The 55888-nt window shown below is 34.6% G+C and overlaps 1 protein-coding gene and 3 pseudogenes across 1 annotated transcript; 3 read left to right on the top strand and 1 right to left on the bottom strand.

The window, feature by feature from the left end:
- Nucleotides 1–7883: 7883 nt before the first annotated feature.
- Nucleotides 7884–16542, top strand: LOC125853001 (putative late blight resistance protein homolog R1A-3; annotated as a pseudogene).
- Nucleotides 16543–25761: 9219 nt separating this feature from the next.
- On the top strand, nt 25762–26873 carry LOC125853002 (disease resistance protein RPP13-like). Its single transcript, XM_049532689.1, has 2 exons — nt 25762–25767; nt 26145–26873. The coding sequence occupies exons 1-2, from the start codon at nt 25762–25764 to the stop codon at nt 26871–26873; spliced, it is 735 nt and encodes a 244-aa protein (XP_049388646.1).
- A 1427-nt stretch (nt 26874–28300) lies between these two features.
- Nucleotides 28301–36403, bottom strand: LOC125853004 (putative late blight resistance protein homolog R1B-23; annotated as a pseudogene).
- A 5416-nt stretch (nt 36404–41819) lies between these two features.
- LOC125853000 (putative late blight resistance protein homolog R1A-3) lies at nt 41820–47768 on the top strand (annotated as a pseudogene).
- Nucleotides 47769–55888: the final 8120 nt, after the last annotated feature.

Raw genomic sequence — 55888 nt, forward strand, 5'->3', positions numbered from 1 at the left:
AAAAATCTTCCAACTTTACCCTTTTCTCGATGCAGTTTCGATTGAACCAGAAATTTATCAATTACATCTTCAGCTTTATGTACCGTTTTTTGAATATCTTTAACCAATTGATCCCATTGTTTGCTATCGCTGTGGTATTTCGAAGCATCGTCAAGGAACGCTTTTAGGCGTTGAACTTCTTCCAATAAATTATTGAATTCATCATCTGCTCCTTTAATTAACGCCACATTTTCGCTTAATAGCTGCAGCAAATTCTCCTCCCTCTCCCAATCTCAATCATCTCTCTCCTCCCCACTCTCGCTTGCCAGATATACAAATATATATGTATACCAATTACATATATACAATTATCTGACAGATATACATATACAATTTGACATATATTCATATACAATTTGTCTATCTTCACTCTCCTCCTTCTCTCAATATCGCTCGTCTCTCTCCTCCCTCTCTCAATATCGCTCGCCTCTCTCCTCTCTCTAACATGTAGCTACGAATCATAATTAGCAAACTATAGCTATCAAGCCTAATTAAATTTATTTCAATGGCTATTTGCGAAATATTCTCAATAATACATTCTTGTTATAAAAGTAGATCACATATTTTTTTTTTAAGAAAATAATCGAATATGTTATTTAATTTGTTGACTGAAATGACATAAATATGAATTGTTTTTCAAAGTTTGATGACATATTTGAGCATTTTCCCTTTTAAAAAATAAGATTTCATTAATGGTGAGGTTGAATCATAATTGACCACGTGTAAAATACTAATTTGACATATATACATATACAATTTACATCTCTTCACTCTCCTCCCTCTCCCAAAACAAATTCACATGTGGAAACGATGAAATATATTCATAATTTTTTAAATAAAAATTAATAAAATTAATTTTAAGTTATTTTTTTCCACTTTCCTACATTTCGTTAGAATAGAAATAATATGTAGGCCATTTTTATAATGAAAAATATATTAAACTCTAATTCACAAAGGAAAGGTTATATTATGTCCTCAACAATGTGGAAATTAGTTTCATGGCTACCATTAGTCTAGTGGGTGACGGCATTTCGATGTTAAGGTAGTTTCTTTGCAATTTTTTTTGTATCTACCTATTAAGCATTGTATAAATTACACGAATATAAATAATGTGTTTCTTATTCGACTACCAAATTACATGCCCAAACCTTTAGTTGGAGTTTGGATATAGATTTAGTTAAAATTTGAGTAAGAGTTTTTAAGGACATGTATAATGTAGCTAAAGTTTGTTTGAACACTTTCTGATTGTGGTACTGTTATAGTTGAGATCAACTTTAGTTTGATTGATGAGATACACGCAGGAGTTAGTGATAAGTTAGAAGTTTGGAAAAAGACCCTAGAATCTAAAAGTTTCGGATTAGTAGGACTAAAACAAAGTACATGAAATGGAAGATCAGTGACGCAGCATATGATGCAGAGGTGGAATGTGAAGATCGATGCACTATTCATATCAATAAGAGAAAGCTTAAAGTGTCTTGAGTTCATAATTCAAGGAGATGAGAAAATTGACGATAATGTCACACACCATATTATAGTGGGGTGAGTGAAAAAGAGGCTAACCTGTGTTGGTTAGACCAACACTATTGTATGAGACAAAATATTGGTTAGTCAAGAATATCCACGTTCAGAAGATGAAGATGCTTAGATGAATGTGTATACATAAATTAGGAACAAATTTAGTTATATGGGATATGGTGGGAATGACCCTCATGACGGAAAAGATGAGGAAACGAGACTAAGATGTTTTAAATATGTGAAGAGGAAGTATAAGGATACGTCACTACCGAGAAGGTTTGAGAGGTTGAGTTAGGAGGTAGTTATAGGCCAAAGAACTAGCGGAGATGATTAGATAGAATATGCAACTTCAGCTAACTATAAGAACAACTATTAATAACCTTAGATAGGAAGGACTTAAAAGATATAAAAAAAAAATTATGATTAAAGAAGAACTTATTTGAATTTCGAAAGTTAAAAGGTGTCACATAAATTGGTACGAAGAGAATATTAAACTTTATTCTATATGATATATCACTCAAAAATTGAGAAATCACTTAAACAATTGTTGACTCAATTATTGTCCCCAAGTGATATTTTCCTTCACTAGTGATATAAGGGACCTCTAAAGGATATGATTGAAGAAAAAGGGATTCGATATGATTAGGATTACCAACAACTAGAGATGCTCAAACAAAATCACTTTTAAGTCTTGGAAGAAGAATATAAATAAAAGTGTAAAGCAACGAAATATTATATAGCAACTTTCACACATAACAAACATAAAAATCATATTTGTATGTTAAAATTATAATTTGCATAATTGCTCCATAACAAATTTTATAGTTTAATTAATCAAATAAACTATGACTATAAAATTTAATTTGAATTAATAGTTTGTTATTTCATACATTTTTTTCAATATTATAAGTCCTTTGGACATAAAAAAGAAAATTTTAAAAATTACTAGCTATTTGGTAATAAATTGAATTGATCTTTAGCTAATTTTTTAAGATGACCTTTTTTTAGTTCGAAAAATTGATTTCAATGATTTTCTTAGTCACAAAATGACAATGATATTGAATTAAAATTCGTATTTGTTGCCAATTTTTTTTAAAATGTGAAGCTCGTGGTAATTTCTAATAGAGCCAAAGGCGGATCTATGTGTAAGAGAGGGGGTGCCATGCACTTGGTGACTCGATCAAAACTTCATATTTATATAAATATATAAACATGACCCTTAACTTGGCGTCAGTCGATAACTATGACCTTTAACTCTGGGTGTGCACAAATAGACACTTAAACTTGTATAAAATTGAACAAATAGATACATTCGTCCTACATGACATGCACCCTGCATGACAAATTTGTGTCCTACGTGCGTCTTATGTGTATTATGTCATGTAGGACACGTGTGTCTACTTGTTCAATTTCATAGATGTTGAAGTGCCTACTTCTGCACACTCAAAGTTGGAGGGCATAATTGTCCGCTGAAGCCAAGTTAAGGATCATGTTTATATATTATGCCTTATATATATAATAACACAAATCTCATTTGCTTAGAGGCTAATTACACAAATCTAATTAGCTCTATTATAGTTTTTGCCATATTTTAATACCTAGATACGTATATTCAAGGTGTCCAAATAAATATATCTCAGATATATATTAAATTGATACATGTCACGCCCCGAGCCTACACCCTGGGCAGGACCGGCACTCGGAGACCATTGCTGGCCCCAAGCGAACCCTTGGCCTGGCTTTCTTAACTCAACGGAAACCTCAACAGAACAACTCAATGCAAATGCAAGGTTACAAAACAACTTAACTTATAAAATCTGGCCACAAAGGCAACTCGAATCTCAAAATAGGATATTTACATATATACATAGATGAGAGACTCAAAACTAACTGACTGACTGTCTATGAAGCCTCTAAAATACTGAGATGGATGTTGGGACAGACCCCGCAACATCCTAACAAAAAACAAAAATAAAAAAACAGAACAACCGAGTCCTCCGGAATGCAAGGAGGCTCACCACTGACTCTGGAGTGCTCAACTGGATCAACGGCGTGCTGGATGCTGATCCTGGGTACCTGTGTTTGCATCATAAAACGATGCAGGCCAACTGGCATTAGTACATGGAATGTATGAGTATGCGAGCTGGAAAGCTAAACAACAACTTAAGCTTGAAAGGGATGCAAAAAAAGAACTTACCTTGGCTCTGTACAACTCAAGAATAACTGAACTTAATATAAAGCAATGAGACACATGCAATATATATAAAGCTTTGTAAAAATATTTAAAACATGACATTAAAATCATATTTGTAATATCATGAAAATATCATGCTTCCTCTCAAAGTCTACTTGTGCAATGCATGAATGAAGTCCCATACCCCCATTCATACTAAGCAGAACTTATCGAGGAACCAAGCTCTTTCTACTGCTGTGGGAGCTCTCTAACCGATAACCACCATTACATGCTTAAGTGGTGATACAGCGATCGACCTTACGCTGCCAGAGCATCCTATACCCGGCCAAAGGTATAAGACCTGAACTGCCTAATAGATCCACTAGTCTAAACTGAAAAGGATTCATCTAAAAAGTATGATCCTTTTCTACCCATGGTGGCTAACATGGTTCTATGGGGGCTGTGAGTTCTTTGAACGCTCCCCCAATTCGGTGCTCAAGACTACTCCCAAAAATACTTTAGCTCATAAGTGTTTTAAACACATCCTTCTTTAGTTGAGATAATTACTCAAAACTTAGTCCAAAGGCTCTTGAAAAACTCTTTCTAAAAGAACATCTCAAAACCATATTTTTATTATGATCATTGATGACTCGGGATATTCATACTGCTTAAACATTGATGGTATATCTAGAGACCATACTGTTTAAACATTGATGACATACTCGATTTGTCATACTAATCATATTTTAGAAACTCTTTTGCAAAACTCATCATTTCTTTTTAAAAGAGATAGTGCTCAAACTTCTCAAAATTCTTTTGGAAATCTCAGTTTCCTCTCAACTTAAATGTGAAAACACTTATAAACTTCTTCGGGAAATACTTAGTTCCCTAATTACTTTTGAGAAATGAACTCAACTCTTGACTCTTGACTTAACTCGAAACTCGATACTCTTTACTCGACTTGAAACTATATGCTCTTTACTCTTTACTAAACTTGAAACTTGAGACTCTTTACTTAGCTTGAAACTCTATACTCTTTGCTTGACTTGAAACTCTATACTTAACTTGGAGCTTGAGCCTTAGAATGAAGTTAAAACGTTCAATAAAGACTCTTGAAAACTTCGAAGACTTGCTTGGACTTACTTAACTTCTAAGCTTGACTTCACTTGACTTGGAAACTAACTTTCTTTGAATTGGAATTTACTTCACTTGACTTGGAATCTAACTTCACTTGAATTGGAAACTAACTTCACTTGAATTGGAATCTAACTTCACTTGACTTGGAAACTAACTCTCCTTGAATTGGATTATGAATTCAAGGGTAATGATTTGTGTTTGGAAGGACCCCATGATGATTAGGAATAATTTAGGACAGCTAGACTTAAGAAAAATATCGAAATTTAATTCTGAAAACAGAACAGATTCTGTTCACAGAGGGAACAAATTTGTGACGCAGACTTGCTTCAGGCAAGCTGCCCAACTTTTCTCCATCATGTTGCCAACTCTAAACCCTCTCAACCTCAAAGGTTCTTTTCCCAAACACTTGGGGTCATAAACCCCTCAACGTACAGTGGATTCCACTCAAAAACGCAACCAGATCCTGTCCCAAATCAGCAAGAACTTCAACAACACAACCAACAACTTCAACAACCAAAATAAATCTTTTCTTGGAATTAATAACGAGTTGGTGTGTGGGGGTATGAACCAACCAACACTAAGGATCATAAAATCCCTCAATATACAATAGATTTCAGCTCAAGAACACAACCAAATCATGTCCCACAACCAACAATAACTTCCACAACACAACTAACAACATCAACAACAACTAACAACTTCAACAACTTCAACAACAAATCCAATCTTTTCTCAAATCATAAAATGAGCTTGCTGTGTGGGGGAAAGGATCAACCCACACTAAAGAACTCACATACCTTGATAGGGAACACCACCCGACGAAAATCCACGACGATCTTGCTTGATCTCCTCTTTCTCCTCTCCTCTTCTTCTCTTCTTCACTCTCAAGAACCCTAACTCTTTCTCTTTTAAAATGGGGCAAAAATGATCCACAAAACAGCCTAACACAACAATATAACCAAAAGAATTGGTTAGTGAAAAGCCCAAAATACCCTTAAAATTTCCGGACGGATTCCCTGCCAACTGCCCAACTTTCAAAGGCCATAACTCACTCCTACGAACTCGGAATTGAGCAAACTCGGTGGCGTTGGAAATATCATTCCACAAGCTTCATAACCATAACTGGAAATCCTCCTAACTCATCCTGAGATAGGATTTACCACTGCTCAAAGTTGGCCAAAAATTCACTGATTTCCATACTTTAGCCAAATTTCCAAAACTTTAAAATTCTTTCCAAAAATGAAAATTTCCAATTCTAAGCCTCTTCAATTATTTCAAAATGCCGGATGTTACAATACATTTAATTATATGTATCTAAATATAAAATGTAACTGAAAATTATCAATTTAGGAGCAAATCAAACAAAAAAGTACCCCTGCTGCCACTATTTTAATATATAGCGAGGACTAAAACTTCGACAAAGACTACGTCAACTTTATATATATATATATATATATATATAAAGTTATTACAAACATCATATCTGCACCAACTACAATAAACTCATATTCAACCCAATCACATGTTACTCCTTAAAATATGGAATAAGGCACAAATTCTCTCAAGCGCCTCAGCTATGTGGAGTCACGGAATAATATGCCATGTGAGAAAAAGTGTATGAAATTACAAAAAAAATGAATTTAGGGAGTAATAGGACCTTAGTTTAATTAAGACGTGTCTCTAAAATTTCAGTCATAGTTTAGAGAGTATTTATGCCTTATCCCTTAAAATATCTACTTGGAATCCATTATTTTGGCTATGCATCCAATGTCACTATTTGGAGTGAGTGCAACAAGCATCATTCCATACATCGTGAAGTAGACAAAGCATATGATTTTATTACCCTTAGTCGATCATTCATCATTTTCATCAACAATCANAATTAATTCCTCCTAATGGTTGGCTTCTTGGTTTAGGTGTTTGTGGTTGTTGGGCCTGTTTTCATGAGGTTTGAGGGGTCATTTGGTTGCTGTTTTGTGTCTGGTTCGAGCTGCTGGTTGCAGCAGCGTTGTTTCGTGATGATTCTCGCCGGAGATGGCAGATCTAATGAATTTGGGGTCGGGTATTTGGTGGATTTAGCGAGCTCGAAGCTCGTTCGCTTCATAGGTTGTGCTCCGACGTGGAGGAAGAAGGAGAACAGCTGGGTTGGAGGTGTTTGGAGTTGGGAGCTACTGGTTGTTTGAGGTTGAAGCCGGTTCGTTGGTGGTGGCATGAGCGGAGAGGAGAAGAAGAAAATGAATGGAGGTTTTGGGTGGTTTCAAGTGGTGTTTGCTGGCCGGAAAAGGGAGGTTTTTACTGTTGTGGGACTCAAAAATTACTCCTAACTCGCTCAAAATACGTGCACATCACGCGTTTTGCCAAGTAGGATTCACGTGTTTATTTATTAAAAGATTGGATAGTTAAAGTGTCTGTTTGTGCACTATGAAAGTTGGAGGTCAAAGTTAAAGTTTGAAGCCAAGTTTAGGGTCCAATATATGTATTATGCCTTATTTTGGCTATGCGTCCAATGTCACTATTTGGAGTGAGTGCAACAAGCATCATTCCATACATCGTGAAGTAGACAAAACACATGATTTTGTTACCCTGAGTCGATTATTCATCATTTTCATCAACAATCATATCATCACTTTCATATTCACTAAATATTTCATCACTACTTTGGTGTTCACGTAAAAAAAAATGTAATACAATTACTATAGAGGGTGTTTTTGTAAAAGATAAAAATTTAGTGTAAAATTTCAATTTTCAACAGATCCCAATTAATAATGAGATTTGGCCCAAATATTAGAAAAAACTAGTATTTGGGAATTTGGAATATTTGCCATATAATGACAAATTGTATGGACAATTAGTATTTGCCAAATTTTTCCCCAAATATTATTTGGGAAATCTATGGCCAAACAGCCCTAAGACTTGGAGAATGTAGAGGACTAGGGCCACAATTTCTAAATTACTAAACCAATTGTATTTCTAAATTTTATATATAACAATGAAGACTTGGATAAATTATTAAGCCTAAGTCATTTTTTAATCAAGACTAATTATTTCAAATTAGATATAAGAAAGACTTGATTAAACAATGTCTACTTAGTTAACCTCCTCTTCCTCTTTCTCTCGCAATTTATTTAACCAAAAAATTTAGAAAGAGATCGATCCTATGGCAAATGAAGCTCTGAACTTTTTCGTGGAGAACTTGTTGCAGCTGTTAAGTGAAAATGTGGTGTTAATAAAAGGCGTAGAGGACGAATTCAAAAATTTATTGGATCAAGTGCAACGCCTGAAAGCATTCGTTGACGATACTGCTAAATTCCACAGCGATAGCAGTTTATGGGATGAATTGGTGAAAGATATTCAAAAAATGATGCACAAAGCTGAAGATGTAATTGATAAATTTCTAGTTCAAGCAAAGCTGCACACAGAAGAGAAAAAAGTTGGAAGATTCTTCGATGTGAGTCATCTCGAAACAATTAGATCTCTTGCAGATGAGATCAAAGGGATCAGTGAGAATGTTAAGAAACTTCGAGAAGAAAATAAACAGTCATTCCAGCCCAGACCAATTCTTGAGCACCCTAAAAGAGGGCGCGAAATAACCCAGGTATGCTAAAATCCCCATATATTTTACCAGAGTTTGTTTAAAATTCTTTTAAATATTTTCAGTTGTTACTGCTTTATAGTCATACTCTTTTTCTTTTTAATTCGTAAAAAAATATATATATTACTATATAAGAAGAGTGAATAAACACACTCTTCTCCGTCGACACGTGGCAAAAAAAAAGAAGAGGATTGAACTGGACCCCATCAAAAAGCTACAAATGAATAAATTGGCTGAATTAAATGAGGGTATTTTTGGTATTTACTAGCTTTTGCTCCTTAAAACTTTTGTATGTCAATGCTTCTTCTTTAGACAAAAAAACCAGCCAACATCTCCATAATGACACATATATCCATGAAATCTACTACTCTTTAATTAATTTAAGTGGGCCCCACCACCTTTCTCATGGCGGCTGACCAATAGTTGTGTTTTTCTTTATTTTAATTATCATGTGTCACTATTTTTCCTTGATTACATATTTTAAAAATAAAAAATAAAGTAGTATATATATATAAATAATTAACAATTTAGTATGCTTAAAAATAGTAAAAACTACATAAAAAGTACTACATATTATATTACAATAATTAACAATTATTTGACACTTTAAATTCTATCAATGCTATATAAATTACGATAAAAAAGGCAACATATAATATTTAAATATATTTAAAAATAATATAAGTAATACTATACTTAATATGCTTAAAAATAGTAAAAACTACATAAAAAGTACTACATATTATATTACAATAATTAACAATTATTTGACACTTAAATTCTATCAATGCCATATAAATTAGGATAAAAAAGGTAACATATAATATTTAAATATATTTAAAAATAATATAAGTAATACTATACATTACAATAATTAACGGCTTAAATATTTCAAAGTTATATAAAAAATTTAATTGACTCTCTAAATTCTATTGGTACCACATAAAATGGATTATCTGATAAACATATATCGTTTGAAATTGACGAAAAAGATACTATAAATTACAATAATTAAAAAAAAAATAGTCGACTCCAAAAAATCTATCAATTAACAACATATATTGTTTGAAATTGACGAAAAAGAAACTATAAATTACAATAATTAACAAAAAAAAATAGTCGACTCCAAAAAATCTATCAATTAACAACATATATTGTTTGAAATTGACAAAAAAGAAACTATAAATTACAATAATTAACAAAAAAAAATCACTCGACTCCAACAAATCTATCAATTAATGCCACATAAATTGGGACATGGGAAATAACATATATTATTTAAAAATTAAGTTCAAAATGTACTATAAAATACAATAATTAACAACTTAATATATTAAAGAGACATATAAAAAATGGTTAATATTTGAAATTCTGCATGTGCCACATAAATTAGAACAAAGAGAGTAATAACTATTATTTTCAAAATTATGTTAAAAAAAAGTACTACAAATCACAATAGCTAACAATTTAAAATATTATTAAAATCATATAAAAATTTCAATAACTTCTCAAATTCCATAATATGACATAAATTAAAATAAAAAAATAATATATATTGGGACCCGTGCTGGCACGGGGTCCTATATATATATATATATATATTTCCTCTGTTTTTGATGTTGCAGGTTTTTAAAACTTGTGATCTAAAATGAATGATAGAAATCTGTGTAGTTATAAATCATTTCATTAAGGGCAAAATGGATATTTTAAAATTAAATTATTACTTAATATGAAAATATATCATTCTTTTTGGGACCGACTAAAAAGAAATACTTTCAATTTCAAATTTTTATTTTTCACCCCACCCCATCCCCCTGCCAGCCCCACTACCACCACCACCACCCCAAAAAAAATAAAATATAAAGTTTATTTTTAAAAAATATTTTCAATTTTCAATTTTTACTTTTTCACCCCACCCCTTCCCGCGACCCCCACCCTCTTCCAAAAAAAATTTAAGTTTGTTTTTAAAAATATTTTTATTTTTCAGCCCCCACCCCGGCGAGCCCAACCCCCACCACCCCATCCTCCCCCCAAAAAAAAATTAACTTTATTTTTAAAAAGTATTTTCAATTTCAATTCAAAAATTATTTTCTACTCTCCAGTAAAAATAAAAGATATTTGTCACGCCCCGAGCCTACACCCTGGGCGGGACCAGCACTCGGAGACCATCGATGGCCCCAAGCGAACCCTTGGCCTGGCTTTCTTAACTCAGCGGAAACCTAACTCAACAAAAAAAAAAAAAAAAAAACTTCATGCAAAGCAAAATCGAAAGACAACTTAACTGATACAAATCTGGCCATAAAGGCACCTCGGGTCTCAAAATAGAGTATTTACATATATACATAGATAAGAGACTCAAAACTAGCTGACTGACTGTCTGTCTATGAAGCCTCTAAAATACTGAGATGGATGTTGGGACAGACCCCACAACATCCTAATAAGACAAAAACTAAGAACACAAAATAATTGAGTCCTCCGGAATGCAAGGAGGCTCACCACTGACTCTGGAATGCTCAGCTGGATCAACGACGTGCTGAGTGCTGATCCTGGGTACCTGAATCTGCATTATCAAACGATGCAAGCCAATTGGCATCAGTACATGGAATGTACGAGTATGCGAGCGGGAAAGCCAAACCACAACTTAAGCTTGAAAGGAATACAAGAGAACACTTACCTCGGCTCTGTACGACTCGTGACTAACTGAACTCAAAATGTAAAACAATAAGACGCATGCAATATATCAAGCTTGTAAAATAGTATAAACAACTTAGCTTGTTAATGATAAAACAATAATAACTCAACTTTACTTATGTAAAAGTAATATAAGTTATGTGGGAGGTTCTTTAACCGACAACCACCACTATGAGCCCTAGTGGTGATACAATGCTTTACCTCGCGTTGCCCAAGGACCATCATATACCTTGCCGTGATATAGGAAGCTAACTTTACTTAGTGGATCCACTAGCTTAACTTTGGTGATCATCTAAAAAGTATGACCCGAGAAATCCCATGTTGGCGCATGGTTCTTATGGAGAGTTGAGTTAATCAGACTCGTGTCCCCAATTCGGTGCTCAATACTACTCCCAAAAATACTTTGGCTCATAAAAGTCTTTAAACACATCTTTCTTTAGTTGAGATAATTACTCAAAACTTAGCCCAAAGGCTCTTTTGGAAAAAACATGGTTCCCCTCTTACTCAAATGTAACAACATTTATAAACTCCTTTGGGAATACTTAGTTCCCTAATAGCCTTTTTAGAAATGAACTCAACTTTAAACTCTTGACCTAACTTGAAACTGAGACTCTTACTCGACTTGAAACTTGAGACTCTTACTTAGCTTGAAATCTATACTCTTTTACTTGACTTCTAACTTCACTTGACTTGGAAGCTATCTTTCCTTGAATCGGAATTATGAATTCAAGGTGTTCGATCACATGTTATGGAGGGATTCTTGAATGCTTAGACGTACTTTGGAGTGTCGGAAGCAACTATAAAACATGGGTATAATACTTAGGAACATACATGAGAAAGTGAGAAAAGAATGGGGGAAACTTGGCTGAGACTGCAGATTTCTGGTGACACAGATGGCATCTACGGAAGCCATCAACGGACCGTGGATGGACTTACGGTCCGTCCTGCAAGTCCGTAGATCGCATCAGAAACTTCCCCAGAATTCGGTTAAAAAAAAAAGACTAAGTGTTGACCTACGGTCCGGACTTACGGTCCGTGGATCAGGTTATGGACCGTAGGTCGTGCCCGTAGATCGATGCCCCAAAGAGCCCAACTTCTGTCCAGATTGACGGTTGACCAGTACGGACCGTCGATCGATCTACGGTTCATAGGTCATGCCCGTAGATGGAAAATCGACAGTCAAAATTTTGCTGAAAATTGATGTGAATCCATTTCAAATGGTCATAACTCTTAGAATCATAATTCCCCCAACATACAATAGGTTTCAACAACACAACAACAACTAACAACTTCAACAACTTTAACAACTTCAACAACAATTCCAATCTTTTCTCAATTCATAAAAATGAGCTTGGTGTGTGGGGGAAAGGATCAACCTACACAAAGAACTCACATACCTATTAGGGATCACCCCCGACGATAATCCACGACGGAAACTTGTTGATCTCCTTTCTCCTCTTCTTCTCTTCTTCTTCTTCTCTTCTTCACTCTCAAGAACCCTAACTCTTTCTCTTTTAAAAATGGGATAAAAAAAATGATCCAAAATCAGCCTAACACACAATGTAACCTCAAAAGAAAGAATTTGCGAAAAGACCAAAATGCCCTTAATTTTCCGGACGGATTTCCCTTCCAACTGCCCAACTTCTAAAGGACATAACTCCCTCATACAAACTCGGAATCGAGAAAACTCGGTGGCGTTGGAAATATCGTTCCACAAGCTTCACAACCATAACTGGAAATACTCCTAAATCATCCTGAGCTAGGAGTTACGACTACTCAAAGTTGGCCAAAAACTCATTTTTTTCCCATACTTAACCAAATTTCCAGATTCTAAATTTTTCAAAAAAAATGACTACTTTCCAATTTCAAGCTTCTTCAAAGCCACTTCAAATTGTCGGATGTTACAATATTTTTCTCAAAATATTTTCATTTATCAATCAAATACTAAAAAATATTTTCTACTCATCAACCAAGCATGAAAAAATAAGTCAAAAATCTACTTATTTTCTAGGAAAACATTTTCCTTCAAACCAAACACACCCAAAGTCTAATTTTATTTATTTTTATTTATAGAAGTGAATGACCGGTTCACAACTTACAATTTGGTAATATTATGGCCTTTTGCAACTTCTTGTTGTAATGATAAATTGAAATGAAAAAAGTTGGAATACTAAAATATATTTGAAATAAATATTGTGTGCAAGTGTTATGTCTTTTTGACTGAGTATACCAGAAAGGAAAAAAAAAATACACCCTCCGTCTCATTTTATTTTATGTGAGTTAGTTTGACTCAGCGGACATGGAGTTTAAGTTTTATGTGAGTTAGTTTGAAAAATAAATTATAGAAATTTGTGTAGTTACAAATCATTTCATTAAAGTAAAATGAATATTTTAAAGTTAAATTGTTTCTTAATATAGAAACGTGTCATTCTTTTTTGAACCGACTAAAAAGGAAAGTATGTCGTATATATTGGGACAGAGCGAGTAACAAATAAAAATAGATATAAAATGCCTCATAAATTGTCTTTTTAGTTTATGTTTTAGCTCTCACAAACTACTAAGAGTTAAGAAATCCTTTTGCAGTCATGTTTGTGAAGAGTTATAGCTTATGGTTATGGTGGCATTGCATGAACTTTAGAATTTTTATAATTATAATTGCAAAAATTATCCGCACTGTTTTTTAATGCATTCTGTTTGATTATTATGTTAAAAAGGGTCTTTTCTTGGAGGAGAGTGAAATGGTCGGGTTTGATAAGGAAGCTAACAATATGATCAAGCGACTTGTTAAAGGACGGGAAGAATCACTTGATATTATCCCAGTGGTGGGTATGCCCGGACTTGGAAAAACTGTACTGGCAAGAAAAATCTACAATGATCCTAAGCTTTCATATGAATTTCTTAGCATCCTTTGGGTTTACGTCGGTCGGGAATGCAAAGCAAAGGATATTTATTTTAGGATTCTCAAATTCTTCACAAAACGCATAGAAGATCATCTCAATGATGATGTGGACACATTAGCTAAAGTGATAAGTGCTTTTTATCAGTAATCGAGGTAGATGTCTCATTATTTTGGAAGATGTGTGGGAAGCACAAGTCATTGATTACGTAAAGAAGGTTTTCCCAGAAAACAAAAAGGGGCATCGAATCGTAATGACCACACGTGACGGATATGTAGCTGCTTATGCCAATCCAGAACCTCATAATCTGAAATTCTTGACTCCAGAAGAAAGTTTTGAGTTGTTGGTAATGAGAGTTTTTGACAAGGGAAGTTGTCCAAATGAATTAGTGGTAATTGGGAAAAAAATTGCAAAAAAATGTGGTGGAGTACCAATTATTGTAGTGGTAACTGCAGGAGCATTAAGAGGTCGTTCGGACAAAAATGAATGGGAAAGAGTTGACAGAAATGCGGTGCAACATCTTGGTGATCATACCGAAGATAGCTGCCTGAATCTTGTGAAGATGAGTTATGATCATTTGCCCGGAGAAGTGCAGATGTGCTTCTTGTATTGTGGTGTCTTTCCTCAAGTCTTTGATATCCCTTGTTGGAAATTGATTCGTTTGTGGATAGCAGAGGGGTTGATAAAGCCGCAGTCTGAGTTCACTCTAGAGGAGATAGCAGAGTTTTATTTGACCGATCTTGTTAGTAGGAATTTAGTGATATTGTTGCAAAACAGATCTGATGGTCAAATAAAGACATGTCGTCTTCATGGCATGTTACACGAGTTTTGCAAAATGGAGACTAGTAACAAATGGCTTTTTCAAGAACCTGATCACTCTAAACTGGACCCAGATACTTGCCGTCGATTGTGTATTCAACCATCTAATCTGTCTGACTTTCTCTCCACAACACCTGTTGCAGAACATGTAAGATCTTTCTACTGTTTTTCCTCAAAACAAAAACAAATTGAATTGTCTCGTAATGAAATCAAACTCCTTCACAAATCATTTCCACTTATGAGGGTCTTGGATGTTGAATCTCTCAAATTTCTTTTCTCCAAAGACTTTAACCAATTATTTCATTTGAGGTATATTGCTATCTCGGGTGACATTAAGGCCCTTCCTCCGCACTTTGGTAAATTCTGGAATTTACAAACTCTTATACTTAATACAAGTACCTCAGAGCCCACTCTTGACGTAAAAGCAGACATATGGAACATGTTAAAGTTGAGGCATCTCCACACCAACATACCTGCAAAATTGCCATCCCCGACTATCACGACAGGTAAAACTTCTTGTCTACAAACTATTTCTATGGTTGCACCAGAAAGTTGCAAGAAAGATGTGCTAGCAAAGGCGCATCATCTAAAAAAATTGAGCATTCGAGGGCAAATGGAATCTTTTCTTGAATCCAGGGGTGGAAGTGGAATCAGCAATCTTGAAGAGCTTAAGTGCCTGGAGCGTTTGAAACTGTTGAATGATATTGTTTACATGAATAAAACAGTTCAACTTCCTGCAGCATTCTTCAGACTTGTACGTACAGTAAAGAAGTTAACTTTGGCAAACACAAGGTTTCAATGGAGTGAGGCAGAAAAATTAGCACAATTGGAATCCCTTGAGGTTCTAAAGTTGAAAGAAAATGCATTCATGGGTGATACTTGGAAGCCGGAGCTAGGAGGTTTTAGTAAACTCCGAGTATTGTGGATCGAGAGGGCAGAATTAGAAACTTGGGAGGCGTCGAATCTTAACTACCCCATCCTTAGGAACCTCGTTCTTGTCTCTTGTGATAAGCTCGACGCTGTACCAGTTGAGCTGGCTAATATACCTAATTTTCGCGAGATGAAGTTGGAGAACACAATCAAAGCAGTCGAATCTGCAAAAGATATACTGAAACTTAAGAAATCTCAAAAAATAATATTCAAGCTCAGCATATTCCCTCCTGAATCTGAATCCAAGGCCACACAGTAAAGTTGAAAGGTTAGTCAAATTCATTTGTATTATAGTATGGATATACATTTTTGTTTCCATTTGGCATACATTTCCCGTGACTCCATCTATCTCTATATCTTTTGTATTAATTTCATTCTTCTATTATACATAACAATTTGTAGAACACTATTTCTTTTCCTTACATTCTGAATGTACTCTGCTCTTCTTTTTATCTGCAACACTTTTCCTCTCTTTGTCTCCCTGTTATTTCATTAACCAATTTTCCTTCATTCTGCAGGAGAGAATCGGGACTTTGATCTGGGGTCATGTGTATGATGTCGCGACATTTCATGTTTTCTGTCGTCCAGTCATCTGATAAGGTTGTTCCAATAAAGAAAACCTGTTTGGCTTCTGTGATTTGTAATACGCTAAATAAATGGAGTATGTACTCCCTAGAGTTGGTTTTTTCAAGTTTCTGATCAGTTGGAGTGTTTTCCTTTTTCAATCGTATGCCTGTTTGCTTCTTTCACTATTCTGTTGTATTTGATTTGTTTCTGTGTAAAACATACAGTTGCTTTTATCTTTCAATAAAGTGTTGTGTGTTTGTTTACAACTTCTAGTTATTTCTGACTTGGAAGGTTACAAGTTCAAAATACAAATGTGCTTTGGGATCTTTCCATAAGATTAGTTCAGACAAAGAAATATTCAAATTATCCTCTGGTATTCCACGTAGTGAAACTTGCTCTACTTCTATTAGTTGCCACTGCATCCATCGAAAGAGATTTGATAATATTTCTAATGATGTTCTAGGTGGTATAATTATCACTATGTTTTGTAATATACCCGGAATATGATGATTTCTATCGTTCAGGGTGTTTGTATTATTTTGAAGTCATTTTATGCTAAAAATCATTTTTTTGCGAAGGTAGAATATTTTTACTTAGACATTATACATAAATATGCCCTTTAACTTGGTTTCAGCTGGTATCTATGCCCTCCAAGTTTGGGTGTGCACAAGTAAACACTTAAACTTGTATAAAATTGAGCAAGTACACACACGTCCTAGCTACACGACATAATACACGTATGAGGCCACGTAGGATACAAAATTGCGATGTAGGACGCCACATAGGACGAACGTGTCTATTTGTTCAATTTTATATAAGATTCGTGATTACTCTCCGTTTGCACTTGTAAGAGCTGAAGAGAATTCAAAAGGAACCGAAGAACTTGTAGAAAGACCCCCTACTTCTTGCAAAGCATGTATATTTGAATACGATTTGTGCTACTTTAATATCTCTTTATTATTATGTTATAAAGATATGCTCTAAACTTGTTCCTTAAGAGAAGTTGTAATTGTAAGAAATTTCAAATTATTAATAACTAGTAAAATTACCCGTGCTTCGCGTGGGAATTTAATATCAAGGAATTTATAAAACAATACTTAAAACCTATCGGGCATTAAAACTAAAACACTATATTATTTTACATACAAGATTACGAAGTAAGAAACATTGATAATGTAAAGGAAAATGAAAATTATTACACTTTATCATTTATCCTTAATAAAATAAGCATAAATTAATGAATGCAAAAATACATACCAGGATCTGTAACATAAGCAATGGTGTCAGTGAGCCACTCAACAGGAGCAACATACACAAATATTTAATTGTGAAGAAGAAGAAAAGGTTCAAAATTTTCGTTGTTTTAAAATGAGAGTAAATCCCTCTATTTATAGACAATAAAGGGTAGTGTGAACAAATGTTTATTGTGCCTTATCAGAAAGGTTACAACTATTTGGAAAAGTTGCAACCCTTCGAAAAGGGCACAACCTTTAATTAAAGTCACAACTTTTCATAAAAGTTGTAACTAAGGGTGGCAGCGGAACCGGGAGGTACCGGTACCGGTACCGGTTCCGGATAGTACCGGGTAGATCCGGTATTGTTTCGGTCCGGGAGGGGTAACGGGACGGAAACCGGGATTTACCGGTCCGTCCCGGTCCGGTTAGTCCCGGTTCCATCCCGATCCGGTTAGTCCCGGTTCCATCCCGGTCCGGTCCGGTTCATTCAGTTTTTTTTTTTAATCTGAAATTTCAAATTATAGCCGTTGGGCAACGGGTTTTGGGCCCCACCAACGGCTCTTTCACCCCCATAACCCCCCTTTACACCTCCCTACCCCCCAAACTTTTTTTAATACCCCAATCTTCATACAACCACCTTTCCATCNTTTTTTTAACTATAAATACCCCTAATCTTTCATTCTTTTCGCTCACAAAAATATCTTCTAATCTCTCTACTCTCTACTCTCTAAATTCTCTTATTCTCGTTAAAATTACGAATCTGGTCTTTGGAAATTGGAGCTTCAAAATTCAACTTTCAATTTTCGCCTTCCGGTCATACACGTCTACTTTTTTAAGTAGACGTTTGGTACATTCGTTCCAACTCACTTTTCATTTAGTTATTTATTTGTTTGCATTTAATTATTTATTTTGTGAGTAATTAATCTCTAGTCTCTACTTATTTAGTTGTTTATTTGTTTAAAACTTTGCTAATCATTTTCGTATTATATATAATTTACTCACTTTTTATTTTTGAATATGGATTTCGGAAAAAACATTATTGAAAAGGGTAAAACTGTAATGACCCTCATGGTCATTTCTGTGTCTTGCCTTCTGTGTGTCGTTTAGAGCGTTCCTATAGCGACCCCAAGTCATTTATGACTTGCTGGGACTGACAGTTCGGTCACCTGGTCGTTCGTTTGGTCTTGGTGCGAGTTTTTGTGTTTTGGAGCTTATGAACCTTGAACGATCATTTTCGATCAAAAGTTCAAGAAGATGACATCGGAATCCAATTCTGACGATTCCATCAGCTCCGGAAGGGTCATTTTAGGCTAGTAGCATGGTCGACATGACTCCCGAGGTTTTCAGTGTGAGTCGGTGCGATTAGGCGTTTTAGCCTTTGAATTTTGGCTTAAGTTTGACTTTGGTCAACATTTTGAGTAAACGCGCTCGGATGAGAATTCCGTCAGCGTGGTTAGCTCCGGAATGTCGAGTTTGGTCTAGATTGACCCTTCTTTTGTGTCTGGAGGTTTTCGATATCTTTCCGAGCCCTTTTGTGGGTTTTGACTTAAAATGGCTTTTGGAAGTGGGACCCACTTTTTATCGAAATGACCTCTGATGGAAATTTCGACTGCGCCGTTGAGTCTGGAATATCGAATTTGGTATGGTTGCATATCTCGTTTGCGTGCACGGAGTTCCGAACGAGATCGGAGCACCCCATCAGAATTTTAAGTTTTGGAAATGTTGCTGATTTTCTGCAATTTATTGCAGAAAATCAGCAACATTTCCCAAATTTCAAACCCTCATAACTCTCTCATCTCTCAACTGATTTGGGCGATTCAAAAGGCAAAGTTGTGAGATTTTTCGAGGACAACGTGTTGGTGAGCTCGGATAGTGATTTGGAGTCCCCTTTTGAGGTAATTTTCGAAAAATACCTGCTGCCTCACCCTTTTTGTGAGCTTGATTTTGGGAATTTTTGAGACTTGTTTTCTCAGCCATTTTAGGTCCGATTTCAGTGATTTTTGAGGCTATCTCAAGTGGTTTTTCGAGGAGAACATTGTGGTGTTGTCAGATTTTACTGTAGACTTCCCGTTTTTGGTAAATACACTGATTCAACTGCTGTCCCATTTCTAATTTTTGAGAAAATTTGGGTTTTAGTTGCATGTTGATATTGTGTTGTTCCTGAGCCTCGAATTGTGTCCCATTATGGGACATGAGCTGGGGGAACTGGTTAGGACCCACTTTTGGGGTTAATTTCGAAATTTCCAGCGCGGGTCCCACAATTCTCGTTTTGACTCCAAAATTGACCCGTCTCCGTTTGTTGTGATTTTGGTGTATAAACGACTGTAATAACGTTGTGATACTATTTTTGATAGCGGGGCAGCGTTTCGAGGACGTTCGGAAAGGGAAGGCTCTGGAAAAGTGATTTTGGAGCGCGTGTGATCGGCCTACAGGTAGGCTACGGTTTCCCTCTCTTAGATTGAGCTCGAGAATGTGAATGCATGTTGATTAGTTGGGATTTGGGTTGGGTAGTTATTGAATCCTACATAGATGTTAAGAAATCATGTTTTCGGCCTATTTCGGGAATTATCGGGTAACTGTGAGCATGCTTTGTGTTATTAACGGACCCTCCTCGCTATGTGGGGTGCTTGCATGCTTAATTCTTGTCTATTTGAAGCATTTGGGCCTTAGTTTAGGTTTGACTAGGGCTTGCCTCAGAAATACATTATTCGGATCCAATAGGCCTTAGTTTTGCCCCGACGTCGCTCGGCCGGCTTAGATCCCTGTAGATTGGTGTAGCAGACTTGAGTCTGATAGTTTGGGCCTTAGTTAGGCGATACTCTTTCTCCGACTATAGTTATCCTTATTTTCCCCGATGTTACGGCTTCACGAGTTACATCGGCGACACTAATTCTACTTCGCGATTTGAATTTGATTTTCGATTTGGTTCCAAGGACTTACATTGATTGGCTAAGTATGGACGGCGTTTCACGGATATTTATGAGTGTGGATCGATTAGGACTCTTTCAGCAGCTACATTGGCACTATTATAGAGCATCCGGTTTAAGGTCCGGCCTCTATTGCCCAGATACTTATATAGAGCATCCGGTTTAACATCCGGCCTCTATTGCTCAGATACCTATATAGAGCATCCGGTTAGAGTTCCGGCCTCTTATACTTGTTACTTATGATTGGTTACTTGGGTACTTCTGGTGAGCATCCGGTTCGAGGTCCGGCCTCCGTACTGTCAGATTCTACTAATTAAGGTTGAGGTTCTGGTTCGATGTTCTTCGTTCTTGGGTTCTTTTATGCAATACTCTTTAGTTATAGTTATTCTGTGTACTCGTCGGGCTTATGGGGGTCCATTCGGGTTTTTATTTAACTTGCGCACGAGTGTACCTTCTGGGCTTATGGGGGTCCAGTTAGGTGTAGTTAGCTTATAGATTACTTTAGTTAGTTCTTTGTACACTCGTGTGCATTCCTTTGTTAGTTAGATTTTTGTTCTTGACCTCGATTTGTGTATTCCTTCTTTTCATATTGCCTTTACTTTTCAAGTTCAGTCGGCCTATGATGCCTACTGGGTACCTGTTGTTTTGGTACTCATGCTACGCTCTGCATTTATTTTGTGATGCAGGTCCGGGCACTAGTAGTTAGCGTTGATCGAGCTTGGAGCAGTCTGATCCGAAGATGGGGGTGAGCACACGGCATTTTGTACTATTTCAGTCTCCATCTGTATATATAGACTTGTCTTTTTCCTTTCGAGACAGTCCAGTCTCTGTTGTCCACTTTTGGGACTTGTACTCATTTTGTTAGTAGCTCTGTACTAGTGACTTCCAGGTTCTGGGAGGGATCTTTATTTGTATATATGTTTTTGGTTTGCTTCCGCCTGTTTATATTGTTATTTGTCTTCTCTTGTTTAGTTTCTACCCTCAGACCCATTACTTGTTGTTCCGGGTTACGGGTTGGCTTACCTGCTGGTGGGTTATAGTAGGTGCCATCATGACTTGAGAAATCGGGTCGTGACAAAAACAACCATAGTTAATTCGTTCACTAATTTATCTAGCTCAAAATCCAAGAAAAACAAAAAAACCGGTAGTACTTCTCAATCTAAAACTAAAAAAACTTCTCAATTAAGAATAAATACGGATGATTATACGCATGTTGATGAAACTGTTTTTAATATTGATAGTAATAGTGGATTAGATCCTTATCATGAACATTTACAAAGAAGATTTGGTAATTTTGAAGAGGAATTACCTGAAGATGATGAACATGATGATGTTAATGATTATGTTGATAGTTTTGATAATAATGTTGATGAATATGATGATGATGAAACTGAGCCACCATCGGCTACTAGTCCCACTCCCAATCCCTCTTCCCCGGCTCCCGCTCCCTTTCGTTGTCCTGCTCCCATTCCCCCCGTGCATCCTAGGACTAAGGTAGACCGCGCTAAAAAATCAGTTGTGTGGCAATTTATGACTCAGAATGAAGATAAAACACAAGCTATTTGTAATAAATGTAAACATAGAATGAATCATAAAACTGTAGGAAAACAGGGTGGGACGGGACATTTGAGTAATCATTTAATGTCATGTTGTAAAAATGAATTTTTGCATGCTAAAGCTGTAGCCGAAGCTAAAAAAAATGGTACCACCCTTCCTGAAAATGTAGGAGTAGATGGCTCTAATATGGTCCAAACACAATTAAATCCTTCTAATGTTTCTGGTTCTAGTATACAACGGTCATATAGTAGAGAAAAAGATCTTGAAGAATTAGCTAAAATGATTGTTGTTATGGGTTTGCCATTTAGTTTTGCTGAAAATCCCGGTTTTATTCATTATATTCAAATTGTGTATAATCCACATTTTAAAGGTTTTACTAGAAATACAATTAAAAAGGCTATCTTTGATTATCAAGCTCAACATTTTCAATATCTTCGTTGTTTATTTTATTATAACAATTGTAAAATAGCTATTACTTCTGATATGGGCCGTAGTGTAAATGGTAATGATTATTTCACAATTACTGCGCATTGGATTGATGAAAATTGGACTTTGCAAAAAAGAATTTTAGGTTATAAATGTTGTGAAATGCATAAAACAGGTAGTTATATAGCTCAAACAATTATAGATGTTTTGCAAAACTATGGAATTTGTGATTTGTGATAAAATAAGTAGTGTCACATTAGATAATGTTTCTAATAATAGAACTGTTGTTGAAATACTAAAACCGTCTCTTTGCCCTATTTATATTGATGGTTTTCATATTAGGTGTGCTGCACACATATATAATTTGATTGTTAGAGATGATATAGCAATGTATGATAATGGTTGCACAAAAGTTGAAACTGCATGTCATTTTATTTTTAAATGTCAAGTTAAGTCTAGACGTAGAGATTTTGAAAATCGTTGTCGTGAATTTAATCTTCCACCTAGAAAAATTCCAAAATCAGCGTGTACTAGATGGAATTCTTTATTTGAAATGCTTGAAGTTGCTTATGAATATAGGAAACCTTTACAAATGGTTTGGAATGCTCATGATTCAAATATGACATATAGACTTGATGATAATGATTGGAATGACATAAAAGAACTTATAGAATTCTTAAAAGTTTTTTATTTAACTACAAAAAAAATATCTGCACTTTATTATCCAACTATTTGTTCTGTTTTACCTAATATTTGTGCTATTTCTAGTATTATTGAACTTTCTCATAATGATAGAAATGATTTTGATGCATATATTAATCAAAATACAGAACCTACTACTATTGATCTTCTAGAATGGTGGAGCAATCGCGGCCAAGGATTTCCAAAACTACAACCGGTTTCTCGAGATGTGTTAGCTATTCAAGCATCTTCAGTAGCTTCGGAAGACGCTTTTAGTGCAACAAGATTTCAAATTGGAGAGCATAGATATTCATTAGCAGCAGATAGCTTGGAGATATCCGTACTATTTAGAGATTAAATTAATGGCGAGAGAAGGAGTTATGGTCGTCCACCTTTACCGACCAAATTTGAAAATGATGTTGATGAAATAATGCAAGATTTTAGTGATGACGGCATTGATGCAATGGAAGAACTAGCTCAACCAATTCCAGAGCATGTTACTAGAGAAATGTTAAATGATTTAAAAAAAGATTTCCTTGGTAGCATGAACTATTAAATTTAAATGTTTATTAGTATGAGTATAATAATTCGAGGTCTAATTCAAACAGAACCCTTCCTAGAAGGTGGCTGTGTAGATTAGATTTTTTAATACTCTACTAATATTTTGTAACTCAACTTGTACTATTTAATTAATATTAATAAAAGTATAGGCTATTCGCCTTAATTTTTTTTTATTATTGTCTTCAAAAGTTCAAATTTAACTTTTAAAGTGTGAAATTTAAACTTTTATAGTTTTAAAGTTTGAATTTAAATTTTCAAACTTTTAAAATTTAAAGTGTGAAATTTAAACTTTTATAGTTTTATAGTTTTAAAGTTTATAATTTAAATTTAAATTTTCAAACTTTTAAAGTGTGAAATTTAAACTTTTTATAGTTTTAAAGTTTGAACTTTGAATTTAAATTTTCAAACTTTTAAAGGGTGAAATTTAAACTTTTATAGTTTTAAAGTTTGAATTTAAATTTTCAAAGTTTTAAATTGTGAAATTTAAACTTTTATACTTTTAAAAGTTTGAAAGTTTGTATTTAAAACTTTAAAAGTATAAATTTTTAAGTGTAATGTTCCTAATGTTTTAATTTTAATAAAAAAATTATAATTTATAACAGTTGGACCCGGTTTCCGGTCCGGTCCGGGATGGGTACACGGATTTTTTTCCGGAATTACCGGTTCCGGTTCGGTTCCAGCCCGTGGTGCCCGGTTCCGTTCCGGTTCCGGTCCGTCCCGGTTCCGGTCCCGTTGCCAGCCATAGTCGTAACTTTTCATAAAAGTCACAACTTTTCATAAAATTCACAACTTTTCATAAAAAGTGGCAACTCTTCATAAAAGTCGCAACTTTTCATAAAAGTCACAACTTTTCATGAAAGGGGAAAACTAGTTTTGGAAATAAATAAATTAAAACGGAATTATGGTTTGTGGTGGCGCCACGTAGGCAGATCCAATGTTCTCTTTTATATATATAGTATATGATTACACTTTTTGCACCTTAAATTTTAAATTTCAGATACTAGTAAGGGATAAGTATGAAGAAAAAAAAAAGTCCCGACAATTTCTATAATTTAAAAAAATTCACTTATGTTAAATTATGAAAAAAATCTCAACATTTCACTTAATATAAATCAGAGGGAGTGCTTCCTTAAGAACTTACTTTTGAGGTAAAGTCGATACCCAATGATAATTTTTTACAAAGACTTGAGTCTAGAGGAAATATATAATTGCCAAGAAACTACCTTATAATATAAACATAGAAATGCCTTAGACTAATTAATGGTGTCCACTTGCAAATTAATATATTAATGAATCATGGGCAAACAACTAGCATTATGTTAGAAAATTTGTTAAATTATTGTTAATGGCCGGTGCATTTAAAATTAGAGTCAGAAAGACTTGATTAAATAATCTAGAAAAATAAAAGTCAAGTTAATGTTGAGATTATTTTATTATTTACACTAGTTTAAACATAAATAAATCCAATTGCAAGATTTGACACAATGAAAAGTTATAAGCTTCTTAAATAGGCATATAAGTAAACGACACATAAACGAATATATAAAAACAAGATTTATCTCAATTATATTTTACTGATGATGGATCCCCAAATTAGAGGTGGGATGTTAAAGAGTCTCAAAAAGAGACGAATGATCTCTTTAATAAGTTTTGAAGCTTAGTAACTAAAGCGTACTTGCGTGTTAAAGGGGTATACAAATTTACACTACTAAGTGGAACCAAACCATTCAACTTGCCATTTGCCCCTTAGAGACCCAAATTGTCAAGAAACTATACCTTATAAATGTGTCCACTTGCAAATATTTTTATAAACAAACAACTAGCATTATATTAGATTTGTTAAATTATTAGATTTAATAAAGACTTGATTACATAATTAAGAAAAAGAGTCAACTTAATTTTTCATTTTACATTTCTTCATATGTACTACAGCTAGAGAACCTCTCATTGCTAAAACTATCCTCCTCTGCTCTCACATTTGTTAACCAATTTTGAAAGAAATCTATCGGAAGTAATGCAGGTATTTGTTTACATGTCTTTTAAATATTTTAAGTTGTTAGTCGTCATCTGTATCATAATACATGTGTCTTATTTATTCAATTTTATACATGTTTAAGTGTCTACTCGCGCACACCCAAAGTTGAAAGGTATTGATGTGACCTGAAGCCAAGTTAAATGGCGTATTTATGTATTATGCTTCAAAAAATTCACACATGCATACACCTACTTAATGTAAACAACCTCTTATATCTCTATAAAACCACTCATACACTCTATTTTTCTTAACAGACTATTTTCTAACACTGTCTGTGAACTGCTCTCAATTCTATATAATTCTTTCTGAATATTATCCGCTCTGTTTTCTAATGCAATCCGTTTGATTATTATGTTAAAAAGGGTCCTTCTTTGGATGATGATGAAGTGGTTGGGTTTGATGGGGAAGCTAAGAAAGTGATCAAGCGACTTGTTGAAGGACCCGCGGAAAGTCTGGCAATTATCCCAGTGGTGGGTATGCCCGGACTTGGAAAAACAACACTGGCAAGAAAAATCTACAATGATAATACGCTTTCATTTGAATTTTTCAGCACCATTTGGATTTATGTGGGTCAGGAATACAAAATAAAGGATATTTATCATAGAATTCTCAAATATTTCAAAAAGAATATAGATGAGCATCTCAATGAGGATGAGGACACATTAGCAAAGGTAATAAGTGGTTTTATGAGTAAAGGAGGAAGATGTCTCATTGTTTTAGATGATGTGTGGGAACCAAATGTCATTGATCACGTAAAGAAAGTTTTCCCAGAAAACAAGAAGGGGCATCGAATCATGATGACCACGCGTGACGGATATCTAGCTGCTTATGCCAATCCAGAACCTCATATTCTGAAATTCTTGACTTCAGAAGAAAGTTTTGAATTGTTGGTAAAGATGGTTTTTGGCATGGGAAGTTGTCCTGATGAATTAGTAGAACTTGGAAAAAATATCGCACAAAGCTGTGGTGGAGCACCAGGTGCAGTATTGGTAATTGCAGGAGCATTAAGAGGTCGTTCGAATATAACTGATTGGCAAGTAGTTGAGAGAAATGTGGCACAACATCTTTATAATAATAACCAAGAGAGTTGAAAGGTTAGTCAAATTCATTTGCGCGCTTGCACGGCTGTACTCTTTTCCTCCATCTGCAGAAGGGAATCAGGACTTCGATCTGGGGTCATGTGTATGATGTCACAGCATGTCATCTTTTTTGTCATCCTGTCATCTGATATTGTTGTTCCAATAAAGAAAATCTGTTTATCTTTTGTGATTTGTAATAAGTTGCTCCTTGGAGTTGTTGTTTTTCGAGTTTCTGATCATGTGGAGTGTTTTCTTTTTCAATTGTAAACTTGTTTGCTTCTTTCACTATTCTGTTGTGGTTGATTTGTTTCAGTGTAAAACAGTTTCTTTTATCTTTCAATAAATTGTTGTATGTTTAATTTGTTTACAACTTGGAATCTTTCAGATGAATTCTAGTTACTTTTGAATTGGAAGGTTTCAAGTTCAAAATACAAAACCATATATTTGTAAAATGAATTTTAGTTCTTGTGCTTAGATCTTCCATTCGATTACATGGTATCAGAGCCTATAGGCTCGTGTCGATCTGTTTTGGCTTTCAAAAATAGGCTTCATCTTGTTTTGACAATGTTACAGAAACAGAAGAGGTTTGAATTTCTAATCCACTGCTTTAAAGTGGTCATTTTGTGTCACAGCCATCACAGAAGGAGGCGGAGTAGATTTTGGGGTTGAACCAATATCTTCTCCGGAGTTCTGTTGGAAATCTTGCGGAAAATACTTCAACAGTAAAACCTGTAGAGAATTCTTTATAGCATGAGGCATGTAAATAACATTGTCCTTGAGGATATTTCACCCAGTATATGTGTAAAACTTGCAATAGTGCCTTTGTAGGGAGCAACATGTCTTTCAACAAAAGCAATGATAGATTAAAACAAGAGTTTTACAAAAATGAAACTAAGCAAATACAACTATAACAGAATAGGAAAGATGCAAACAGTTTCACAACAGAGAAAAAAAAATCCAAACGAAAGGGAACTCGAAATCCAACTAGTCTGATACCATCCATGCGCCTCTAGTCTCAACTTGAACCATCTAACCAAGTCAAAAGTATAATACCAACTTAACCAATTACTAAATCATGAACTAGAACACAAATACTAAAAATGAAGGGTCAGGTTATTACAAGAACATGCATTTCACTTGAAATTTTGTTTTGAAGTTTTTTGTGAGTGAAAGAAAAATTCATCGAAAAACCAGTTTTTCATATGGATTCATAATTTGAGCTTCAGAACCTTCCAATTCAAAAATACCATAATGAACTAGAACTCATAAAGATTCCAAGTGGGAAATAAGGCAAACATTTTATTTGTTCGGAATAACAGATTAGCAGCACGGACTCTTCACTTTTGATGCTGCACCCACGTTGGATTCTCCAAAAATACACTAATTTTAGATAATACAACACGCACCCGTTAACAATTTTGAAGAGTCCAAGCAACATTGAATAACATTCTTTCAACACATGAGCCATAAAGGCGCAAACTATTATACAACAACACATGAAAAGCAACACTTCCACAAAAATGAAACAAAGCAAATACAACAAAAACAGAATAAAAGGTGCAAACAATTATACAACTGAAAAAGCACACACTCCATATACATGAATCCAGGATCCCAACAAGGTCGATGTCTCCATCCTCTCCTGCAGAAATAAGGAAAATAGTAAAGAAATTTATATTGGAATTAAAAGAACAGTATTTTCTAGTATGAATCCTCGTTGAACCATTCACACAAGTAATAGCAGAGTGCAATTCAGAATAACTACAACTTTTGTCGACACGACCAATAGAGATTTAATCATGTCAATATAAAATGAAGGCATAATACATAAACATGACCCTTAACTTGGCTTCAGCGGACAACTATGTCTTCCAACTTTGAGTGTGCACAAGTAGACACTTAACCTTGTATAAAATTGAACAAGTAGCCACATGTGTCCTACATGACATAATACACGTAAGACGCCATGTAGGACGAATGTGTCTATTTATTCAATTTTATACAAGCTTAAGTGTCTAGTTGTGTACACCCAAAGTTAAAGGTCATAGTTGCCACCAGTTGACGTCAAGTTAAGGGTCATGTTTATGCATTATGCCTAAAATGAATTCGACTAACCTTTGAACCTTCACTGTGTGTCCTTGGAATTAGTTTCAGGAGGGAACATGGTGAGCTTGAACTTCGGTTTCTTGCTTTCTATCTCTTTTGCAGATTTGACTGCTTCTTTGCTACTGTCCAGTCTCATCTCTTGAAAGTTATGTATATCAGCCAATCCAAGTGGCACAGCCTTGAGTTTATCACATGAGATAAGAACAAGGTGCCGAAGTATTGGGAAATTAAGACTTGATGCCATCCCAGATTCTAAGTCTGACCTTTCAATCCACAGCACCTGGAGTGCGCTAAAACCTCCAATCTCCGGCTTCCAGGAGTCACCTATTAATGCATTTTCCTTCAACTTTAGGACTTCCAGGTGTTCCAAGTGTGCCAATTTATTCGCATCGCTCCAAGAAAACCTTGTGTTTACCAAAGTTAACTTCTTCACTGTCCGTACGAGTCTGAAGAATGCTGGAGGAAGGTGAATTGCTTTATTTATGGAAAGAACATCATTTAACAGCTTCAAATGTTCAAGGCATTTTAGCTCTTCAAGATTGCTGATTCCACCCTTGGGTTCAAGAAAAGATGCCATTTGCCCTCGAATGCTCAATTTTTTCAGAAGACAAGCCTTTGCTAGTACATCTTTCTTGCAACTTTCTGGCGCGACCATAGAAAGAGTTTGTAGACAAGAAGTTTTACCGGTCGTGGTAGCAGGTGCTGGTAATTTTGCTGGTATGTTGGTGTGGAAATGCCTTAACTGTAACAAGTTCCATATGTCAGCTTTTACTTCAAGGGTGGACTCTGAGGTACTTGTATTGATTACTAGAGTTTGTAAATTCCAAAATTTACGGAAGGACGGAGGAAGGGACTTGAATTCACCTGAGATGGCAACATACTTCAAATGATATAACTGGTTAAAATCTTTGGAGTAAAGAAATTTGACGGGTTCAACGTCCAAGACCCTGATAAGTATAAATGCTTTGTGGATGTGTTTGATGTCATTAGGAGGCAAGTCAATTTGTTTTTGTTGTGAGGAAAAACAATAGAAAGATCTGACATGTTCTGCAATAGGCTTATCGAGGAGAAACTGATTCAGAATTGAGGGCTGAATGCACAACCGACGACAAGTATCTTTGTCTTGAATGGAAGGAATAGCTTGATCAGACGTTAGATGCATTTGCTGAAAAAGCCATTTGTTACTAGCCTCAGTTCTCATGCAGCATGTCGTGAAGACGACATATTTTTATTTGACCATCAGACTTCTTTCGCATCAATAACACTAAATTTCTATTGACAAGATCATTCAAATAAAACTCAGCGATCTCCTCAGGAGTGTCTGTCTGTAGGGGCTTTATTAACCCTTCCGCTATCCACAAACGAATCAATTTCCAAGAAGGGATATCAAAGCCTCGAGGAAAGACACCGCAGTATAAAAAGCACGTCTGTACTTCTTGAGGCAAACGATTGTAACTCATCTCTACAAATTTCAAGCAGCCCGCTTGAGTATTTTTATACAAATGCTCTGCCACATTTTTCTGAACTCTTACCCAATCATTTGTATTCGGACGACCTCTTAACGCTCCTGCAATTACCACTACAGCAAGTGGTACTCCACCACAGTTTCCTACAATTTTTTTTCCAAGTTCAACTAATCCATCAGGACAACTTCCCTTGCCAAAAACTCTCTTTTCCAACAATTCAAAACTTTCTTTTCCATTCAAGAATTTCAGATCATGAGGTTCTGTATTGGCATAAGTAGCTAGATATCTATCACGCGTGGTCATCATGATTCGATGACCCTTTTTGTTTTCTGCGAAAACTTTCTTTACATGATCAATGACATTTGGTTCCCACACATCATCTAAAACAATGAGACATCTTCCTCCTTTATTTATAAAATCACTTATTACCTTAGCTAATGTATCCACATCATCATTGAGATGATCTTCTATGCTTTTTTTGAAGCATTTGAGAATCCTAAGATAAATATCCTTTATTTTGTATTCCTGACCGACGTAAACCCAAGGGATGCTGAAAAATTCATATGAAAGCTTAGGATCATTATAGATCTTTCTTGCCAGTGTAGTTTTTCCAAGTCCTGGCATTCCCACCACTGGGATAATATCCAGACTCTCCGCCGGTCCTTCAACAAGTCGCTTGATCACTTTGCTAGCTTCGTCATCAAACCCGACCACTTCATCATTCTCCAAAGAAGGACCCTTTTGAACATATTGATCAAATGAATCACATCAGAAAACAGTATGGGTGATCTTCACAAGTTGTATATGACATATTAAAATGTTCGTTTTATCCCTAATGATATGATTTATAACCACAGTAACATAAAAGTGTCCTTTAACTTGGCCTCATGTATCTATGCCCTCCAACGTGGCCTCAGTTGGCATATATGCCCTCTAACTTTGGTTGTGCATAAGTAGACATTTAAACTTGTATAAAATTGAATAGGTAGACACGCACTTTCAATGTGGTGTCATACATGGAATTTTGCATCCTACATGGCGTCCTACGTGTATTATGACACGTAGGACGCATATGTGTACTTATTTAATTTTATACAAGTTTAACTGTCTATACCTGTGCACACTCAAAGTTAAAGGGTGTAGATGTCAGCTAAAACCAAGTTAAAAGGCATATTTTATGTACTATATCTTTCTTAAACTCTATGTCAAGTCAAACAACATCACATAAATTGGGACAGAGGAAGTAATTTTTATATTACCTACATTGGAATATGTTTATAAAATTATTGTAATTACATGTCATTTTTGCACTCGTATTATACATATGTATTAGAGTTTTGATTACTATTTGATAAAATTAATTTTCCTAAACATCATTAATCTATATATTAAATCAATACTTCTCACTTTTCTTTTTTTCATCTAGAAATAATATTTCTTTTTTCTAAAGAAAAGTTACTATATAGATTAAATAAAAAAATCATGTAAAGAAGTAAAGAAAAAAAAAATATTATGTAAGGATAAAATAATCACTTAAATAAGATAAATAGAATAAAGGGGGAAAATGTCTATTGTTCAAAATTAAACGGTGAGTTTAGTTTATAAACGAAAATTGAGATTAAGGTTGGAGATGCCTAAATGATTTTCATCCTTTTACATATTATAACATCTCTCTATTATTTTATTACTACTATAAAATAGCTTTAAGTTTATGTGATATTTGTTTGTACATATGTTATAACATGTTTATTGCTACAAGTTCTTTGTAAAGAAAACAACCAGACAAATGCTACCATACATGTAAATCATAATTTCTTATTATTTCTTGAATATCGTTGTTGACACCCAATTTTGGACCTTTACGATAGAAATTAATTTTCGAGCTTCTTTAATTTCAAATGATTTGAAATAACTAATTTTATGAAAATTTCAAAATATGTTTCAAGTTATTTTAAAGAATTTTACTCACTTTTTATAATATTTTAAAGGGATAAGGGTCTGAAAAATATCCTAACTTTGGTTGAATTTGCTTTTGCGATACTAAACTTTCATGAGGACCTATTACCTCCCTAGACTATTTAATACCGTATTTTAAACATATATATTTGCCCACGTGGACATAAAAAATAATGCAAAATTATAAATAGTAATGTGTTCACGTGGGCACATATATACCTTTAAAATACACCATTAAATAGTTTAGGGGGTAAAAAATAGGATATTAAATAGTCTAGGGAGGTAATAGGTCCTCATGAAAGTTTAGCATCGCAACAACAAATTCGACCAAAGTTGGGGTATTTTTCAGACTCTTATCCCTATTTTAAATAATGAATATGTTTTAAAATCTTTACATACGTTACTAATATATTTTACAAATATTTGAAAAAAACTTTACTTTTTTTAGTTAAATGCTTTATTAATTTGGCTTAGTTTAAATTATGGATATGTTGTTGAATTAGTTATTTTTATAAAGTTAATTATTTTATTTCGTTAAGATTAAGAAGTTCATTAATTAATATTAATTTATCTTACTTTGGTTATAATTGTAATCCTTTGTAATTGCAATGGTAGCCACTTCCTTGCCAATTCATTCAACCCCTTTTCCAGCAGCCGACCAGCCCACTCCTTTACTCGACCCGGCCCATTCCTTATTCCAAAAAGAAACCCAGCTTCACGATTAACATCGCAGCAACAAACGACAACAGCTCCAACGTTCCAAAACATTAAATTCTGGCGGCGTCAATACACAGAAGCCAAGCGGCGTTTTCACGCTCAATCAAAACGACAAGAAAAGCACCACACGCAGCAGCAAACAACACCAATTCCAGCAGCTATACTCGTCAAGATACACGGCGATAGACGGGAAGCGTCAATATGCAGAAGGCATTACACTGCCTCTTATTGTCTTCTTCCTCCTGTCCCTTTCAATTTGCAGTCGCAGCTGCAGAAAAGCAAGCACACGTTTCTCCCCTTTTCTCTTTCGGAATGGGCTGAAATCTTCAGGAAAAGAGTGTCTCTCCTAAATGGTGAAAGGAATTAGAATTTCGAATGGAAGTTTTCACCTGAATTCCCCCCAAAATCGTGCCCTAATTCCTCCTATTTAAACCCCTCTCTTCTTCTTTGTTAGAGGTTGGAAGAAAATTGGGAAAATATATGGGGAAAAAGTTGGAAAAATACAGTGAGAAATTAGAGTAGACACAATTTACATATAAGGGGAGAGGTACGAAAAAATATACAAAGAATACCGAGGAAACACATAATAAAGAGAGTTGAAATCTAAGCTAAATAGTATTTTACAGATTGAGCCTGAGAGACTTAAATCTGAGTTTTACTCTCTCTTATTTATGTTTATCGTTCCTCGGAGTTCATTGGAGTTTCTCTGTGGTTGTGGAAGCTTGTGGTCAGGTCGTTCTCGTTCCAGTTCCTGCCCCAGAAAAGGTAATCTTCTAGCTATTCAGTTCTTCTTTATTCCCCGCTTATGTATTCAGTTGTTTCTTCTGGTTTTGTTTTAAAATAGTTTGAAGGCTTTCATACGGCTGATATATCAATCTAGAGCATTTTTGTTTGTTTTGTTGGAACTTGTTGTCGAGCGTCTCGCCTAAATTCACGATCTAAGTAGATCATATTTGTTCACTGATTTGTTCATCTGTTCAAGTTGGCTTAAATCTTGTTCATGTCTAACTTTGATATTTTTCCTGCTTGTAGTTAAGATTGTCTATCTCTTTCTAATCATTAGTTTATTTGTGTAAATAAATTTTTATTTGATTTGAGCTGGTCTTCTATTATGGTTTCATGTTTTGTTACTAGCTAAAAATAGCTCGGATTGTGTTCATGCTTATATGATCATTTACATCACTATGGTTTTGTCCAAAGTGCGGTGCGGAGATAGGTTTAAACTTCGCTTTTCTTGTTTTAGATCTGATTCTTGCTCTCACCTCTTTGTATTGGTTTCATCTCCAAGATGTTGTCTTGCTAGTTTAATCTTGGGAATTTAGATCGATCTTGTCATTATGATTAGTTTCAACTTGTTGAGACTATTAAGACTGCTCGTACCTGCACTTTACTTTGAACTATGCATCTTCTTATTCTCATAAGTTGTCAAATTGCAATTTTGTGAAAAACTTACATCTATTGGTTTGCTTTAAATGATTAAGCTATCTCCTTTCTCTCTTTATTTTATTTTAAAAAATTTATAAGTTTTCATTCTCGGTAATCATATTTGTTTGAAGTGCATGTTGTAAGTTAATTATGGATTGGTCTTCTATCATCATGTATCTTATTGGGTTTCTTTCTTAAATCCTCTTAAATGATTTTGACTCTCCTAGTGCCCATTCAAACTTGATTTAAGCTCTTTATTTATAATATTATTGTAACCTTTTCAAACAGATTTGGTGAGGCTGTTGAAGTTTTGTTCTTTCTGAGTAATTATTTTATTATTCTTTGTTAGTATCTATAAGTGTTGATGTGATTATAATTCTTTTCTTTCATCTTTTCTTGCATGAACCTCTCGTTTGAGTCTATCAAGACTCCTCCTTTGCATTACATTGGGTTGAAACCCAACACTCATCCTACTCGAGTTGACTTCATCATTCCAAGAGCAGAAGCTGAAATACAGGGCAAATGAAAGCAAATAATGCAGGAAAAATGAGCTAATATACACTGTGATACACTTGTGTATACACTGTGATACAAGGATAAAAATGGGTCAAAACCCTTGATTTTGGGAATTTTTTTAGACTTTAGGACAGGTTTTGAATTTGGGCCAAAGGCCCAAATTTGATATTTCCTTCCTTTGCTCTTTATTTGTTATTGACTAACACTTTTGGTTTAACTTAGTTAATTTTCCAAAGATAGTCGTTTCTCTTTATATTCAAAAGTTAAAATGTTTGTTTTTCTTATATATATATATATATATATTTTATTTATTACTTAGCTCTATTTTATCATTAGTCTTGCCAACACTTAAGTTACTTCTCTTTGGAATGATCCCCCTTTAGCTTCTTTCTCCTTAAAAAAATAATTAATTAGAAAAATAATAGTAAAGTAAATAAATAAAAAATAAATGAGTTCTTTTACTTAGTTAAAATTTCAAAAATTAGTCAAAGTCATTTTTTAGTCAAATCACCGGTCAACCGCAAGTTAGCGGACATTCCGAGGGCCTAACACCTTCTCGGAATGTACATTGAACTTCGAACCTTTTTATTTTCAATCTATCTTATCTATTTAGGTCTTTTTGAAAACCTTAAGTTTTTTCTTGATTTTTACTAAAAAAATAAGTGGCGACTCTGTTCATCCGAAATTTGATTTCTATTAAACCATAAGTTTAATCAATTTTTCAAGAACTTAGTCATTTTTTCTTTTATTCATATTTTTGAGTAAAACAATCGTATCAATTTAAATTATTTTGCATAAAACACAAATAGAGAATATAATTATTATTATTATTATTTCCTAGTTATTATAGTCCAACTCTTGTTTGCTTGTGACAAGTGATATATGTGGTTACCTATGTGAATAGATGATATTTGTGGACACATTGATTGCCTAGTCTTTTTGGGGTGGGGTTGAGGGAATATTTTGACTCACAGTTATTGGCACTAGTATATTAAAATTTCTGTTTATTTTACCAAAAAATTAAAAGAGTAAATCCAAAATTTATAATTATACTAGTTAGGAAAAATGATGTTTACGGATTTAATATTTATTCACAATTTTATTTTAATCTCGAAGCTTTTTCACTTTATCATGAATCCCTTTAATCTCAGTTGCAAGATCCTTAACAATACCGATATGACTCACTTTATCGAAAAATCTTCCAACTTTACCCTTTTCTCGATGCAGTTTCGATTGAACCAGAAATTTATCAATTACATCTTCAGCTTTATGTACCCTTTTTTTGAATATCTTTAACCAATTGATCGCATTTTTGCTATCGCTGTGGTATTTCGAAGCATCGTCAAGGAATGCTTTTAAAAAATTAACCCACAAGTTTATATTTTATAAAAAAAAAATTCACCATTTTGTATCTGTACATTTTTTTTTCTGCATGAATACCATAAAAGTGATGAAATATTCACATAATATGAACATTGTGATATAGTTATTAATAATATTGATCATGTTTCATTTTATTAAAGAGTAGTACACTATAACTCAAATTCAATTTTACATTTATTTTTTTTTGGTGAACTAAAGTTCAATAAAAAAATATTGTATTTAAAAAAAAAAAAAACTTTCTAATAATGTATAAAAATCCAATTTACATGTCTAACCAAAACTTTAACTTCATTTCATGTGATTTCACATCATCAAAGAGAGCCTTACAACATATTCCACTACATTATTTATACACACCTTTGGTGATGTGAAGATCTCATTGCTAGCTACTAGTTGAAAAAATAAAAAATAAAAAATATTACTCCATCCGTTTTAAAAATAATGATCTAGTTTTCTTTTTAGTCTGTTTCGAAAAGAATGACCTATTTTTTTTTTTTTGCAACACTTTCACTTCAATTTTCCACATGACATGTTTAATGCCACAAGATTAAAGGACATGTTTATACATTCAACATAACTTTAATTTAAAACCATAAGATTAAAAAGTCTTCTTTCTTTTCTTAAACTCTGTTCCAAGTCAAACGAAGTCATTTTTGTTAAAACGGAGGAAGTATCATATTTGTGAGCAATTAAAAGGAGAAATGGCAGATACAGCGGTGAACTTTCGAGTGAATAAATGAAGTAGATTGTAACTTTCGATTTTGAATACAAAATAATATATTTATGATCTCAAATTTTAAATAATATATCTAAGTATTGAAAATAATAAACTAATTTAAAATATATTAACAAAACAACAATTACATATTCAGTGAAATTCCATTAAATAGCATTGGAATAGAGTGTGTACGTAAACTTTATCACTATCTCGCGGAGATAGAGAAACTTGACTTTTTTTACCTGTTAATACCAAACCAAACCAATAGTCGATTTTTCTTTCAATGCTAAACCAACTAAACCAATCCACAAGTTGAGTTTTTTTTTTCTTTGACTTGACTTGGTTCGTGAGTTTGATTTGGCTCAACTGTTTAACTTGTAAACTCCTATTCAATAGTGGCGAATCCAAGATTTTAAGCTTGTGGTGCTTGCTTTTAAAACATAAACTACACAGTAATACAATTGTAGAAGTGTTCAATTAAGTATTATAATTAAAAACTCTCCATTTCTAAAAAAAAAGTAAATTAACCTTGTGAAATTTCTTAGCCGGCCAAAATTTTTCAAGGAAAAAAAAAGAAGAGTGATCTTTGACCACGAGAAATTACAAAATTTTAAATGAAATATAAAGTAAATACATAAAAGATTGGAATTTCTTGCAGGTCCTTGCATTTCTTTAGAACAAGGCGTTTTAGATTAGGGAAGTTATCGCTGCTTGCTTCCCAACCCTTAAGATTTAGCTCGCTCAGTAACAACAACTTCAAGCTTCTGAATATGTCTTTGTCACTCAATCTCCATACATCATCTTTGGATCGACAACGTTTAAGTTTGATGTAACATCCGGCAATTGGAAAATAACTATGAAGAGGCTTAGAATTGGAAATAGTCATTTTTGGAAAGAATTTAAAAATCTGGAAATTTGGTTAAGTGTGGGAAAAAGTGAGTTTTTGGTCAAATTTGAACAGTCATAACTCCTAGCTCAGGATGAGTTAGGTGTATTTCCAGTTATGTTTGCGAAGCTCGTGGAATGATCTTTCCAACGCCGCCAAGTTTGCTCGATTCCGAGTGTGTATAAGTGAGTTATTCCCTTTGGAAGTTGGGATGTTGGTACAGGGGAAGTCAGCCCGAAATTGTAAGGGTATTTTGGTCTTTTCCCTAACCAATTCTTTTGGTTATATTAGGGATTTAGACTGATTTTTAGATCAGTTTTCCCTTTTTAAAAGAGTGAGAATGAGGGTTTGTGAGTGAAGAGGAGAAGAAGAGGAGAAAGAGAAGAAGAAGCAAGGTTCGTCAAGATCGTCGTGGATTTCGTCGGTGGTGATCCCTATAAAGGTATGTTAGATCATAGTGTTGGGTTGGTTCTTTCCCCCACACGCCAAACTCGTTTTAATTTCGAGAGAAAAAAAAGATTTGTTGTGTTGTTGAAGTTCTTGGTTGTGTTGTTGAAGTTCCTTGTTGTCTTGGTACATGTTTCCAGTTGTGATTTCGAGTTGAATCCATTGTATATGAAGGGGATTTATGATTTTAAGTGTTTGGGGCTGGAACCTTTGAAGTTTAGAAGGTTTAGAGTTGGGAAAATGAAGGAGAAAAGTCAAATTTTCGGGGAAAAGGGCTGGGGCGTCGCGCCAGCTAGCGCACCCCAAAAGGGACTCTGAAGTCCAGCCCTTGGGGCGGCGTGCCCAGCAGGCCCCTCTGAAGTCTGAAGGCTGGCGCCCCACGCCTCTCAGAGCGCCAAGGACGCCAATCTTTCCCATTCATTCCCCTCTTTTTCATGCATGTTCCTTGGTAATGTACCTATGTTTCATAGTTGTTTCCAACACTCCAAGGTACGTCTAAACGTCAAGAACTCATCCATAAACATGTGATCATATGCCTTGAATCCATAATCCAATTCAAGGCGAGTTAGGATCAAAGTCAAGTGAAGTTAGAAGTCAAGTTTAGAAGTTAAGAAGTAAGTCAAAGCAAGTCTTTAAAGCTTTTCAAAGAGTCTTCATTGATCGTTTCAACTTCATTTTAAGGCTCGAGTTTCAAGTTAAGTAAAGAGTGTAGAGTTTCAAGTTAAGTAAAGAGTGTAGAGTTTCAAGTTAAGTTTAGAGTTTCAAGTTAAGTCAAGAGTTTCAAGTTAACTCAAGAGTCAAGAGTTGAGTTCATTTCTCAAAAGTTATTAGGGAACTAAGTATTCCCAAAGAAGTTTATAAATGTTTTCACATTTAAGATGAGAGGAAACTGAAATTTCCAAAAGAGTTTTGAGCAATTTGAGCACTATCTCTTTTAAGAAAAAGATGAGTTTTGCGAAAGAGTTTCTAAAACATGATTAGTATGACCATCGAGTATGTCATCAATGTTTAAACAGTATAGTCTCGAGATATACCATCAATGTTTATGCAGTATGACTTCTCGAGTCATCAATGATCATATTAAAAATATGGTTTTGATATGTTCTTTTTAGAAAGAGTTTTCAAGAGCAATTACCTCTTTTAAGAGGGTAGTTTGAGCAATTATTTCAAACTAAAGAAAGATGTGTTTAAAACACTTATGAGCTAAAGTATTTTTTGGAGTAGTCTTTAGCACCGAATTGGGGACACGAGTTCATATTAACTCAACTCTCCATAAGAACCATGTAGCCAAACATGGGATTTAGCGGGTCATACTTTTTAGATGATCACGAAAGTTAAGCTAGTGGATCCACTAAGCAAAAGCGTTCTATATGACGACAAAGTATAGGACAGTTCTGGCAGCATAGACAAGACGATGTATCACCACTTAGGCTTATAGTGGTGGCTGTCGGTTAGAGAAACTCCCACAGGAAAAATTGCATGGTTTCTCGAGGGGTTCTGCTTAGTATAGATGGGGGTATGGGACTTCATTCATGCACTGCACAAGTAGACTTTGAGAGGAAGCATGGTATTTTATGATATTATAATTATGATTTTGGCGTCATGTTTTAAATAGTTTTACAAGCTCTATATATATATTGCATGTGTCTTATTGCTTTATATTTGAGTTCAGTTATTCATGAGTCGAACAGAGCCAAGGTAAGTGTTCTCTTGTACTCCTTTCAAGCTTAAGTTGTTGTTTAGCGATCCAGCTCGCATACTCGTACATTCCATGTACTGATGCCAGTTGGCCTGCATCTTATTATGATGCAGACGCAGGTACCCAAGATCGGCATCCAACTCGCCGTTGATCCAGCTGAGCACTCCAGAGTCAGTGGTGAGCCTTCTTGCTTTCTGGAGGACTCGGTTATTTTGTGTTCCTAGTTTTGCTTTATTAGGATGTTGTGGGGTCTGTCCCAACGTCCATCTCAGTGTTATAGAGGCTTCATAGACAGTCAGTCAGTTAGTTTTGAGTCTCTCTTCTATGTATATATAAATATTCTATTTTGAGACTCGAGTTGCCTTTTGGGCCAGATTTTTATCACTTAAGTTGTTGTATGACCTTTTATTGTCTTGAGTTATTCTGTTGAGTTAGGTTTTCGCTGAGTTAAGAAAGCCAGGCCAAGGGTCCGCTTGGGGCCAACAATGGTCTTCGAGTGCTGGTCCCGCCCAGGGTGTAGGCTCGGGGCGTGACATTTGAGCTCTTCAAGATTTCCCAACCAGGGGCGGACCCACGTGGTCTCCAGGGGGTTCACCCGAACCCCCTCGGCAAAAAATTATACTGTATATATAAAGTAAATTTTTTGTATTTTCGTAGATATATATATATATATATATATATATATTGAACCCCCTAAATAACAAAGAGAAGGTAATGGCGCAGTGGCAAGTCCCCCAAAATTTAAGTTGTGCGTCACTAGTTCAAATCTCAGTGAAAGCGTTTTTCTTTTTCAGTTTCAACTTTTTTTAGTTTTTACTTTAAAAAAACGTGCTAAAAGTATGGTTTTAAACCCAAAAAAATTCAAGGTTTCCATTTCTAGGCTTATTTACACGTTTATACTTTTATTTTTCGAACCTCCTGAAAGAAAATCCCGGGTCCGCCATTGTTCGCAACATGATAAAAGTTGGTGATATCTCTTCCCAAATAAAGTTAGAACACGTAGTTAAAGACAATCTTCTAAGTGATTCTGGAAAAACAAATATCTTGTACTCTCATAAAAGAGTTATATTTGCCCTTCATTATACTTTTTTTGATATATTTACCCTTGACATCCAACTTAAGGTACATATTTATCCTTAAACCGTTAAGTTTCATGTCTCCACTTTTATCATCCTATGTGACGTCTACATAGCATGCCTACATAGACTTAGAATCAAAATTTATTTCTTTATTTGATATCATATCAAAATTCATCTCAATTTATTTTATCTTACTGATAATAGATTCCCAAATTAAATTACACACCCCATATATTTAGCGTTGAACGTAAAAAAGGATATTAAAAAATTTCATATCACATGAAAAAGAGATGAATCATCTCCTTAATAATATATAGCTTAGACAATTTTTCCATAAGAACTAAAAAAAAAAATATATCCAAATTGCCAAGAAACTATCTTTTAAATGTCGAATTGCCAGAGACAAATTAATGGTGTCCACTTGCAAAAATATTTATGAAAATTATGGGCAAACAACTAGCATTATTATATTATATTTGTTAAATTATTGTTACCTAGCTGGTGCATTTAAAATTAGAATTAAGAAAGACTTGACTTAAAAAAATTCAAAAATCAAGTCAACTTAATTTTTCATTTTACCTCTGTTCATATATACTGCAACTATCTTCGATGAATTAGTGAGCCTCTTCTTCTCTTCTCTTATCTCATTTGTAATCCAATTTTGTAACATCGATCCAATGGCGGATGCTGTAGTGAATTTTCTAGTAGAGAATTTATTGCAGCTGTTAAGCGAAAATATAGATCTGATAAAAGGCGTAGACGACGAATTCAAAAATTTACTGGAAGAAGTGCAACGCCTGAAAGCATTCCTTGACGATGCTGCTAAATTCCACAGCGAGAGCAGTTTATGGGATCAATTGGTGAAGGAAATTCAAAAAATGGTACATAAATCTGAAGATGTAATTGATAAATTTCTGATTCAATCTAAGCTGCATCGAGATAAGAATAAAGTTGGAAGATTCTTCGATGTCGGTCATATGGCAGTAGTTAGGGATCTTGCAGCTGAAATTAAAGACATCCATGAGAAGGTGAAGAAACTTCGCGAAGATAACAAAGACTCTTTCAAGCCTAAGCCAATTCTTGACGTCCCTAAAAAAGTTCACGAAGTAACCCAGGTATGCTAAAATCCCCAAAAACAATTGAAACAGAAGAGTAATTATGGATTCATAGTATTTTTTTTTTATATAGTTTTTAAATACAGAAATTTTATTTCGCAAGACGTAAAGCTTACATATGTGAGTTCATGATTATATTTTAAAGGCAAATACATAAATATGTCTTAATTTGATTTCTAACTGATATTAAATTATTCAAAAATTGAACAATTAAACACGCAATCCTAAATTAGTGTGAGGCACAACTAGTCAACTACTAGTTGTGTTTGTGAGATCCACCAGTCAACTCAGTTTCTCTTCACTTCCCTCCTTTCTTTTTTTTTTCACATTTTCTGTTTTTTCTCTATTTTAAAACCAATTTTGTACTCTCTTAGTTTTGTTTTTATTTGGTCTGCTAAATATATTTTTTATTTTATTTGTTTAACAAATTAAAAGAAATATTATTATTTAATAATAATATTACATAGTAGTAGTCATATTTTTTAATAATAGAAAATAGAAAAAAAATCCAACGTTTGAAAATTTGGGGAAAGTTTTTTCATGAGAAAATTTGCCATATAACATTCTCACAAAGAAAAAAATAAAATGATGTCACCTTTACGTGTATAGCTACAGGTGTTTATATAGTAGTCTTAAATGTCTAAGTAAAAAATGATGTCAACTTTTAGTGTATGTCAATGGGTTCAGCCTAATAATAATCGTAACATTTGTGTTTTTTTTTTTCATTTTTAATGTATATAAACCATAAATATTTGTGGAATTTAACAACAATTCTCGGTGTTTCACTAATTTTTTTAATATAAATTTAAATATGTTTGTATTAAAGATTTATTTTACTAAACAAGTTTTATTAATTATATTTTGATAATTTAGATTCGACTATTAGTACCTTATATAGTAATGATAAAAATAACATTAAAAATAATTTTTTTATTTGATTATAATTTTAATTAAAAAGATTTCAGGAAACTAGTAATTGTTGTACCTCACCCATGATAAAATCTTTCGATTTGTAACTACATGCATCACAAAAAAATGGATCAAATTTTATTCATTTCTTACTTGATTTCTTCAATTTATGTGACACTTTTTTTTGTGATATAAACTATATATATATTTGAATCAATATTTTGAATGTATTTTTTTAAAAATCATATTGATATAAGAAGAATTGCAATTTGTAGTATTTTTCATACAATTTTTAAATATTGTGTTAATCTAATCTAATTAGATTTAAATATCTAAGTTTTTAATTTTTAAACATCTCGATTTCATGATCCTAATTCTTCGTCATCTCTAAAGAATGAAAGAAATCATATGTTTTTCTTCTTGAGCCTCCCAATTTCATATCGTTTCTTCATCAAATTCAACATCATGATTGAAACATCACGTTTTTGTATAACTTGTAACCTTTTGAACTCGAGTCATATTCAACAAACATAGGCTAGCTTGACATATCGATCGTTAAGTTTAGCTCTTCCTTGTTGTGGCACATGAACATAAACTATGCTTCCAAAAAAGTTCCTTGGTATTATTTTAGCTTTCAACATACATCTAGCCAATGTTAAAAATTGTATAGTTCTTCCTCTTTGCAATTCTATCTTGTTGTGATGAGTAAAATATTCTTAGAGGGAAACCGACAAAAGTCATTAAATTCATTTGACCTGAATTCGCCTCCTCTATCAAACCTTAACGCTTTACTTCCATATTTGCTCTCTTTTTATACAAGTGCTTAATAAATTTTAAATGTAAAAAAAGCTTCTAATTTTTGCTCCAAGAAATTCACCCAATTTTTTCTATTGAAATCATCAATAAAGAGCAAGAAGTATCTATTTTTTTTAAAAAAATTAAAAGAAGGTCGTTTGATTGGATCACACACATCAGTATGAACAAACTGAAGTGGCTTGATTTCTCTCGATATGACCTCCTTCGAAAATTCATTCGTTGCATGTGTTTCAAGAAGATAAGCTTTACACAACTGATTGGTGATTGGGATGGTTGATTGAAGGAATATCACGTACAATGTTTTTTTCTTCCATTGTTTTGAGTGCTTTAGTATTCAAGTGCCCAAATCACATGTGTCAACACTATGATTCATCGTATACATTAACCTTTAACACTTTACATCAATTGTCTTAAGATTCATAGGGAACATCATATTCTTTTTGAAGAAGCTAGCCTATACTCAAAATTTTGAGGTAGGATGTCACGTAAGATGCGTGTGTCTATTTATTCAACTTTATACAAGTTTAACTATCTACTTTGCACACTCAAAGTTGGAAGGCATAAATGTGAGTCGATGACATATTTATGTATTATGCATATTCTCGTTTTCTACAATTTTCCAAGCATTTTGAGAGCTCAGAATGACTTTCTTTTCAGTTATGTTTAGTTCTCACACACTACAAAAGATAGGCTACTCTTCATGCCACTTGACATTGCAGTCATTTAGTTTCCATTGCTGATTGTCATGTTTGGGAGGATCCGTTTTATCTTATCATGGCATTGCATGAAGTTACAATTGCAAAAATTAACAATATTATCCGCTCTGTTTTCTAATGCAATACATTTGATTATTATGTTAAAAAGGGTCCTTCTTTGGATGATGATGAAGTGGTTGGGTTTGATGACGAAGCTAAGAAAGTGATCAAGCGACTTGTTGAAGGACCGGCAGAAAGTCTGGCTATTATCCCAGTGGTGGGTATGCCCGGACTTGGAAAAACTACACTGGCAAGAAAAATCTACAATGATTCTACACTTTCATTTGAATTTTTCAGCATCCTTTGGGTTTATGTCGGTCAGGAATACAAAATAAAGGATATTTATCTTAGGATTCTCAAACATTTCAAAAACAGCATAGATGAGTATCTCAATGAGGATGAGGACAGATTAGCTAAGGTAATAAGTGGTTTTATGAGTAAAGGAGGAAGATGTTTCATTGTTTTAGATGATGTGTGGGAAGCAAATGTCATTGATCATGTAAAGAAAGTTTTCCCAGAAAACAAAAAGGGGCATCGAATCATGATGACCACGCGTGACGGATATCTAGCTGCTCATGCCAATCCAGATCCTCATAATCTGAAATTCTTGACTGAAGAAGAAAGTTTTGAGTTGTTGGTAAAGAGAGTTTTTGACAAGGGTAATTGTCCTGATGAATTAGTAGGCCTTGGAGAAAGTATCGCAAAAAGCTGTGATGGAGTACCACTTGTTGTAGTGGTAATTGCAGGAGCATTAGCAGGTCGTTCGAATACAACTGAATGGAAAGTAGTTGAGAGAAATGTGACACAACATGCTTTTAGCGTGAATAAAGATTGTGGTGTATTTGTAGAGATGAGTTACGATCGTTTGTCTCAAGAATTGCAGACGTGCTTTTTATATTCTGGTATCTTTCCTCGGGGCTTTGATATCCCTGCTTGGAAATTGGTTCGCCTGTGGATTGCGGAAGGGTTAATAAAGCCCCAGCAGTCATCCACTCTTGAGGAGATAGCAGAGCGTCATTTGAATGATCTTGTTCATAGGAATTTAGTGATACTGTTGCAGAAGAGGTCTGATGGTCAAATAAAGACATGTCGTCTTCATGACATGTTACATGAGTTTTGCAGAACAAAGGCTGCTAACAAATGGCTTTTTCAAGAAATATGTACAACAGTTGATAACACTGTTCCTTCTATACAGGACTCAGATACTTGCCGTCGATTGTGTATTCAACCATCTACTCTGAATGACTTTCTCTCCACAAAACCTTCTGCAGAACATGTCAGATCTTTCTATTGTTTTTCCTCAAAACAAAAACAAATTGACTTGTCTCCTAATGACATTAAACTCATTCACAAAGCATTTCCACTTATGAGAGTCTTGGATGTTGAATCTCTCAAATTTCTTTTCTCCAAAGACTTTAACAATTTATTTCATTTGAGGTATATTGCTATCTCAGGTGACTTTAAGGCCCTCCCTCCGACCTTTGGTAAATTCTGGAATTTACAAACTCTTATACTTAATACAAGTACCTCAGAGCCCACTCTTGACGTAAAAGCAGACATATGGAACATGTTACAGTTGAGGCATCTGCACACTAGCATACCTTCAAAATTGCCATCCCCGACTGTCACAACAGGTAAACCTTCTTCTCTACAAACTCTTTCTATGGTTGCACCAGAAAGTTGCAAGAAAGATGTGCTGGCAAAGGCGTGTCATCTAAAAAAAATTGAGCATTCGAGGGCAAATGGCGGCTTTTCTTGAATCCAGGGGTGGAATCAGCAATCTTGAAGAGCTAAAGTGCCTGGAACATTTGAAACTGTTGAATGATGTTCTTTACATGAATAAAACAGTTCAACTTCCTGCAGCATTCTTCAGACTTGTACGTACAGTAAAAAAGTTAACTTTGGCAAACACAAGGTTTGCATGGAGTGAGGCAGAAAAATTAGCACAATTGGAGTCCCTTGAGGTTCTAAAGTTGAAAGAAAATGCATTCATGGGTGATACTTGGAAGCCGGAGGTAGGAGGTTTTAGCAAACTCTGAGTATTGTGGATCGAGAGGGCAGAATTAGAAACTTGGGAGGCGTCGAATCTTAACTACCCCATCCTTAGGAACCTCGTTCTTGTCTCTTGTGATAAGCTCGACGCTGTACCAGTTGAGCTGGCTAATATACCTAATTTTCGCGAGATGAAGTTGGAGAACACAATCAAAGCAGTCGAATCTGCAAAAGATATACTGAAACTCAAGAAATCTCAAAAAATAATATTCAAGCTCAGCATATTCCCTCCTGAATCTGAATCCAAGGCCACACAGTAAAGTTGAAAGGTTAGTCAAATTCATTTGTATTATAGTATGGATATACATTTTTGTTTCCATTTGGCATACATTTCCCGTGACTCCATCTATCTCTATACATGTCTCATTTAGTAGCCGTAAAACTATATCTTTTGTAATAATTTCATTCTTCTATTATACATAACAATTTGTAGAACACTATTTCTTTTCCTTACATTCTGAATGTACTCTGCTCTTCTTTTTATCTGCAACACTTTTCCTCTCTTTGTTTCCCTGTTGTTCTTAAACCAATTTTCCTCCATTCTGCAGTAGAGCATCGGGATTTCGATCTGGGGTCATGTGTATGATGTTGCGGCATTTCATGTTTTCTGTGGTCCAGTCACCTGATAAAATTGTTCCAATAAAGAAAACATGTTTGCCTTTTGTGATTTGTAATATGTTAAATAAATGGAGTATGTACTCCCTGGAGTTGTTGTTTTTTTCGAGTTTCTGATCATTTGGAGTGTTTTCTTTTTCAATTGTAAGCCTGTTTGCTTCTTTCACTATTCTGTTGTATTTGATTTGTTTCAGTGTAAAACAGTTGTTTTTATCTTTCAATAAAGTGTTGTGTGTTTTGTTTACAACTTCTAGTTATTTCTGACTTGGAAGGTTACAAGTTCAAAATACAAATGTGCTTTGGGATCTTTCCATAAGATTAGTTCAGACAAAGAAATATTCAAATTATCCTCTGGTATTCCACGTAGTGAAACTTGCTCTACTTCTATCAGTTGTCACTGCATCCATTTGAAAGAGATTTGATAATATTTCGAAGGCATAATACATAAATATTCCCTTTAACTTGGCCTCATTTCACATTTATACCCTCTAACTTTGAATGTGCACAAGTTAGACACAGGGCCGTTAATGAGACTTCATCAAAATAGTTGGTTGTTAAGTAGTTAAGAGGTGGTTAGGATGATTAAGGGTAGTATAGTCTTTTCTCTTAAAGTTGTTATAACTAATTCCTTCAATAGTTAGTTACATAAACAACTATAAATACATGTTCATGTAATTGTACAAGTTAGCCTTTTGAGCTCATAAATGGATTTCTCCTTTCTTCTCTTCTAGCAGCTTCTAGTAGCTTCTGTAAATCGTGTCTACGTTCATGGTATCAGAGCTATACACAGTGACGAGCTGTGATAGGCGTTCAGGTTGAAGAATCAGAGAGTTGCTTTGTCAATTCACAGATTCGAATCAGAGAGTTGCTTTATCAATTCACTGGTTCCTCAGATTCTCGGTTGATCTGCAGATTGGAGTTCAAATCTGTTATTAACTGAGTTTGATTCTTATTCCGCAACAATTTTGATTACTATGTCTCCAGATCGAGTAGCTGAAGAACTAAATCAAGGTATCAACAATGGAGAAATTGCTGGTTCTGGTTCCTTCGTTTTGCCCTCTAATACAGTCTCATCATCTCAAGGTATTGATTACAATCATCCTCTGTTTCTTAGTCCTACTGATGTGAGTGGTGTTAGCCTTATCTCTTTTCAATTACTTGGCATTGAGAATTATACATTGTGGAATCGATCCATTACACTAGCTCTATTGGGAAGAAATAAAATAGGATTGGTGGATGGATCCTGTAGAAAGGAAGTTTATGGTGAAGAACTGTGGGGGCAATGGGAGAGGGTAAATGCCATTGTGTTGTCTTGGTTAATGAACTCAGTCTCTAAGAGTCTTCTTAGTGGTGTTGCTTTTGCTTCGAGTGCTTTGCAAGTCTGGAATGACTTGAAAGAGAGATTTGATAGAGTAGATGGCTCTAGAACATATAGTCTTCACAAAGACATTGTAACAATGCAACAAGGCACTAATTCAGTTTCTGAGTATTATACAAGACTTAAAACCTTATGGGATGAGTCTGAACTTTTAGTGCCTGCACCTTGTTGCAACTGTGATAAATCGAAAGGATTTGTGGCTCACATGAATAGGCAGAAGTTGTATCAGTTTTTGATGGGGTTAAATGAGTCCTTTCAACAGGCCAGAAGTCAGATTCTGATGCTAAATCCTCTACCTACTATTAATCATGCTTATGCTATGATAGTAGGAGATGAAAGCCAAAAAGCAGTGATGTCTCACAGCAATAGCATGGGAATGAACACAGTTAGTGCTGACTCTGTGGCTATGTATTCTAAATCTGCATCCACCTCAGGTGTAAATCAGAGATTCAAAAGGAACTCAGTCTTGATTTGTGACTTTTGTAAGTGTAAAGGTCATAGCAAGGAGTATTGCTACAAGATAGTAGGGTATCCACCTGACTTCAAGTCAAAAAGGAAGCCACAAGGAAATGCATCAGATGGTACTCCTGATCAGGTTCACTTCTCCTATGGTATGAATACAAATGTGCAGGTACCAGGATGGGGAAGAAAAACTGATAGCTCTCAGAGTGATCATGGTGTAATAGGTCCTTCCAATTCTTCTAAGTTGCTGAGTCAAGCTGAACAGGATGTGAAGCAGTTGTTGAAGGGTTGCACTTTCACAAAGGATCAATATGATCACATTCTCAAAGGTTTGCAGCACAAGACAGACATTGCCTCATTGGATTGTAATGCTACACCTGCTGCTGCTCATACTGCAGGTAAATCATTACATGTTCCTGATATTAACAGAGTGTGGATTGTAGATACTGGTGCTACTAACCATATGGTATCTGATTTAGATATGTTTATCAAAGGCACTGTTTCGAAGTTGGAAGTTCCTAAGATTGTGTACTTACCTAATGGAGATAGTACTCATGTGACACATGTAGGCTCATGTGCATTAGGAGATAATGGTATTATTTCCAATGTGTTGTATCTACCTGACTTCCAATACAATTTGCTGTCTGTCAGCAAATTAACAAAGGAGCTAGACTGCTCAGTTACTTTCTTTCCTAACTGCTGTGTTTTCCAGGAGCTTTACAGTGGAAAGGTGAAGCAAATTGGTGAAGAAACAGGTTGTCTGTATACTCAGAAGCATGTCAGTAATCAAAGGGATATAGCTTTAAGTGTGTCTCAAGTTTCTACAGATATGGAGTTGTGGCATCAACGGCTAGGACATGTCTCTTCTGGTGTTCTTGCTAGGATGTTTTCTATGAATAAAGAAAGTCAGTGTAAGGTGTCTAAGTGTTTAGTTTGTCCTTATGCTAAGCAAACTAGACTTAGTTTTCCTACTAGCAGTATCAAGAGTTGTGACTGTTTTGAGTTGATTCATGTAGACCTTTGGGGTCCATATAATACAGCTACTTTTGATGGAAACAAGTATTTTCTTACTATAGTGGATGACTTCTCACGGATGACTTGGTTGTTTCTTCTTAAACATAAATATGATGTTTGTGCTTCCTTACAATTGTTTGTACAATATGTTCATAATCAATTTGCCAAGACTGTTAAGACAATAAGGTCTGATAATGGCACTGAGTTTGTCAACTCTACTTGTGCAAGCATGTTTCAAAGGTTAGGTATTATACATTAGAGATCTTGTCCATATACACCCCAGCAGAATGGGGTGGCTGAAAGAAAACACAGGCATCTCCTTGAAGTTACAAGAGCAATCAGGTTTCAAGCAAAGATTCCTATCAAGTACTGGGGGCATTGTGTATTAGCCGCAGCCTACATTATCAATAGACTTCCTAGCAGTGTACTTGGTTTTCAAACTCCCTATGAGAGATTATATGGTAGCAAACCATTACTGTCTCATTTTAAGACTATTGGTTGTTTATGCTTTGCCAAAAGTCTTACTGAACATGATAAATTAATGCCTAGAGCCAGGTCTGCTATTCATATGGGATATTCAGCAACACAAAAAGGGTACATTCTTCTGGATCTTACCACCAAAGTTTTCTTTGTAAGCCGAGATGTTATATTTCGAGAGGACATGTTTCCCTTTGCATCTGATAAGCATTCTGGAAGATACCAGCTATTCACAGATATATTCCAAGACAGTTCAGCTGTCAATTTTCAAAAGTTGTCTCAGCCAGCTTATGTATCTTATAATCCTGAGCATGAAGGTCCTGAACCTGACCTTGCAAATCAGGAGTTTGAACAATTTGGAGATTCAGAACCTATCCAACATATGCCTGAGAATTCAGCTGATAACTTGACTGCAGTTTGTGATCCTTTAGCAGAACCAAGATCAGGTAGTTCTTCTTCTGGTAATGACACTCTTATGAATTCTAGTCAAGAGGATCAACTGGTTGTTGTATCACCTGAGATCAGAAGGTCCACTAGAACTAAGCAGTCTCCTGCTTGGCTGACTGATTTTGTTACACATAAGGCAGTGAAGTATCCTCTGGGAAATTATGTGAGCTATAACCATCTCTCCTCCTCTTATCAGTGTTATATTGCTGCTTCTTCCTCACTAAAGGAACCTAGTACATATTCTGAAGCTGTGACAGATCAAAGGTGGATAGATGCTATGCAGTTGGAAATTCAGGCATTAGAAAGCAACAATACATGGGTGGTTACTGATCTTCCCCAAGGAAAGAAACCTATAGGTTGCAGATGGGTGTATAAGATTAAGTATAAAGCTACTGGTGAAATTGAGAGGTTCAAGGCCAGGTTGGTGGCTAAAGGCTACAGTCAACAAGAAGGAATAGATTACAAGGAGACTTTCTCCCCTGTGGTTAAGATGGTCACAGTGAGATCCATAGTCTCTCTTGCAGCATCTCGAAAATGGCATGTTCATCAGATGGATGTCTTTAATGCTTTTCTTCATGGCGATTTAGAGGATGAAATTTATATGCAGCTCCCTCAAGGTTTTGTCAGTCAAGGGGAGAAGGTTTGTAGACTGACTAAGTCCCTATATGGTCTCAAACAAGCACCAAGACAATGGAATCACAAGCTGACTGAAGCTCTTCTTGCTCTCAAATTCAGACAGAGTCAGTATGACTATTCTTTGTTTATTCGAGATTCAGAGGCTGGTATAGTCATTGTACTTGTGTATGTAGATGATATGTTGATTACTGGAAGCAGTCTGAAATTGATTGAAGAGACAAAACAAGCCTTACAGAAGTGTTTCAAAATGAAGGACCTAGGTGAACTAAAGTATTTTCTGGGTATTGAGTTCACTAGGACAGAACAAGGCATACTTATGCATCAAAGAAAGTATATCTTGGAGCTTATAGCTGAAGTAGGAATGTCAGCAGCAAAGCCTGCAGCAACTCCTATTGATGTTAATATCAAGTTAACATCAAAACAGTATGATGAGCAAATAAGGGACAAGAAGAATTCTGAAGATCAGCTGGTGGATCCAACATCATATCAAAAGCTAATTGGGAAATTGTTGTATCTTAATATGACAAGACCAGATATATCATTTAGCACTCAGACTCTAAGTCAGTTCCTACAGCAGCCAAAGAAGTCACATATGGATGCAGCTTTAAGGGTGGTGAGATATCTCAAGAAACAGCCTGGACAAGGTCTGCTATTAACTAGTTCTTCAAATGAATTGGTTACTGCATGTTGTGATGCAGACTGGGCCTCTTGTCCACTTACCAGGAGATCTGTTACAGGCTACATGATCAAGATAGGCAACTCTTTAGTGTCATGGAAAGCAAAGAAGCAAACCACAGTCTCCAAAAGTTCAGCTGAAGCTGAGTACAGAAGTCTTGCATCGACTGTATCAGAATTAGTATGGTTACTTGGGATGTTAAAGGAAGTAGGAATTGAAGTGCAGTTGCCAATACAAGTATACAGTGACAGTAAGGCAGCAATACAAATAGCTGCAAATCCAGTCTATCATGAGAGGACAAAGCATATAGAAATTGACTGTCACTTCATAAGGGAAAGGATACAACAAGGTTCAATCAAAGTGAATTATATTCCAACAAAAGAACAACCAGCAGATATTTTGACAAAGGGGCTGTCCAGAAGTCAACATGAGTATTTGTTATCCAAGCTAGGAGTGTTGAACATTTTTGCTCCTCCTAGCTTGAAGGGGAGTAATGAGACTTCATCAAAATAGTTGGTTGTTAAGTAGTTAAGAGGTGGTTAGGATGATTAAGGGTAGTATAGTCTTTTCTCTTAAAGTTGTTATAACTAATTCCTTCAATAGTTAGTTACATAAACAACTATAAATACATGTTCATGTAATTGTACAAGTTAGCCTTTTGAGCTCATACATGGATTTCTCCTTTCTTCTCTTCTAGCAGCTTCTAGTAGCTTCTGTAAATCGTGTCTACGTTCAGCCGTCTTAACCACTAGACTACTAAAGTCATCGCTTGGGGCCCCATATTTTTAAGGGCCTCCAATTTTAAAAAAATTACTTATACATATTATTTTAATAAACATTATATGTAGTTTTAAATTTTAACAAAAATGTAAGAAGTATTAAAAAAAATAATCCGAAATGACCGTTAGTTTTCTCACTTTTTCTAAGGGAATGGAACATTTTTGGGAATAATTTCCGTAAGTGGGGAATTCTGTTTTCTTATTTTATCTCCAAACGTTTGACGCTATTTTACTATTTATCTTATACTCATCTTTTTTCTTCTCTATTTTAGTATTTTAATTTTCAATATTATACTCTCTCCTACATTTTCTTTTTTTTATTGTTGCTTACAAGTTACAAAAGAACAAAAATTGCTTTTGGGTGTCTTCAAAATCTCAAAGAAGTGCAACAAACAATCATTATATTGAAGGAACACAACACTATTTCGATATTGTTATATCAACTTATCAAATTCATGAGCCAAGTTTTATTATCTAACTTTATTTGATAGTTTTTCTTGAAAATTTGTTAACGTTATTGTTGATACTCCTAGTTCATAAGTATATATAGTCTTGTTTTAGTTATTCTAAAAGAAATAATACAAGTATAAGATAATGATCTAATGGAAATACTAAATCAAATAAAAAGATTTGATTCTTTTCCTAATGCATATATTGCATATAGAATAATGTTAACAATTTTGTAACCGTTGTCTCGGTCGAAAGAAGTTTTTCTAAACTAAAATTGATAAAATCTTATCTATGATCAACCTATGTCTCATGAGATACTGAATGAATTAGCTATATCATCAATTGAAAAGGAATTACTAGAACAAATCGATTATAAAATAGTAATTAATGACTTTGCATCTAAAATGCTAGAAAAGTAGATTTTAAATAAAATTATATATGATAAAAAAAAATTAGAAAAAGAATTTAAAAAAAATATTAAGGCCCCTCTTTAAGGTTTGGCTTAAGGCCCCAATCTTGTTGAGTCGGCCCTGGTTAGACACTTAAACTTGTATAAAATTGAACAAGTAGACGCATGAGTCCTATGTGGCATAATACACACAAAACACCACGTAGGATGCAAATTGCCATGTAGGATGCCACGTAGGACACGTGTGCCTATTTACTCAATTTTATGGTCTTTCACTTGAGAAGAAGGATGCAAATTGCCATGCTTGATACTTGATTTTCTTAAAACACTACGTACACTGTAGTTAATGTAAACAACCTCTTATATCACTATAAAACCACTCATACGTACACTCTATTTTTCTTTACAGACTATTTTCTATCACTGTCTGTTAACTGCTCTCAATTCTATATAATTCTTTCTAAATATTATCCGCTCTGTTTTCTAGTGCATTCTGTTTGATTATTATGTTAAAGAGGGTCCTCCTTTGAAGGATGATGAAGTGTTTGGGTTTGATGAGGAAGCTAACAAAGTGATCAAGCGACTTGTTGAAGGACCAGCGGAAAGTCTGGATATTATCCCAGTGGTGGGTATGCCCGGACATGGAAAAACTACACTGGCAGGAAAAATCTACAATTATTCTACACTTACATTTGAATTTTATCAACTTGAACCATCTAACCAAGTCAAAAGTATAATACCAACTTAACCAAATCCTAAACACATGAATTAGAACACAAATACTAAAAATGAAGGGTCAGGTTATTACAAGAACATGCATTTCACTTGAAATTTTGTTTTGAAGTTTTTTGTGAGTGAAAGAAAAATTGGTTGAAAACCAGATTTTCGTACAGATTCATAATTTGAACTTCAGAACCTTCCAATTCAAAAATACTATAATGAACTAGAACTCATAATGATTCCAAGTGGGAAATAAGGCAAAAATTTTATTAGTAGCACAGACTCTTCACTTTTGATGCTGCACCCGCGTCGGATTCTCCAAAAATACACTAATTTTAGATAATACAACACACACCCGTTAACAATTTTGAAGAATCCAAGCAACATAGATCTTTCAACACATGAGCCATAAAGGCGCAAACTATTATACAACAACAACATATGAAAAGCAACACTTCCACAAAAATGAAACAAAGCAAATACAACAAAAACAGAATAAAAGGTGCAAACAATTATACAAATAAAAAAACACACACACATGAAACCAGGATCCCAACAAGGTCAATGTCTCGATCCTCTCGGCTCTCCTGCAGAAATGAGCAACATAGTAAATAAATTTATGTTGGAATAAAAGGAAGTCTTTTCTAGTCTGAATCCTGGTTGAATTGAACCATTCACACAAGTAATAACAGAGTGCAATTCAGAACAATTAAAGTTTTTATTGACACGACCAATAGAGATTTAATCATGTCAATATAACATGAATTTGACTAACCTTTCAACCTTCAGGAGGGAATATGGTGAGCTTGAACTTCGGTTTCTTGCTTTCTATCTCTTTTGCAGATTTGACTGCTTCTTTGCTATTGTCCAGTCTCATCTCTTGAAAGTTAGGTATATCAGCCAATCCAAGTGGCACAGC

Source organism: Solanum stenotomum, unplaced genomic scaffold (genome assembly GCF_019186545.1).
Source record: "Solanum stenotomum isolate F172 unplaced genomic scaffold, ASM1918654v1 scaffold7484, whole genome shotgun sequence".
NCBI classification, from domain to species: domain Eukaryota; kingdom Viridiplantae; phylum Streptophyta; class Magnoliopsida; order Solanales; family Solanaceae; genus Solanum; species Solanum stenotomum.